General features: G+C 36.9%; 1 protein-coding gene, 1 long non-coding RNA gene and 2 pseudogenes across 2 annotated transcripts; 1 reads left to right on the top strand and 3 right to left on the bottom strand.

Moving 5' to 3' along the window:
* Positions 1 to 10,302: 10,302 nt before the first annotated feature.
* On the bottom strand, positions 10,303 to 14,788 carry LOC140181240 (uncharacterized). Its single transcript, XM_072224766.1, has 6 exons — positions 14,411 to 14,788; positions 13,954 to 14,275; positions 12,899 to 13,842; positions 12,682 to 12,744; positions 12,439 to 12,592; positions 10,303 to 11,243 (listed from the first exon to the last, which is right to left on the bottom strand). Exons 1-6 carry the CDS (start codon positions 14,786 to 14,788, stop codon positions 10,303 to 10,305), a joined length of 2,802 nt encoding a protein of 933 aa, XP_072080867.1.
* A 19,168-nt stretch (positions 14,789 to 33,956) lies between these two features.
* On the top strand, positions 33,957 to 36,320 carry LOC112769243 (heparanase-like protein 3; annotated as a pseudogene).
* A 49-nt stretch (positions 36,321 to 36,369) lies between these two features.
* LOC140173026 (uncharacterized) lies at positions 36,370 to 41,753 on the bottom strand. The gene is made up of 2 exons (XR_011875939.1): positions 41,613 to 41,753; positions 36,370 to 36,614 (listed from the first exon to the last, which is right to left on the bottom strand). It is a non-coding gene; the product is annotated as an uncharacterized lncRNA (long non-coding RNA).
* On the bottom strand, positions 37,546 to 41,740 carry LOC112769242 (arogenate dehydrogenase 1, chloroplastic-like; annotated as a pseudogene).
* Positions 41,754 to 72,089: the final 30,336 nt, after the last annotated feature.

The raw sequence follows: 72,089 nt of genomic DNA, 5'->3' as shown, positions 1-72,089 counted from the left end.
ATTCTTATTAATTTCCAACATATATTCTTGTTAAGTCTCGACAAAGTTTTTAGATATTTTATAAGTACGAGACGTTAAACTGATTTTTGAAATTGAGCTAGATTTATTTAATTTTAATTTCAACATAATATCAAATTTTATTTAATTGATTGTTGTTAGACTATCCATTTATAAATATCTACGTTCATAATTCTCTAAATAGTTTATAAATATAAGATAATTCTTATCTCTTAAATTAATTTTTAAAATTGAGTTAAACCTTTTTAATCTAAATTCTAATAATTTTTTACAAGATAAATATAATTAAAATGATCTCTTATTATATACATGTGTTAAATATAGTTAGAGAAGTATTATTAAAATATTTTGATAAAAATCACTATATGATTATTGGATGAGGGTAAATGAACTTAATTATCATGATGATGGTGTATATATATTCAACATACTGCATCGTTCTTCTTTCACAAAATTAAAGTACTTGATGTTTTTAGACTAAAATTAAAAAATTTAAACATTTTTTTTTAAAATCGTTCAGTATAAGTTGACGGAGGCCACTCAGATAAACACGCTTAAAACGTCTTTTTTTAAAGATGTTTTCATATTGTGTTTTAATTGGTTTCTGTATAATTTATTCGGTGTTCCTCATCACATATTATTAAATTCCTCAAAAGATTTTCTTTCCAAAAACACTAAAAAATATTTAATTTGGACTAAAACAAAAAAAAGTAATAGATTAACTATTAGATTTTTTTAAAAGATTATTTACATAAAAAATATATCACATTCATAAAAATATATATATATATATATAAAACAAGCTCAAGCGTTTAAAAAATTTTATAAATAAAAAAAATAATTAATTTATATTCGTACAATATATAAAATAATTACTATATTATTATTATATTATAGATTAAGATTCACTAATTTAATTTTTTTTATTTTTAATATAAGTATTAGAAATAAATAAAATTTTTATAATTAAATGTAGTGTAACAAAATATATATAATATTAATTAGTTCTTAAAAATTTTAAAAAAATAGTTTCTCATTTTAGTAAAATAACTATTTATTAAAGTAGACAAATTAATTATTTTTTTCTCATATACGGTTTTTTTAAGACATAAAAGCAATTAATTAGGACATTGGTTAAGATAATTAAAGTCACTATTTCATTAAATTTTTAATTTAAAGAAAAATTCTAGTTAATTTTGGTATAGAAATTTCGAATTTAAAAATATTGATAAAAATTATGTTGAATTTTGATTTATTTGATTTTCATTTAAATTAATCACTACATAAGTTAAAGTTCTGTTTTAAAGTTATATTCGAGCTTTAATCTGATTTTTAAAGTTTCAATTTACTTAGTTTGATTTTTTAACTTAGGTATCTGTGACTCATATTAGGGTTTTAAGTGTTTAGTTGAAAATAAAAAATAAGGTAAAAAAATTTCAATTGTCACATCAAATAGTCGCTAGAATGTATAATGTAGCAGTCGTTAGTCCATTTCAGCATGTCGTTAACGATTTTGTAAGACAGTGACAAAAATAAGATTAGGAACCAATGTGAGTCATAACTATTAAGTTGGGAGACATAATTGTTAGAACTGATTAGGAACCAATTGGGAGACATAATTTGTTATTGCTTGATTAGGAACCAATTGTGAGTCATAACTATTAAATTGAGTAAATCGAAATTTTTGAAATTAGATTGAAATATAATTGTTAGAACTGAACCAGTGATCGAACCGATCAAGCTACTGGTTTACTGGTTTATTGGTTCAACTGATAAATCACTGGTTGAACCGATAAAACTGATCTCACGTAAATATAAAATATAAAATAGTTAAAAACTTAAAATTAAAATTTGAAATGCATATCTTCACTAACATTTTATGAAGAATCAAGTCTCAACTTCTAAAAATAACTAATATAAAAAAAACCATAAAATTTTAATACTACAATAGTATCTTATTTTGACACAATAAAAAAATAATTAATTCACAAAGCCTATCATCTAACTATAATATCAGTAGATTTTAACACTAACATCAAAACAAATAACCTTAATCACAATACTAGCAATAAAATAGATCAAGTAAATTAATAAATTTTTAGTGAAATTTATATTTATATTAATAATGGTATATAATTAAAATATAATTAATTTTAAAAATAGAAAAAACAAAAATTAAATTAAATTAGATATTTATTTATACTATATAATTAGTATTTGTCAAATATAGCACTTAGAAGTGCAATGGCTAAGTGGCAAGTAGAGGTTATTTTTGCTCTAAGGTTCTTGGTTCGAGACCTTGTGGAGACATTTTAAAATTTTTTTCAAGCAGACCAGTTTGCACCGGTTCTTACCGGTTCACACCGATTTTATTCCTTAAACGGTCCAAAGAGTAAACCGAACTGGACTATAATCCAGTTCTAGTCCAGTTCACTAGTTTTTTGGTCGAACCAACCGATCCAGTTCGATTTTTACAACTATGGATATAATAATGGTAATTAAGTTGACCATTCAGTTGTTTTAATGGTAATTAAAATCTAATAATAATTTATAATAAAAGAAACATTCTTTTGCAACAATGAACCTATAGTAATAGTTAGGGGTGTTCATAGATTAGATCATATCCATATAAATCCACAGTATTTATCCGTATCTGATCTGTAATTTGAGAATGTGATCTGATCTGTAAGATGATCGAATTGGATCGAATCGGATCCACACTCTAATCAGATAGAAGTAAATATGTTTAAAAAAGTAAACAAAAAAAATTATTGACTTTTTTTTATAAAAATAAAATTTTTTTATATTTTTTATTTTATGGATATATTTGATATCTGATCCAAACATAAAAAGTGCGAATATCGAATTTGATCTAATGAGTTTAGTGCGGATTGGATCGAAATTTCAGCCATATCCCATCTGTAAACACCCCTAGCAATAATAACTAAAAAATTATAATGATTATATTTTTAACTAAGAGGAAGTGCAAAAAAAAAGTACTAAATACAAGAACATTTAATCAAATATTAAAAAATTTTACTTTAAAACATACCGTTGGACTTTTTTTGCTCATAATAATAATAATAATAATAATAATAATAATAATAATAATAATAATAATAATAATAATAATAATAATAATAATATGATAATTGCTTTGTATATCACACAAATATAAACGTTTTTTTTTTCTATGATCTTAAGAAAGGTTTTCTAAGTCTCTAACTTTGTTGTCGATTTTTGTAGTGTTAGCTCTCATATTATCAATTTGATTCATATATAATTCGGATGATAAATTATTTGGTGACGTGCTTTCTTTTTTACTGTGATATACTTGTTTTATTATTATTATTATTATTATTATTATTATTATTATTATTATTATTATTATTATTATTATTATTATTATTATTATTATTATTATTATTATTATTATTATTATTATTATGTACATTAAAAAATAACAGGCCAAATTATTGCCATAACATAATAGAAGTATGGAAGTTTATCATTCTTCTCTAATGGAGGAAACAAAATTCTTTTCAATAATTTATTTAACGTTTAGTAGAATAAAAATAAATTTTATTAGAATAAATTTTAGTATGAGTTTAATATTTTTATTCATCATAAAATATTTATAGAATTACTCGTAGATAAATTTTGGAAAAAAGAAAAAAAACCATGAATTTTAATTTTATTTTTAAATAAACTTTATTTTTAATTTTAAAATAAATTTTATTTTTATTTTTTAATAATATTAATTTTTTACCGTATATAATTATTCAATTATTTTTTAATCATATATAAATAAATTACTCTTAATAAGACTTTTTTGTGTTATTCAATTATCTTTTTTTAAAAAATAATTAATTATTAAAATAATTAAATTTTTCACAACAAAAATAATAAAAATTATGAATGAAAAAAATTAACCATCCTGATACTTTTTTGTATTTTTATTCATATTTTAATTATAAACATAAATATAATTTAATTATATTATTTATGAAATGTGACTATAGATGTAGATAAAATTTAGTTATATTACTTATATATAGTTTTATTGTATTGTATTACTTATAAAGTTAGATTATAATTATGACAATAGAATTGTTCTTGTATTTTTATATGTGTGACTAATTGGTGGTGTTAAAACATTACTCTTAATTATAAATAAGGTTTATAATTTAAAAAATCAAAGACTCAATTAAAAAGATACGAAAAAAATGATGTTAAAATATTCTAACTCTTTAAAATAAAAATATTCGAAATTTAATTAAAAATTATTTAAAATTTAAACTCAATAAAAATTTATATTCAATGTATTTTGTATTAAATATATTTAATAACCTATTATATCATATTATATCATATTGGTTGAAATTAGTTTTTATAATGTTAATTTTTTAATAACACTTTATTAGAAAAAACCATCTTTTTAGAATTTTTTAAAAACTAATTAATATTATATATATTTTATTACAATATATCTTGTTATAAAAAAATTATTTATTTTTAATGCTTATATTAAAAATAAAAACAAAATTTAAATTAGTAAATTTTAATCTATAATATAATAATAATATAGTAATTATTTTATATATTATACGAATAAAAATTAATTATTTTTTTATTTATAAATTTTTTTAAGAGCTTATATATATATATATATATATATATATATATATATTGATGAATGTGATATATTTTTTTATGTAAATAATCTTTTAAAAAAAATATAATAGTTAATTTATTATCTTTTTTGTTTTAGTCCAAATTAAATATTTTTTATTGTTTTTGGAAAGAAAATCTTTTGAGGAATTTAATAATATGTGATGAGGAACACCGAATAAATTATACCAAAACCAATTAAAACACAACATAAAGACATCTTTAAAAAAAGACGTTTTAGGCTTGTTTATTTGAGTGGCCTCCTAAATTGACCCATCAAAGGAAACTAAACAGTGATACACCCAACAACATATAATCAATCTGTTTCGAAGTTGCCATCAAGTATCAACTAGAGACTATTAATTAGGACACCAACTTTACAAAAATAAAGACTTGATTAAAATCATCAAGTATCAAGTATCAACTTCATTGTGATGTGTGTATTTCGGCGTATAGATAAGTGAATATAAAGCTGCGATGTTCAGACACGAAAAAGCAAGGGAATAAAATGACGTCTTAACCCAATTTAAGATTCTCAAATTTTCTTATTACCTACCAAACAAATCATATATAGAAGTGAAATCATTTGGGAGCCAAACAAATAGATGATAAGCTAAGTGAAACCACATGCTTGAAACTTGTCACCTACTACTACTTTTTCCTCCTTAAAGATTCATATTATTCTTCGATCCATAACACTAGAAAGATAAAAAAAAAAAAAAAAAAAGGGTTAAATACAATTTTAGTTTTTAAATATAAATCAAAATTTTTTTTGTCTTATTTTTTTCTTATATAAAATCATCTCTAATGTTTGACTTGATTTTAAAATCGTTTTTACTTTAAAGACCAAAATCATATGAAAGTGACAGCAAAATTAGAAACAGAAGTGAATGGTGGACAGTTTTTTTTTTTTTTCTTCTCTTTTTGTAGGAACATAAACATTTTTTTCTCTTATTTTTTTTGTTTTATAATTTTTTTTGTTATGAAAAATTTAGTCTAAAATTTTAATATTTAAATAAAAAGAATAATTTTAAAATTTAATTTTAAAGCTTAAGAATAATTTTGTATGCAAATTAAAAAAGGTTAGGAACAAAACAATTTTTTGCCCTATACTTTAAAGATTAAAATTGTATTTAATTTTAAAAAAATAATTTAAATTTATTTTATTTAACATTTATTAATTATAACAATAATTAAAATAGTATAAGTTTTAGCTGTTTTTAATTTTTTTTTTGTTACCAAATATTTTCGTATTAATCCTTCAAATATACACCTTAATTATAATATTTATCATCTTTTTGAATATATAAAATTTTCAATTTGAGCTGTCCACTTTCGTTGAACCCAGAGGAATATCCTTTCGATGTTCTGAAGGCTGTATATTCTGATTAGTAGTCTTTAATTACCCTTAAGGAGCCACCAAAGGCCATTTCAAACTGCTTCATCTTAAACCCAATTTGTGGGACGATTTTATTAGAAAAATATTGTGCTACTTGCAGAAACTGTTAAAATTAAATTATACTTGTGCAAGTGGCTCCTTTTTTTAATAACCAATAATTGGTACCTTTTTAAATTTGTTTAGTCATCTCAAAATCAAATTTACAGTTAAATGTACGTACAGTATAATTCTCTGCATAAAAATATGTAATAAAATTATTCCTATAACGCAAAATTGTCCATTTTTTAAGTTTTATTGTAATCTCTTATTTCTGTGTTTTATTTTCTTTTTAAACGCTTAGCAAATATTGCTATAAGTATTTGCACGTAAAGTTCAATATTAAGATGATGTGATAAGGTAGTGATTAAGTCAACTCTTATATATATATGTCGTTAATGCTTTGGCTATGCTTTTGAAGTATATATACTTATCATTATAATGCGAGGGAGAGGCACTGATCAACACTCACCCTAAGGAAAAAAAATGACGCGGCGAACATGAATGTGACGATGGATGGAATCTTTCAGTGAAGTGTATATATGGCATCATCATTTTTGTCACTAAAGTTTATCTAACTAACTTTAATTAATATGATAAGATACATCTTAAGCCAACGGACAACGGTAAACAAACTTTAGTGCATTATGCTAAGATAAAACAAATCGTGTAAATTAAATTAAATCATTATTGATCATATATATGCGTTTGGATGAAACAGGATATCATTTACTATTCTTCTTATGTCGGATCTGACTTGAAGAAGTAATAAGCTAAGAATAAGGCTTTCAACACTTTGTTCAAAAAAAAAAAAAAAAAAAGCTAACTAACACGTAAGACCGAGTGGTTCTCCACATGTAATAATACAATTCCGGCACTATGTTTATTGAAAAACACTAAAGTGCTTATCTACAACCAGAGTGAACTACTAATTTTGTTCTCCAATTATTAGAACGTTTATAAGAATTAATGTTAAATATTTTTTTCTTTTTAATATTTTGTATCAAAATTGATCTTGCCTGGGAAATAGATCGACTTCAATTCTTCGGGATCGACCGAGCTATGGGCTGCAAGGTGGAGCGTCCGTCTCTTAAAATCCGAGCTTTTTGTGTTTGTTGTTTGTGTGAGAGCACGAGCAATACAAAGAGGGGGGAGGGGGGGGGGGGAAATGCACCTGCAAAGGCACTCCAATGCTTAAGTCAGTATAGTGTCAAGTTCAGAAATGTTCTTCAAAAAGATATTTTACCTTTCTTTTATAGATATTTCTTCGTCCGTTACATTCTGGGTGATAAATTGTCGGTTTCGTAACCGATTTTATCATACCGTTTGAGACGTCGGTTATGATAAGAGTATTGATGTCACCGAGTTATAGCTCATAAGAACCGAGCAATAACAGAAAATGACGAGTTATGGTGACTGTTAGTAACGGTTATGAGGCCGAGTTATAGCTCGTATTAATGGTGACCATATCACAGCCCCCAAGCTTAGCCTGAGGAAAGTTTTTTAATGAAGCAGGTTGAGCTTTTGTGATGAGTTATAACTCGGTAAAGTGGATTACTGAGTGAGCCCCCAGTTCAACGTACTTCATTAAATTAACTTTGTATTTGTGCCACGTGGGAAATCATGCCCGTTTTTTATTGAGGAGAGAGAATTAGTGGAAGCTTCATTAATATTTTGATGGTTTCCAATGCTCCTTTCGCCGTTTGATGTGACTAAGGCAAGGGTGATATTTGGAACGTTTTTGTTTGTGATTAATTATTTCTACTGATTGGAATTTGGGCGTTTTGATTTTCTGCTTCTGTGTAAAGAATGAGTAAGAGAGGTATGGTTATGTCTGTGTTCTTGTGATTTCTTTCTTCCCTCGTCTCTTTGCATTTCTTGGTTGCATGCTTGTTTACTGTTTCTGATGGGGTTTGAGAAGGAGAAGAAAGTTAAGATAGATTGGTCTTATGACTGGGTTGGGGATGATGTGAGGTCTTGGGTGTCGTTGTTCTGTGATAAAGCTGCTGTTAAGGAGGTGGATGTGAGTAAGGTAGTGAGGCAGAATTCTGGAGTTGGGGTTGAGTTACTGCCATGTAGTGTTAATGATAGGGTTTATCACCGGGGTAGAGGCTTTGAGTTTTTCTATATGCACAGCTGCGTTCTTGAAGAGTTGAGAGTTAGGTTACCTTTTACTGATTTCGAATGTCAGGTCTTGAGACAGTTAAACTGTGCTCCGTCGCAGCTTCATCCAAATGGGTGGGCGTTCCTTCGTTCTTTTGAAATTTTAATGGAATTTCTGGAGGAGGTGCCGTTTGTTGACCTGTTCTTTTCGTTATTTCAAGCCAAAGGGGTGTGGAAAGGTGGTTGGATAAATTTCAATAGCACCCCTGGTTTTGGCATTTTCAGATTGTACAAATCTTCTTTCAAAGATTTTAAAGAGATGTATTTAAAGGTTAGGGGCCTGGAAAAATATTTTCCTTTTTTTGTAGATGAGAATCTGGCTGAGAAGTTCCCATTGTATTGGTGTTTGGAACCTCAAAATATACTCGGACCTGAAGTTATCTCTCCGAGAAATGTTTGTTTGATTGAGTTTTTTTATTGAAAATATTGGTCGGGGAGACCTGATTTCAATGTATGAGCTTTTGAAGTGGGAGGAGGATAAAGATGCTATGGTAGCCTATTTGGGTGAGTTATAGGGTTGTTTCTAAGGTGCTTATTTCTTTTCGTCATATTTCTGATGTTTTTTTGTTTTTTGCAGGTGGTAAATACCCTGGTGTTTCAGCCGCGTCTCTGAGGACACGTTTCAAAAATAAGAATCTGGAGAAGGAGGTATCGTCTTCTAATGCTGAGAAAATTGCTGGGTCTGGCGAAGTTACTCAGCCTCGTCAAGGTCGGAGGAAGGTGATTGCGAAAAAGAGAAGGAAGTCCGACCTTGTTGAGTTGTCCGATGATTCTGATGAAAAGGAGTTAGGGGTTCCTCTGGAGGAGATACAAGCTTTTATGGGTAATCAAAAAAGGCTTCATGAAATTTCTGAACAAAGTGAGGCATTTTCGGTGTGGGGAAAGGAGTATCCCTATATGGCTGTGGTGGACGAGTATTGTCAATCGTCGGCTAATGTTTCTCTTGCAAAGGAGGTTGGAGACATGGCTATTGGGCAGTATATGCAGGTAATTAGTGACTGTGTTTGCTTTATATTTGTTTTTTCTTTGGGAGTCTTATGAACTTTGTTTTATTGCTTTCTCTAGGTTGTCGGCCTGCGCCTTGCAAGTCTTGGGCGTAGCCAAGAGTTGAAGTATAAGAGAGTTGCTACAGAAAAAGGAGAGGTTTCTGTTTTGAAGGAAGAGTTGGTTAAGAGTAAAAGTGCTGCTGCTGAGCTTCAGGCACGTTTGACTGAGACCGAGAAGTTATTGAAGAAGACTAAAGAAAGTTATGCTAAGGATGTGGAGGATTTGAAGAAAAAGGAAAGTGACTTGGCGAGTATACAATCTCGTCTAATTGAGGTGACTGCTCAATTAAAGGAGTTGGAGAAGAAAAAGGTTGATGAAATTCTGGATTCTTTTGTTGAGGGGTTTGAAAGGGCTTTGTTACAGGCCAAGTTTTTGGCGCCAGAGGCTGATCTGTCTGGGATGGACCCTGGGAAAGTCGTTCATGATGGCAAGATGGTCGAAGATGATGGTGACGTTGAAGATCAAGCTGATAATGTGTAGTTTTTTATGTTGTTAGTTATTTTGTTTTATTCTGTAATGGATAGTTGTTTGAACTTTTGGTGTTTGTTCTTTGGATTATGGATTTGAATCTTTTTGAATGGTAGTGTTTTCCGTTAAGGAAAAAGCTGTTTGTTGATTAATAGGAAATGATCATGATGATTTTTCATTTCGGTTTGAGAAAACTGCCGAGTAGTGGCAGGTTGCGAATTTGGACGATTATTGTCATTTGCCGAGCTATATTGATAATTTGTAGTTATGAAAGAGATAGATCACATGATTGAATAAAATGAGGTAATATTGATGATAAATTTGTATTTATTTTGAATACAAATTTGCAGGTAGGCTAGCCTCGTTAAAACCTCTCCAAGCAAAACCATTTGGGACAAAAACTTGGTAGTAGGAAAAAGAGTACTAGCCTGTCCCTGACTTTCAACTATAGAACTTCTTTAGGGAGGATACATTCCAAGTATTGGGTAGTAGTTTACCATCTATTGATTCGAGTATGTATGCTCCATTGCCGAGTACTTCTGATATTCGGTATGGGCCGTCCCAGTTTGCTGCGAGCTTTTCATGTGAGGTGGTTTCTGAGCAGTTTCTGTTTTACGAAGTACTAAGTCTCCTTGCATGAAGGATCTGCTTTTGACCGCTTTGTTGTATTGGCGAGCTATTGCTTGTTGTGCTGCTCGTTGCCTTAATGTTGCGATGTCTCTGACTTCTTCGATGGTATCGAGTTCGGCTCTCCGAGCTTCTTCCTGATTGCCGAGCTGTGTTCTGAATGAGCTTTGGGAGATTTCCAGTGGTATCATAGCCTCGGAGCCATATACAAGTCTGAACGGTGTTTCCTTTGTTGACGTTTGTGGGGTGGTGTTATATCTCCAAAGGACTTCAGGTATAAGCTCGGCCCAGAGCCCTTTGGCATCATCTAGCTTCTTTTTAAGTGCGTGTAGGATGACCTTATTTGCGGCCTCAGCTAGTCCATTTGTTTGAGGATGTTCAACGGAAGCGAAATGCTGCTTTATTTTGAGGTTCTGGCCCGGTGCCGTAGGGAACGGACCGAGTATATCTAAACCCCACTGGTTAAATGGCCAGTTGATGTCTGAATGATGTAATTGCTCTGCGGGTATGTGTATCAGTGGTGCGTGTCTTTGGCAGTTGTTGCATGACCGGATTTTTTGTTGGCTGTCGTGCTTCAAAGTAGGCCAAAAAAATCCAGCTCGAAGGACCTTTGATGCTAAGCTCCGAGCACTTGTGTGTGTGCCACAGATTCCTTCATGTGCCTCAGCTAACACTATCTCAGCTTCCGAGTTGTTAAGGCATTTGAGTAGAGGCCGAGTATAACCTCGTCGATACAGTGTTCCATTGAATATTGTGAAGGAAGATGCTTGCCGTCGAAACTTTTTATTGTTCTCGACCCCTTCTGGTATAGCACCTGTTTGTAGATAGTGTATAAAGTCGTCTCTCTAGTCTTTTACCTGTGTAACACTTAACACATTTGTCAGAGTAACAGTTGGTGATGTTATGGTGAACTGTTGCAGTGTAGATAACTTGGACTGTGTACTGCCGAGTTTAGATAAGATATCTGCCCTTTGATTTTGTTCTCGAGGTATATGTTCTATTTCAAATTTGGCAAATTTTGTTGATAATTTTTTTTTACTAATAGCAGGTATTTAGAGAGTAGAGGATCTTTTACCTGAAAAATGTTGTTTACCTGCTGTACCACTAACAAAGAATCACAATATACCTTGATCGCCGAGATTTAGAGATCTAAACAAAGTCGGAGTCCAGCGATCAGTGCTTCATATTCGGATTGGTTGTTGCTGGCTTTGAAAGCTAAGTGTATTGAATGTTCCAATATGAATCCGTCCTCGGCCTCCAGACGGATTCCTGCTCCACAGCCCCCATTATTTGAAGAGCCGTCTACATATAAAGTCCATTGTTTTGTATGATCTTCCTCTGATGGTATTGTGAGTTCGGCGATGAAATCTGCCAGGAATTGGGACTTGATCGGTCCTCTGGATTGGTATCTGATATCAAACTCAGATAATTCGACTGCCCATTTTATAAGTCTTCCTGCAATTTCTGGTTTGTGTAACACTTGTCTTAGTGGGTGATCGGTTCTGACGTGTATAACGTGGCTCTGGAAGTAAGGTCGGAGACGGCGGGCCGAAAATATAAGTGCTAGCGCGAGCTTCTCTATCCTTGGATAATTGAGCTCGACGTGCTGGAGGGTTTTACTGACGAAATATATCGAATGTTGGACTTTGTTTCTTTCTGTAACGAGGGCCGAACTTGTCGCCCAATCAGTAACTGATAGATATAGAAATAAATCTTCCCCTTGTAGGGGCTTTTGCAAAATCGGTGGTTGTGAGAGAGTTATTTTTAATTTTGAAAAGGCTTTCTCACAATCGTCGTTCCACTCAAATATGTTTTTCTTTTTAATTGTTTGGAAAAAGGAATAGAAATTGATGCTAGGCAAGGAACAAATCTGGAAAGCGCGGCAAGTCGTTCTGTGAGGCGCTGAACTTCTTTGACTGTTTTAGGGCTGGCCATGTCCAGCACTGCTCGGCATTTGTCTGGATTTGCCTCTATTCCCCTGCATGTTAGTAAAAACCCTAAGAATTTACCCCCTTGAACGGCGAATGCACATTTCTCGGGGTTTAGGCGCATGTTGTACTGGCGAATCTGACCGAAGATTTCTGTAAGGTCGCTGATGTGACTATGTCCGATTTGTGTTTTGGCGACCATATCATCGACGTAGACTTCGATATTTCTGCCGATCTGTTTTTCGAACACTTTATCCATAAGGCGTTGGTAAGTTGCACATGCGTTCTTTAATCCAAATGGCATAACTTTATAACAATAGTTACCGAAATCAGTGATAAAAGTCGTTTTATTTTGATTGGAGGGGTGCATGAGTATTTGATTATACCCTGAATACGCATCCATAAAACTTAAAGTAGCATAACCTGAGGCGTTATCTACTAAAGAGTCTATGGATGGTAGAGGGTAAGAATCCTTTGGGCATGCTTTGTTTAGATCAGTGAAGTCGACGCACATGCGCCATTTACCGTTTTGTTTTCTTACCATTACCACATTGGCTAACCAGGTAGTGAATCTGATTTCTTTGATAAATTCTGCGTTGATGAGCTTTTGGGTTTCTTCTAATGAAGCTTTCTTTTTCTCCTCTCCGAGTTTTCTTTTCTTCTGCTGTACTGGTCGTACCGCCGGGTTTATTGCTAGTTTATGACTGATAATTTGGGGGTCGATGCCGGGCATGTCTGAAGGTGTCCATGCAAAAAGGTCGGCTTGTTCTTGCAGGAAGGTCGTTATGGCCTGTAACTCAAATTTGCTGATTGACGTACCTACGTAAGTAAATTTGTTAGGATCATTATTAAAATAAACTTTTTGTAGGTCGTCGGAAGGTTTTGGTCGTTCGAGAAAATCAGCTCTTGGGTCAAGGTCGGCTAGTGAGTGGCCGCTTTGTTTGAGGTCGACATTGTTGACTTGTTTAGTTGAGCGGTTTTGGAATTTCATGCTGATGTTGTAACATTGGCGGGCCTCTTTATGATCTCCGTGGATTGTTACTACCTGGTCGTCCTGCAATGGAAACTTAACACAGAGATGAACTGTAGAAACAATGGTGCCGAACTTGTTCAAGAAAGGTCGGCCAAGAATTAGGTTATATGGACTGAAACAATCAACCACTAAATATTGAATATCATAAGTTTTTGAAAGAGGATGCTCACCCAGTGTGGTTTGTAACCACACTGATCCGAGTATTGGAACTCGTTCTCCGGAAAATCCGACCAAGTCTCCTCCTGTGGATTGTAGCATGTTGTTGCTAAGCTTCATTTTTTGAAATGTGGAGTAGAATAGAACATCGGCACTGCTTCCGGGATCCAAGAGTACTTTTTTTACTAGCAGATCCCCTAGCTGAAGGGTGACTACCACAGGGTCGTCCAAATTTTGTATGCTGGAGTTGAAGTCGGCGTGTGTGAAAGTGACTTCTGGTTGTTGATTGGTGATTGCTGCATCATGCTATGGTCCGTTTACCGAACATATTTCTCGGAACGACCTTTTCCTTGCTGAATTCGAATATCCTCCACTAGCATATCCTCCTGAAATACAATTGATTATACCTCGTGGTTTTTCATATTGGCTTGAAGATGCCTTTTCTTTTCCTCGGTTTTGTTCAGGGATGTCGATTGTTGCGGAACTAGATCCGCGATTTTGTATGTGTCCCCCAATGTATTTGTCGAGGTGTCCTTGTCTTGCCAGCCGCTCTAAAAGGTCTTTGGCGACCACACAGTCATCAGTATTGTGACCGTGCTTCTGGTGGAAGGCGCAGTATTTCGACTTGTCAACGTTCTTTGTATCTTGGTAGGTACCAGCTTTTCTTGGTGGCTTGATCAGTTTTGAATTCAAGATTTCTTTGATTATGTCTTCTCTCTTAGTGTTAAACTGCGTATAAGAATCAAATCGAGGTGTTAGTTTAAAACTCTTCTTATTGGTTGAGCTCTTATCGTCTTCTCGGAAATGTGACTTGTCAGACTTCCGAGCTTCTCTGAGCTATTCGATATCAATCTGTCCCTTTGCCTTCTCGCGAAATTCTGCTAGAGTCTTCGGCTTGGCTACTGCGATTGTCTCCTGGAATTTTCCGGGTCGAAGGCCGCTTTTAATTGCGTGTAGATGGACCTCGGGGTGGAGGTCTGGTATACTGATTGCGACCTTGGTGAAGCGGGTCATGTAGTCCTTTAAGCTTTCGTTCGGTCCTTGCTTGACAGTATTCAAGTAATCGGAATCGTGCAAGTATATTGCAGATCCGGCGAAATGCTCTTCAAATAACTTCTCCAACTGCTGAAACCGTGGAATGGAACCTGCAGGCAAAGCACACAACCAATCAAGTGCAGGGCCGTCTAAATAATTTGGAAAACAATGACATAAAACTGTATCTGATGCACCGTTGACGATCATTATTGATCAGAATTTCTTTAGAAACTTCCTCGGGTCTCCGAGTCCGTCATAAGGCGTGAGGGTCAGCGGTAGAGTGAACCTCTTCGGCAGTTCGAAGTTCATAACTTCTTCTGTGAAGGGACCTACAAGGTCATCAGCCTCTTCTTTTTCATCTTCGGGTTGTTGCTCTTCGCCTCGAGCAGTCTTCGAGACATGAGAGAGTTGGGACTGATGTTCCTCGTTTTCTACCTGCTGGCGATGAGCATCATTGTGCTCAATCCGAGCATGATTTAGTTCAGCGATTTGGGCGGCCATTATTTGGTTCTCGTCGGCCATTCATTGATTGGCTTGCTGTAGCTCAGCTACCATTCGCATGAGTTCGGACAGTGAAGGAGGCAGCACGTCAGCCATGAATGCAGATAGAGGTGATGGGACCAAAAGAAAAAATATGACCTTCTCGGCCCCACGGTGGGCGCCAGTTGATCTTGCCTGGGAAATAGATCAGCTTCAATTCCTCGGAATCGACCGAGCTATGGGCTGCAAGGTGGAGCGTCCGTCTCTTAAAATCCGAGCTTCTTGTGTTTGTTGTTTGTGTGAGAGCACGAGCAATACAAAGAGGGGGGGGGAATGCACCTACAAAGGCACTCCAATGCTTAAGTCAGTATAGTGTCAAGTTCAGAAATGTTCTTCAAAAAGATACTTTACCTTTCTTTTATAGATATTTCTTCGTCCGTTACATTCTGGGTGATAAATTGTCGGTTTCCTAATTGATGTCACTGAGTTATAGCTCATAAGAACCGAGCAATAACGGAAAATGACGAGTTATGGTGACTGCCAGTAATAGTTATGAGGTCGAGTTATAGCTCGTATTAATGGTGACCATATCACAAGCCATTTACATATATTAGATAATTAGACAAAATTTTGCTTAAATAGCCCAACATGATGTCGGCTCTACTAAGCTTCCAACATGACTTTCCCATAGTGCACCACGAAGCTACATTCTAGCCGAGTAGGACACAAGGATTACCTTCAATTTCACGCAAACGGGTAACACGATTGCATGCCCATGCTTGAGCTCTATCAGCTGCGGTCCACAATAGATCAATCTCACTGAATCATGACCCTTAACATTGTTTAAATTAAATCTACATGGTCTGGACAATTGGAACAAAAAATTTCTAACTTCGTACAATGGTATACATGAACATCTTCCTATAATTTGATGCCTGCGGGCGGCTAGTGGCTATAATATAGCTCAGGAATTATGCAATGATAACTCCAAATAACCATCCACAGAAACGAAGAAATAATTATATGCAATGTATGGACCAGCTTCATGGGCTTGGCCGCTTGGGCACATAATAACAACAAAATGCAACTCTAATAATTTTTTTGCTTGTTTTTCAAAAATGCATTGCTTCTACTTCATAGGGGTAGCCACTAAGGAATTAACAGAATATATACTTCATGGGAGTACGCACCAATTAACAGAGCCATGCCATGTGAAATGTTTTCTTTTTTATTATTATTGTTAATTTCTACATCGAAAATATTATTAGTAATGAATTTTTTCTACTATAAAAAAACATTCTTTCTCCAAAAAAACATCCGAATTTTAAATCCCAAAATACATTTTATATATATTAATCTCAACTATATATATTTTTTATAATTGAGATTAATAACTAAAATTAATAAAATGCAATCATTCCTAAAATACTTGAAAGTTGAAACACTTTTTATGTTCCATACATTCTACTGTTTTAATATCTATTAGAGTATAATTAGGATCAATTGGATTAATATTGAAAAGCAGGAGTATTACCAAAAAGAAAGAAAAAATTCCTAATAAGAGACGCAATATCAGATAGAGAGACAGAAGACGAGTTGAGAGGAGCAGAGGTGACAAATTCAGTAGTAATAGCAACAACAGAAGCAGAAACATTCTTGAAAAAGTTGGGATGAAAATGATGCTGGAGGTGATCAGGACGTGGTGGGCGAGTATGACAGGTAGTAATCAAATGTCCCGAGAGCTTGCAATAATGGCAGAACAGTTGTGGACAATTGTAGCTAATGTGACCTTTCTGTTGGCATTTGAGACATTCAACAGAAGGATAGTCAGAGAATATATGCCCAGAACGGTTACAGTTTCGACAGAATTTATTCGTTTCTGTTTGTGGCAGTAAAAATATCTTATTCTTCCACAATAGTAGATACAAAGATCAAAGAGATGAGAGAAAAACTGCAAATTCGGGGTCAAAAACGACAAAATGGATGGCAGAATCGGAAAGATCTCACCAAAAAATCTTAGAGAGGGTCACACGATCTGCCACGTCAGCACCACGTCAGATGCCACGCCAGCGCCACGTCAACAGGGGTAGGTCACGTGGCAACGCCTGATAGGAGAAGGAGGACGCGTCAGTGATAAACCTCATTTTTAGGGTTTATCTTGTGCTTAATTTAGTGAATTTTATCTATTATTCTCACACTTATTCATAGAAAATTGCATGTTTTACATTTTCCTTCCTAATTTTGGGCTATGATTGAAAACATGCTTCTTTGGCCTTAAATTTGCTAATTTTAATTCTCTTTTATTACCATTCGATGTCGTGATATGTTTGCTGAGTATTTTCAGAGTTTACAGGGTAGGAATAACTAAGAGGATGGAAAAGAAGCATGCAAAAGTGGAAGGAACACAAGAAAGTGGAGTTTTGAGAAGTTGACAGCGACGCTTACGCGTGGGTGAAGCATACAAGCGACGCATATGCGTGGATGACGCATAAGCATGGATGACGCGTATGCGTGACCAGGATTTTGTGCAAGCGACGCATACGCGTTGGCGACGCGTACGCATGACAGAGCGTCACGTGCTACACTTAACAGAACTCGCTGGGGGCAATTTCAGGGCTGTTTTTGGCCCAGTTCCAAGCCCGAAAACACAGATTAGAGGCTGCAAAGTGGGGAAAATCAATCATTCATTCACTTCTCATTATTCACATTAGTTAGGTTTTAGATGTAGTTTTCTAGAGACAGACGTTCTCTCCTCTCTCTAGGTTTTAGGGTTTTTAGTCTTGTTCCTTCTCAGTTACAGATTTTTACCTTACTTTAATTTAGTTTCCTTCTACTTTTATTCGTTCTAGCACTTTAGTTATTTATTTTCCTTGTTGATTTCTTTATTTTCCCAATTTAGTTTGTGAACTCTTCATGTTAGATTCAATTTTCTTTTTAATGCAATTTGTGTTTCATGGTTCTTATTATTCAATTGCTTTGTTATTGTTATTTCTTTGCTTTGGTTAGTCTTAGATTTTACATTCTCTTATTACTTTTCTATGCTTTTATTTTGTACCTTCCAAGTGTATGATGAAATGCTTGGGTGAATTTTAATTTAGATTTTTATGTTCTTAACTTGGATTGATCAATTAGAGACTCTTGAGTTATCAAAACTCTTTTGTTGATTAGTGATTGAAAATTGCTAGTTGGCTTAGGCTTCACTAAATCTAGTCTTTGATTAGAACTTGTGAACTTAAGATGATTTCGCTCACTTGACTTTTCTTCATTGTTAGAGGTTAACTAAGTGAAAGCAAAAGGCAATTACCATTACAATTGACAATGATAATAAGGATGGGAATTCTAATTCTCTTTCTTTGCTAAGAGCTTACTTAATTATTAGTTTATTTTCTCGTTATTTAAATTTCTTGTCTCCTATTTCAAAACCCCAAAAAGAAGAACATCATAACTAATAATAAATACACTTCCATGCGATTCATTGAGAGACGACCCGAGGTTTGAATACTTCAGTTTACTTTTATTGGGTTTGTATTTGTGACAAACAAATTAAATTTGATTTGAGGATTCATTGTTGGTTTAGAACTATACTTGCAACGCGATTATTTTTGTGAAATTCTTTACCGACAATTTCCTCGCATCAATTTTTGGCGCCGTTGCCGGGGAATCGCAAATGTGTGCCTTATTATTGGTTATTGTGAATATTGTGAATATGCTTACCTTTTTGTTTCTTTGTTAGTTGTTTCTAGTTTTAGGAGTTTATTTTTATTATTTCTTATTAGTTTTGTTTTTTTTTCTCTCGTTACTATGAATTCTCACCCCTTTGGCTATGAGTTTGGTTACAATTATGTTGTAGGGAATGGAAGCTACAATGAGAACATGCATCAAGGATAGGACAATCAAAGATGGGAGGAGCCACAAGGATTTGATCAACCATCTTGGCAACAACCTCCTCCAATATACTACGAGCAAGAGCCATTCCATGATGCATACGAAGACAATGGTTATGGTGGACCTCTTTGTGACAATCAACAACCACCATCATACACCTATGAATCCTCCTCTTCAACATAGTTTTAAATCACCATATTCACAAGTCCCGTACTACCAAACCCCTCCCTATGATCCTAACCCATATCCACCATACCAACCACCTTATGAGCCGTATGAACCATACATAGAGCCTCCCCAATTCTAACACAATTACTCCCAAGAACTACCACCTTCATATACACCATGTCCATATGCATCAATCCAAGAGCAATATGATCCTAATTATGTTAGCCAAGCGGAACAAGAGCCACGGGATCATTTTAAGGAAGCAATAGATCGACTTCAAGCAACCATCCATCAAATGGAGCGAGAGAAAAGCCGAAAAGCACACGAAGCTCTCATGGCTAACATTGCCAAAACGGATGAATGTGTTGTGCAACAAGTGGAAAAGATGGAGAGTGTTGAACCGCCATATCCTTATCATGATGAACCACTCTCTTATCATGAACCTTTTCTCCCAACTGATGAACCCTCATATCCACTCCAATATCCAATGGATGACACTCTTGGTGTTCTTCTTCAAGAGCAAAGAGAGATGCAAAGGACGACACTAGATTTCATAGCTACCTTGACCGAGATAGTAGGTAATCTAGCTTCACTGCGCCTCAACACTCAAAGTACCCGCATGGCCGCATGTGGAGAATCTAATAAGGAGCATAGCATGAAGGAGAAGTTAGAAACTCCAGTGAAAAATGAGGAATGTGACTTTGTATTGGAACAATTGGAGGAAGCCGTAATAGTTGAAGAGGAAGAAGTAGTTGAAAACTTAGAAGATGCTGAACCTCCATGGGAATCTAGAGTTGTAGAGTATTCCTCCAAGAAGCTTGAATTTGATGTTGAGGAGGCTAGTGCACAACCTCTAAGGCATATTTGCTATGAAGAATTAGACGGAATAGATCAAGAAGCAAGTTCTCTTTGTGATGATGATCATGAATCAAGCCCTCCTAGCAATGAATTTACATCCACAAGTGAAATCCTTGAGTTAGAAGAGTCTTTTCCCGATGAAATTGAAAGCAACATTGAGGTAGATCTCTCTCAAGCTCATAGTTATGATTTGAGTGATGGAGAAGAGTTGGATGAATCCGGTGAGTTAAAGCTTGAAAGTGAAGAATCTTTTCAAAAGGTGGAAGTCCTTCAAAAAGGGTGGATGGGAGTTGAATATGCTTTGTCAAGATCGTTGGAGACTTCTCTACCTCGGTTGCCATCTACTCCTTTATTTGAGTGGGTAAAACTTATCTCTATTAGCTTTATTGTCCCACTTGAGTATGGTATGCTTGAAACGGATGGCCAACTTAGGAGGCTTTGTGGAATGAAGCGTAAGAGAAAGATGTTTAGTGGTTGGAGTTGCAAATCAATACTCATCAAGGTTGAGATTTCAAGAGCTAGATGCAAGGGTAGGACTAGTGATCAATTGGTTAGAGCTAAGAGAAGAGTTTGGTACCTCATTGAGAATTCGGATTGCTTGCCACCCGGTTGGAACAATGATGATCAACTTAAAGATGGGTGTAAAAACAAAATTTGGGATCCCGGCATACAAGATGATCAACTTTGGGAGTTCAAAGCTTATGAAGAACTCTATCAAGGCTTGGTGAATTCACTTGGAAATGTTGGAGCTAATTGGAAGTCCAAGCATTGGTGGAAGTTTCAAGATGAGTTCAAGCACAAGCCACCATGACAAGGAGCTCACCAAATGTCCAACTTAAGGATTTTAACTAAAAGTGCTAGGTGGGAGACACCCCACCATGGTAAATTCTTCCTTTTTTTTCTCTTTTATTTATATTGGTAATAAGTTGAATTTTCAATTTTAGTTGGGTTTATTTTATTTAAGTTGTGGTTTTACTTATTTAATGAAGTCTGGCATTACTTTGGTAGCTTGTTAGTTTATTTAAAAAAAGGGGGGGAGGGGGGACTGTCACGCGTACGGGTGACCAACGCGTACGCGTCAACGCCCATTCTCCAATTATGCTAAATTCGTGCTGGGACAGAGCGTCACGTGCTGCACTTAACAGAACTCGCTAGGGGCGATTTCTGGGCTGTTTTTGGCCCAGTTCCAAGCCCGAAAACACAGATTAGAGGCTGCAGAGTGGGGGAATCAATCATTCATTCACTTCTCATTATTCACATTAGTTAGGTTTTAGATGTAGTTTTCTAGAGAGAGAGGTTCTCTCCTCTCTCTAGGTTTTAAGGTTTTTAGTCTTGTTCCTTCCAAGTTTCAGATTTCTACCTTACTTTAATTTAGGTTCCTTCTACTTTTATTTGTTCTAGCACTTTAGTTATTTATTTCCCTTGTTGATTTCTTTATTTTCCCAATTTAGTTTATGAAATCTTCATGTTAGATTCAATTTTCTTTTTAATGCAATTTGTGTTTCATGGTTCTTATTATTCAATTGCTTTGTTATTGTTATTTCTTTGCTTTGGTTAGTCTTAGATTTTACATTCTCTTATTACTTTTCTATGCTTTTATTTTGTACCTTCCAAGTGTTTGATGAAATACTTGGGTGGATTTTAATTTAGATTTTTATGTTCTTAACTTGGATTGATCAATTAGAGACTCTTGAGTTATCAAAACTCTTTTGTTGATTGGTGATTGAAAATTGCTAGTTGGCTTAGGCTTCACTAAATCTAGTCTTTGATTAGAACTTGGGAACTTAAGTTGATTTCGCTCACTTGACTTTTCTTCATTGTTAGAGGTTAACTAAGTGAAAGCAAAAGGCAATTACCATTACAATTAACAATGATAATGAGGATAGGAATTATAATTCTCTTTCTTTGCTAAGAGCTTACTTAATTATTAGTTTATTTTCTCGTTATTTAAATTTCTTGTCTCCTATTTCAAAACCCCAAAAAGAAGAACATCATAACCAATAATAAATACACTTCCATGCGATTTCTTGAGAGATGACCCGAGATTTGAATACTTCAGTTTACTTTTATTGGGTTTGTATTTGTGACAAACAAATTAAATTTGATTTGAGGATTCATTGTTGGTTTAGAACTATACTTGCAACGCGATTATTTTTGTGAAATTCTTTACCGACAATTTCCTTGCATCAATTTTTGGCACCATTGCCGGGGAATCGCAAATGTGTGCCTTATTATTGGTTATTGTGAATATTGTGAATATGTTTGCCTTTTTGTTTCTTTGTTAGTTGTTTCTAGTTTTAGGAGTTTATTTTTATTATTTCTTATTAGTTTTTGTTTTTTTTTCTCTCGTTACTATGAATTCTCACCCCTTTGGCTAAGAGTTTGGTTACAATTATGTTGTAGGGAATGAAAGCTACAATGAGAATATGCATCAAGGATGGGACAATTAAAGATGGGAGGAGCCACAAGAATTTGATCAACCATCTTGGCAACAACATCCTCCAATGTACTACGAGCAAGAGCCATTCCATGATGCATACGAAGACAATGGTTATGGTGGACCTCTTTGTGACAATCAACAACCACCATCATACACCTATGAACCCTCTCTTCAACATAGTTTTGAATCACCATACTCACAAGTCCCGTACCACCAAACACCTCCCTCTGATCCTAACCCATATCCACCATACCAACCACCTTATGAGCCGTATGAACCATACATAGAGCCTCCCCAATTCTAACATAATTACTCCCAAGAACTACCACCTCCATATACACCATGTCCATATCCATCAATCCAAGAGCAATATGATCCTAATTATGTTAGCCAAGCGGAACAAGAGCCACGGGATCATTTTAAGGAAGCAATAGATCGACTTCAAGCAACCATCCATCAAATGGAGCGAGAGAAAAGCTGAAAAGCACACGAAGCTCTCATGGCTAACATTGCCAAAATGGATGAATGTGTTGTGCAACAAATGGAAAAGATGGAGAGTGTTGAACCGCCATATCCTTATCATGATGAACCATTCTCTTATCATGAACCTTTCCTCCCAACCGATGAACCTTCATATCCACTCCAATCTCCAATGGATGATACTCTTGATTTTCTTCTTCAAGAGCAAAGAGAGATGCAAAGGACGACACTAGAGTTCATAGCTACCTTGACCGAGGTAGTAGGTAATCTAGCTTCACTGCGCCTCAACACTCAAAGTACCCGCATGGCCGCATGTGGAGAATCTAATAAAGAGCGTAGCATGAAGGAGAAGTTAGAAACTCCGGTGAAAAATGAGGAATGTGACTTTGTATTGGAACAATTGGAGGAAGCCGTAATAGTTGAAGAGGAGGAAGTAGTTGAAGACTTAGGAGATGCTGAACCTCCATGGAAATCTAGAGTTGTAGAGTATTCCTCCAAGAAGCTTGAATTTGATGTTGAAGAGGCTAGTGCACAACCTCCAAGGCATATTCCCTATGAAGAATTAGACGGAATAGATCAAGAAGCAAGTTCTCTTTGTGATGATGATCATGAATCAAGCCCTCCTAGCAATGAATTTGCATCCACAAGTGAAATCCTTGAGTTAGAAGAGCCTTTTCCCGATGAAACTGAAAGCAACATTGAGGTAGATCTCTCTCAACCTCATAGTTATGATTTGAGTGACGGAGAAGAGTTGAATGAATCCGGTGAGGAAAAGCTTGAAAGTGAATAATCTTTTCAAAAGGTAGAAGTCCTTCGAAAAGGGTGGACGGGAGTTGAATATGCTTTGTCAAGATCGTTGGAGACTTCTCTACCTCGGTTGCCATCTACTCCTTTATTTGAGTGGGTAAAACTTATCTCTATTAGCTTTATTATTCCACTTGAGTATGGTATGCTTGAAACGGATGGCCAACTTAGGAGGTTTTGTGGAATGAAGCGTAAGAGAAAGATGTTTAGTGTTTGGAGTTGCAAATCAATACTCATCAAGGTTGAGATTTCAAGAGCTAGATGCAAGGGTGGGACTAGTGATCAATTGGTTAGAGCTAAGAGAAGAGTTTGGTACCTCATTGAGAATTCGGATTGCTTGCCACCCGGTTGGAACAATGATGATCAACTTAAAGATGGGTGTAGAAAATAAAATTTGGGATCCCAGCATACAAGATGATCAACTTTGGGAGCTCAAAGCTTGTGAAGAACTCCATCAAGACTTGGTGAATTCACTTGGAAATGTTGGACCTAATTGGAAGTCCAAGCATTGGTGGAAGTTTCAAGATAAGTTCAAGCACAAGCCACCATGACAAGGAGCTCACCAAATGTCCAACTTAAGGACTTTAACTAAAAGTGCTAGGTGGGAGACACCCCACCATGGTAAATTCTTCCTTTTTTCTATTTTATTTATATTGGTAATAAGTTGAATTTTCAATTTTAGTTGGGTTTATTTGATTTAAGTTGTGGTTTTACTTATTTAATGAAGTCTGGCATTACTTTGGTAGCTTGTTAGTTTATTTAAAAAAAAGGAGGGGTGGGCTGTCACGCGTACGGGTGACCAACGCGTACGCATCAATGCCCATTCTCCAATTATGCTAAATTCGTACTGGGACAGAGCGTCACGTGCTGCACTTAAGAACTCGCTGGGGGCGATTTCTGAACTATTTTTGGCCCAGTTCCAAGCCCGAAAACACAGATTAGAGGCTGCAAAGTGGGGGAATCAATCATTCATTCACTTCTCATTATTCACATTAGTTAGGTTTTAGATGTAGTTTTCTAGAGAGAGAGAGGTTTTCTCCTCTCTTTAGGTTTTAGGGTTTTTAGTCTTGTTCCTTCCAAGTTTCAGATTTCTACCTTACTTTAATTTAGGTTCCTTATACTTTTATTTGTTCTAGCACTTTAGTTATTTATTTCCCTTGTTGATTTCTTTATTTTCTCAATTTAGTTTATGAAATCTTCACATTAGATTCAATTTTCTTTTTAATGCAATTTGTGTTTCATGGTTCTTATTATTCAATTGCTTTGTTATTGTTATTTCTTTGCTTTGGTTAGTCTTAGATTTTACATTCTCTTATTATTTTTGTATGCTTTTATTTTGTACCTTTCAAGTGTTTGATGAAATGCTTGGGTGGATTTTAATTTAGACTTTTATATTCTTAACTTGGATTGATCAATTAGAGACTCTTGAGTTATCAAAACTCTTTTGTTGATTGGTGATTGAAAATTGCTAGTTGGCTTAGACTTCACTAAATCTAGTTTTTTATTAGAACTTGTGAACTTAAGTTAATTTCGCTCACTTGACTTTTCTTCATTGTTAGAGGCTAACTAAATGAAAGAAAAAGGCAATTACCATTACAATTGACAATGATAATGAGGATATGAATTCTAATTCTCTTTCTTTGCTAAGAGCTTACTTAATTATTAGTTTATTTTCTCGTTATTTAAATTTCTTGTCTCCTATTTCAAAACTCCAAAAAGAAGAACATCATAACCAATAATAAATATACTTCTATCGATTCCTTGAGAGACGACCCGAGGTTTGAATACTTCGGTTTACTTTTATTGGGTTTGTATTTGTGATAAATAAATTAAATTTGATTTGAGGATTCATTGTTGGTTTAGAACAATACTTGCAACGCGATTATTTTTGTGAAATTCTTTATCGACAATTTCCTCGCATCAATCAGCGCTGACGCGGAAAGGGAGGTGGCACGAGGGTCAGAGAGGCAGGCCCGATCGGGTTCTACGCAGGATGAAGCGGGTCTGCGTGCTTTGATGGCTTCGACACGTGGCACGCTAAGTGCCGTTGATCCTGGGGGCGTTTAGAGAGAGGAGAACCTGAAGCGGACACCGATCTTCAGGTAGTACGTGAGGGTGCGTTTCGCGGCGGCTGGCGACGAGTCTGGAGGCGTTGGAATCATGACAACGAGAGGAGCACACTGGTGGCGGCGGTGACGAACCAAAACTTCGAGAAAATATCAAAAAACGAGGGCAAAAAATACTGCTAGAAGAGAAAAACAAAGGGGCTATGAACGAATATTCATGGAAAAAAAACCTATGTTTTTAATACCATGTTAGAAACAAGAGAGCAATCTGAAGAATGTATTATTCAGGTTGTTGAGAATGATACAATATAGAAAGGTATTTATAAGTGCTAAGAGAATCGAAATAATAAAAACGTAATATCCTATAATAAATATTTAGATATGCTAAATAATGTTAATTGATCTAATTGATCCTAATTATACCCTAATAATATCCATCAATTTTATCTATAGTTATAAATATAAATACAACTTTGTTTTTTCTCCAATTGTATTCATATATATTGATATTATTAATGTGTTTTTGTATATGAATAACTATAGTTGATAATATTTATCTAACTAATTACAATTTTTTTTAAAGAAAAGTTTATTCTTGCAATCAGAAGTTACACTACAAAAAAAAATCATAAATTATTACTTTTAACTTACTAATACAAACAATTAATTAATTTATACAAGTAATTTTAAGTAAATATAAATTTTTCAAATAACTTAATAAAAATAAATTTAAGGGTGAAGTATATTTTTTGTCCCTAAAGTTTGGCAAAAGATTCAAAAATACGCCTAAGTTTTATTTTGTTTCAATTTTGTCCTAGAAGTTTTCAATTTGCATCAAATATAATCTCGACGGCTAAATTTTCAAAAAATTTAAGACTAATCTAACAATAATGCATGAAAATTATGCTTGATTTGCTTGTGTTGAGGGTTGTTCTTATGAAATTGTTGTTGAATTGGTCTTAATTTTTTTGAAAAATTAGCCGTTAGGGATATATTTGATACAAATCGAAAACTTTTGGAACAAAATTGAAACAAAATAAAACTTACGGATATTTTTAAAACTTTTGTCAAACTTTAAAAACAAAAAGTATACTTTACCATAAATTTAATATTAATTTTTTAAGTTTTTTTATTAAATAATTTTTTATATATATAAAATTTATTTTAATTTTACATGGATCTAAATCTAGTTGCATATAATTTCATATCTTTTGTCGCCTAAATTTTTTTACTATATACCCGAAAGAAGTCCAAATTATTAAAGACTAAAATTTTTTACTATATTTTCTGAAATTGACATTTTCTTTGAATTTATTCTGACTTAACAGGCCATTTATATTAACCAAGTGAGGTACTGTTAAGATTGATGTTTATTTTTCACTAATAATCGAATTTTTTTCGTCGCTTTCTTTTTTAAAATGTTAAATTTTAAAATTATAATACTTCAATTTTGGTTTGTAAATTACATATTATGGCATAAATATTATAATGATGATATTAAAGAAGTTTTTAGTGTAAAATTGTGAGAAATGTATTAACATACTTAAAAAAATTTTAACCGGTTGCGTGACATCCTTGAGTTTCCTTCTCATTGTTTCCACCCAATAAAGGCGTTCTTGTATTTCCACCATATGAATAATTTATAGTATATCTTAGTGGCTATATTGAACGGAACAACAAAGTTTCGCTTCCCTACAGAAAATACTAGAACCGCTTCCTATTTTATAATATAGTGAATTCACCATGTGAATTGTTGATCTATCCTATAATAATTAACAATTAAGTATCACTGTAAATAAGCAATGCAAAATCCGGATACCTATCGTTAACTAAGCTGAAATATCAATTTAATATTAAGTAGTACATTGTTTATTTTACTTTATCATTGGGAAATAATTTCCCTTGCTGGTTAGGTGAAATTCGATTAAACAAAATTCTTATAGATCATATAATTCTTTGTCGAGAAAAAAATGAATTAATAATTTTTTTGTTGTAAAATAAATAAGGAAGAAGTAATAAAATAAAAGTATAAATAGAAAATACTATTATTAGTATTTACCAATACTATTATACTACTATAAAGATAATATATTAATATTATATTAATAGTATATGAAGAAAGAAAATAAAGAAATGCTTTATATAAGAAAGAGAGAGAGAGGAAGTATTTGCTTTTTATTGCTAAGTGTATATTTCTTTTACCTCGTTCATGCTTTTATAGGCAAACAAATACAACTTTTCACACTTCATTAATTGAGTTTTGTCATGAGAACTTGCTCCTTTCAGTATAGAAAAACTAAGCCGCCCATAAATGAGCATTCATCCTTATCTATCCTTGTTGTAACACTCCCCCTTGGATGCTCATTTAGGGATATGCCTCATTAAAACCTTACTAAAGAAAAATCCAGTGGGAAAAAAAATTTAGTGAAGGAAAAAGAGTACAATATCCTTTGTGACGGGGACTGCCTCGTTAAAAACCTTGTCAAGAAAAACCCAATGGGAAAAAAAATTTGACCAAGGAAAAAAGAGTACAGTCTCCCCCTCTTGTCGACATCATTTAATGTCTCGAAATCGGCGCATCCCAATCTCATGTACCAATCTTTCAAATGAGGATTTTGGGAGTGACTTTGTAAATAAATCTGCCAGATTGTCACTTGAGCGGATCTGTTGGACATCAATTGTCCCTTGATTTTGAAGATCATAAGTAAAGAAGAATTTGGAAGAAATATGCTTTGTTCTATCACCTTTGATGTATCCGCCTTTAAGTTGAGCAATGCATGCTGTATTATCTTCAAACAGGACAGTTGGAGCTATCTTATGATCAATCAGTCCACATGATGACAGAATATATTGTATCAAACTCCAGAGCCAAAAACACTTGCGACTTGCGTCATGAATCGCTAGTATTTCGGCATGATTAGAGGATGTTGCAGCAATCGTCTGTTTCGTGGACCTCCATGATATAGCTATTCCACCATATGTAAACAGGTATACTGTTTGAGATCTCCCTTTATGTGGATCAGATAAGTAGCCAGCATCTGCATAGCCAACTAGTTATGACTTGGATCCATAGGAATAATCAACCGTTCCATGAAGATATCGAAAGATTTGCTTGATTCCGCTCCAATGTCTTCTGGTTGGAGAGGAACTATACCTTGTTAGTAAGTTCACAGCAAATGATATATCGGGTCGTGTATTATTAGCAAGATACATTAGCGCTCCAATGGCACTAAGATATGGTACTTATGGACCAAAGATATCTTTATTTTCTTCTTTAGGACGGAATTGATCCTTTTTCACATTCAAAGATCTTACGATCATTGGGGTACTCAAGGGATGTGACTTATCCATATAAAATCTCTTCAAGATCTTTTCTGTGTATGTTGTTTGATGAATAAAGATCCCATTTTTTATATGCTCGATCTGCAGGCCGAGACAAAATTTAGTCCTTCCAAGATCTTTCATCTCAAACTCTTCTTTTAGAGTTTTTATAATTGTTGGAATCTCTTCAGGAGTCCCAATGATATTTAAATCATCAACGTACACAGCAATTATAATGAATCCAGATGCAGATTTCTTTATGAAAACACATGGACAGATATCATCATTCTTGAATCCATTTTTGGCCAGATACTCAGTAAGACGATTATACCACATTCGTCCAGATTGTTTCAGACCATATAAAGATCTTTGCAATTTGACTGAGTATAACCCTTGCGAATATTCATTGGATGGTTTGGATATCTTTAGTCCTTCGGGGACTTTCATATAGATATCCCGATCTAACGAGCCGTATAAGTAGGCTGTTACCACATCCATTAAATGTATATGCAGTTTATGATATGCAGATAAACTGACCAAATAACGTAATGTTATCGCATCCACTACTGGGGAATACATTTCTTCATAATCTATACCGGGTCTTGGTGAAAAACCTTGTGCCACAAGTCGGGCTTTATAGCGCACAACTTCATTTTTCTCATTTCGTTTTCTCACAAATACCCACCTATATCCAACAGGTTTTACATCTTCTGGTATACGGACTACAGGTTCAAAGACTTCACGTTTTGCAAGTGAGTCTAACTTAGCCTTCATGGCTTCTTTCCATTTTGGCCAATCATTCCTTTGTCGATATTTTTCAACTGATCTTGGCTCAAGATCCTTACTTTCATGCATGATCTTTAATGCCACATTATATGCAAATATTTCATTGACAATTGTCTTATTTCGGTCCCATTTCTCTCCTATAAAGACATAATTTATCGAGATCTCGTCATTTTCACAATTTTCAGGTGCCTGAACGTCTTCTGGCGTTAAAACTATATCAGAATTTTGGACAACTGTAGGTGTCTCTATTATGTCTTTTTCAACAGGAATATTATTTACCTCTTTTCTCTTTCGAAGATTTTTGTCTTTGGAACCGACAGGCCTGCCACGCTTCTGGCGTGTATTTGCTTCGATGGCAATTTGTCCAACTGGGACATCAATTCAAATTAGGGCATTTTCTGCTGGTATATACGACTTGGTTATCCTCTTTGTATCAGAAAATGCATCAGGCAATTTATTTGCTATTCTTTGCAAATGTAGAATCTTTTAAACTTCTAGTTCACATTGCCCTGATCGAGGATCTAAATGCATCAACGATGATGCATTCCAATTAAGTTCCTTTTCAGGAAGCTTATTCTCTCCCCCCTAATGTTGGAAATTTTGATTCATCAAAATGACAATCCGCAAACCGGGCTTTAAATACATCTCCCGTTTGTATCTCAAGATACCTCACTATAGAAGGAGAATCATATTCAACATATATCCCCAATTTTTTTTGGGGTCCCATTTTGGTGCGATTAGGTGGTGCAATGAGAACATATATTGCACACCCGAATATTCTTAAATGGGAAACATTTGGCTATTGGCCAAATGCTAATTGCATAGGAGAGAACTTATGGTAACTCGTTAGCCTCAAACGAATAAGTGCTGCGGCATGTAAAATAGCATGCCCCCAAACCGAGGTTGGGAGATATTTTCTCATAAGTAAGGGTCTAGCAATTAATTGGAGGCGCTTAATAAGTGATTCTGCTAACCCATTTTGTGTGTGAACATAAGCTACTGGATGTTCAACACTTATTCCATTAGCCATACAATATGCATCAAAAGCTTGGGAAGTAAATTCACCAGCATTATCAAGACGAATTACTTTGATTGGATTTTCTGGAAATTGTGCTTTTAATCGAATAATTTGAGTCAGTAATCTCGCAAACGCCAGATTGCAAGAAGATAATAAGCACACATGTGACCATCTCGAAGATGCGTCTATTAGGACCATAAAATATCTAAAAGATCCACATGGTGGATGAATAGGTCCACATATATCACCTTGAATCCTTTCTAGGAATTCAGGGGACTCAAATCCAACCATTACTAGTGATGGTCTTAAAATTAACTTTCCCTGAAAACATGCAGCACAACAAAATTCACTAGTTTTAAGAATCTTCTGGTTCTTTAGTGAATGTCCATGAGAGTTTTCAATAATTCTCCTCATCATGGTTGTTCCCGGATGACCCAATCGGTCGTGCCAAGTTATGAATTCATTTGGGCTAGTAAACTTCTGGTTTACAGTGGCATGTGATTCAATTACACTAATCTTGGTATAATATAACCCAGATGAAAGTAAGGGTAATTTTTCTAATATAACTTTCTTATTTGAATCATGAGTTGTGATACATAAATACTCATGATTTCCCTTATTCATAGTCTCAATATGATATCCATTTCAGCGAATATCTTTAAAACTCAATAAGTTTTTTCGAGACTTGGTAGACAACAGTGCATTATTTATTATGAATTTTGTTCCTCCAAGAAACAAAATTATAGCTCTTCCGGAGCCTTCAATCACATTGCCTGAGCCAATAATAGTATTAACACGTTCTTTTTTTGGCACCAGATGGGTAAAATATATATCACTTTTGAGAATAGTGTGCGAACTTGCACTATCCGCAAGGCATACATCTTCATTATATATCCTTGTCATTTTCTTCAAAGACAAATAATAATAAAATGAGCAGTATGCACAGTTAAATTGAATACTTGATCAGAATTATTTCTCTAAGAAATACTGCACATAAAAATAATGTCATATACTAAAATTTTATTTTAAAACATGACATATTTAATGATTTCAAAATTCATAAATATTAATATTTTATTATTTATATACATCATAGAAAATAAAACTTAATAATAAGTTCTTTACATTATTTATTTACATGGATACTTAACAATCTCACATATTAAACTATTCCATCATTGATCAAATGACCAATATTCCCTTCAGGACCTTCAAAGAAATCAGATACATCATAATGAGTGGTGGAATTTTCAGCATCATTTGAAACGAAATTCGACTCTTTTCCCTTGTCGTCATTTTTCAAAGATGCCTGGTAAAGATCGACTAGGTACCTTGGGGTACGGCAGGTACGTGACCAATGGCCCTTTCCACCACAACGGAAACACTTATCCTCTATTGATTTATTCTGCCCGATATTTCTTTTTTATCCCACTTCTGGTGAGATCCTCTCTTTTGAATATAATTCCTTTTCCTTCCATAATTTTTCTTGTTGTTAAAAGCTTGCCATTTACCTCTTCTGGAGTAATGATTTGTTGCATTTACTTCAGAAAATGGGGCGGCGCCAGCAGGGCGCACTTCATGATTCTTTAAAAGCAACTCATTGTTGCATTCAGCAACAAGAAGGTAAGAAATTAACTTAGAATATTTTTTAAACCATTTTTCTCGATACTGCTGCTGTAGGAGCACATTCGAGGCATGGAAGGTTGAGAAAGTTTTCTCCAACATATCATGATCAGTTATCTTTTTCTCACATAATTTCATTCGTGAGGTGATTCGAAACATTGCAGAATTATATTCATTTATAGATTTAAAATCCTGTAGACGCAAGTGCGTCCATTCATATCGGACTTGAGGAAGTATTACCGTTTTTTTATGATTATACCTTTCTTCAAGGTCTTTCCAAAGATCTGCAGGATCTTTTAATGTGAGATATTCATTTTTCAATCCTTCGTCAAGATGACGACGAAGAAAAATCATGGCTTTGGCTTTATCCTTCTGAGAAGCATTATTTTCAGCCTTAATGGTATCTCCAAGATCCATTGAATCAAGATGAATTTCAGCATCTAGTATCCATGATAAATAATTGTTTTCAGATATATCAAGAGCATTGAATTCAAGATGAGAGAGTTTCGACATAATAAAAATTTGTTACCTAAGTCTTCCTAAAAATTTGATCAGAGCCTCGTGCTGATAACGTGTTGTAAAATAAATAAGGAAGAAGTAATAAAATAAAGTATAAATAGAAAACACTATTATTAGTATTTACCAATACTATTATACTACTATAAAGATAATATATTAATATTATATTAGTAGTATATGAAGAAAGAAAATAAAAAAATGCTTTATATAAGAAAGAGAGAGAGAGAGGAAGTATTTGCTTTTTATTGCTAAGTGTATATTTTTTTTGCCTCGTTCATGCTTTTATAGGCAAACAAATACAATTTTCCACACTTCATTAATTGAGCTTTGTCATGAGAACTTTCTCCTTTCAGTATAGAAAAACTAAGCCGCCCATAAATAAGCATCCATCCTTATCTATCCTTGTTGTAACATTTCTTTTCTTTTTTGTTAATTGTTCATTTGTGGTCAATGTAAGTCCCAAGTGGTACACCTAGTTGGTTTTTTTTTTTTTTTTTCCGATAGATTGAAAAACCCCCAATTTTAGGTTATACACTCACACACATGATATCCCCCTTTTTTTTTGTCAAGTTTGCACTAGACGAGACTTGAACTTGAGATCTCTTAGTAAAAAAGGAGAACATATGCTACTTGAGTTAAAGCTGATTGTACAACTAGTTGGTTTAAGTTTTGGTGCCTGCAGAAGGTTTTAAATATTTGATAGTGATTCAGAAAGATGCATAAGACCCACAACATTCGTTTTTGGTCAAGAAGACCCACAATTTTAATGTTTAGTCCCATTTAAATTTGGGCCTGTATTCGTTCTCCCAAGTCCCTAACATTATACATGCTGAAATGGTTCCAACTTAAGTGCACACTGTTAGCCAAAAAAGAAAAAAAAGTGCGGGTTCTTTGATGATAAGGCTTGTGGGTCTGTTCTACTTGGTGGTGAGTTTGTTGAGCTTCACTGGAGTGAATGCTATGCATGGAAGGGAAAGTAGTGGACATGAAGCAGTGAAAGGAATAATGATACATGGGAAATCTCACATTGGAAAGACTGATGATGATTTTGTCTGTGCAACTCTTGATTGGTGGCGTCCTCAGAAATGTGACTATGGAACATGCAGCTGGGGTCATGCTTTTCTTCTCAACCTGGTATTCTTTCTTTCTTTCTTTGTACTGTGCTATTTGAATCTATCTAATTATTATTCTTTTTTCCGCTTAAATTTTTCACTGCTGCAAATTATTGCAACATAATGATAACTAAAGATTGTTTCTGCTGCTGTGTTATACTTTTTTTTTTCTTGAGTTCTAAATAGTAAATATCATTCTGTGATGATATTCTTTTTTCCCATTTATGCAATGATGCTGTAGTGACTTCTCAGACTAACATTCATACATTTAGAATCTGTATGTAGCATAAAAGTGAGAGAGAGGAATTTACACCTTTTAATTTTCATTTCTTGGAGGACCTCAACAACAAAATATTGTTAAATGCAGTAAAGGGTAAGAAAGAATAGACATCTCTATAATATTCACAAGAAGTTACCTCTTCTTTCTTTTATTCTTTTGGGGACCACCTTTTTCCTGGGAGCTTATTAAGGATCATTAATTCTGAATATTCTGCAGCATTTTCACCATTGAAGATTAGGTTAGGTAGCACCTTGCAAGATAAGGTCATATATGGGAGTGAAGAAAGTCCAAAACCATGTACTCCTTTTGTTAACAGCTCCTCTGAGATATTTGGATCCACTGAAGGATGCTTACCAATGCATAGATGGGATGAGCTAAACAGCTTTTTCCAAAAAGCAGGGTAAAAATCAGTTCTCCCTTTTAAGTTGTTTCCTTCCCTCTGTCTATCTTTTTAGCACTAAACAAGAATCATCTTGTTATTAACAAGTTTAACATTAATGATAGGTATATTTCAGGGCTAAGGTTATCTTTGAATTGAATGCTTTTGCTGGAAGAACCATACAATCTGGTTCTGCAGTTGGACCATGGAACTTCTCCAATGCCAAATCTTTTATCCGTTACACTGAGAAAGAATTACAGCATTGCTGGTTGGGAATTTGGTAAGTGTATGCTCCCTCATTACATATATGCCAAAGTAGCAAGCATCAGTGTAATTGATTCAATAAGACAAATTATAAATGGTGATTTTAAGACTCATTATCTTTGTCACGTAGCAGGATTTCACATTGAGTTTCTAACACAAACATGGCAAGTCTTTCAAGTACTTTTTGCAAAACAAAAATAGCATGTCTCCCTCGATAGAATTAATTGTATAAATGAATTCCTTCTTGCTTGTGCAGGCAATGAATTGTGCGGGAGTGGAGTTGGAACAAGTGTTTCTGCAGAACAATATGCTTCTGATATTGCTGCTTTAAGAAACATAATTCATGATGTATATAGAGGGATTAGGCATAAGCCACTGGTCATTGCTCCAGGTGGCTTCTATGATGCAAATTGGTTCCAGGAATTTGTAAACAAATCTGGTAAATCTGTTGATGTGGTATCTCATCACACATATATAACCTCGGACCAGGTATCATCCACCAAATAGGAATTCTAATGTTATAATATTTGACCAATGTTTATGAATTTTGGTTATAACAAAAGCTACTACTTTATCTTACATTCAGGAGTTGATGAGCACCTAATTGAAAAAATTCTTGATCCATCATATCTTGATGAGTGGCTAGCACATTCAGTGGCCTCAAAAACATACTTCAAAAATCAGCAACCAAAGCAAAAGTATGGGTTGGTGAGGCAGGAGGGGCTTACAACAGTGGGCACCATCTTGTGTCTGATGCATTTGTCTATAGCTTCTGGTTAGTTTAACTAACTCACCTTTATTTTTTTTCATTTTTATTTTTATTTTTATTTTTATTTTGTCATTGGAGATTCTACAAGCATTTGCTCTAATGATAATACATCATAACACAGATATTTGGATCGGCTTGGAATGTCGGCTGTTTATGACACCAGAACATACTGCAGACAGTTTGGTTGGAGGAAACTATAGTTTACTAAACACTACTACTTTTGTGTCAAATCCAAATTATTATAGATACCAAATATTAAATTTCATAGTTGAAGGAGGACCAACATATTACTGTGGACTATTTAATTTTAGCTTTCAAGTGTCATTCTCTTCAGAAAAATATTGTGTACTCATTATACAAACTCGCACATACCTTTCTACCATTGGTTGAGGGTGTAGACTTATCATATGCAGATCACATTCTATCCAATGCTGAAAAGATGCTATGTTTAGCTATATAAAATAAAAATGAGTACAAAGATTTGCAATGTTTGTGTTAGAAACTCAATGTGAAATCCTACTATGTGACAAAAATAATGAGTCTTAAAATCACCATTTTTAATTTTACTCTTATTGAATCAATTACACTGATGCTTGCTACTTTGGCATATATGTAATGAGGGGCCACATTCCCAACCAGCAATGCTGTAATTCTTTCTTACAGTGTAACGGATAAAAGATTCGGCATTGAAGAAGTTCCATGGTCCAACTGCAGAACCAGATTGTATGGTTCTTCCAACAAGAGCATTCAATCCAAAGATAACCTTAGCCCTGAAATATACCTATCATTAATGTTAAACTTGTTACTAACGAGATGATTCAAAATCTATGAATAATTGGATATTATTAAGTTTTAAATTTTTTTAAAAGATAATTAACACAACTATAATAAAATCTTATATAATTCAACCAAATATATCAAATCACACATAATTCAAACACAAATTTAACATAATAACATACATATAAAATTTCCAACATATAAATTAAAATAAAATGAATTAGAATTATTTACAAAACTTATATACATAAGGACATTTAAGTAAATTAATTTTTTGTGGAGATTTCACATGTTCCCGTGGGGCGGGTACCGGTACCTCAATCCCCTCCCCCGTCTCCATTTATTCGTGGGGGTGGGTCTCCGTCCCTGAAGAAATTTTGCATGTCCCTATTAACCTCCTCGTCGTAGGTAATCCCAGCGGGTATCCATGGGCGTGGATTTTTTTTCCATCCCTTAGCATTGTCCATGATCACACTTCACAGCAATTTTCATGATCATTTCCTGCTTTCACGTTATACCAAGTGAATATTTGCATTTTAAGTCACTTAATTCCTACAGATATCCAACTTTTATCTAAAGTATCTATATTTTTCATTTCAATGAATATCTCACTTCAGATTCAGAAGGAGAGCTTTAGAACAAGGATTGAGTTGTCTCCGTGGGTTAAAGCTGTGAAAACAGCCACTGATTAAATTATTAGGTTAGGCTGCGTATATCATATCCTTTGGGTGCGACTCTTTCCCGAACTCTGCGCTAACACGGGATGCTTATCCACTGGACTGCACTTTATCTCACTTAAGATTCAGAACACTTAAATCTACATTTAACGCCAATAACTGCATTGGCACCTACATGATCATCCAGCTCCACTATTATTGATGCAGCAAGCTAGACATGGAATGAAAACTAAGAAATATAGGGGAGTTAAAATATATTGAGAATTACAACATTTTTCTTTTATTTTCAATGGGACAGAACAGCCAAACTCTTAAGAATTATTGAATGTGAAATTTTAGAATTAACAAATTTATTTGAACCTACTCTTAGAATAATTGGGGCCTGAAATGCTTACAAATGAGATGGAAATCTTTGGCATAAATTCATTTGGTGTCTACAGCTTTTGAAAGAGGTGATGATGCATCACTGTCTTCAGATTTCTGTAGCAGCATAGACCTCTCTGGCAAAGCAAGGATCTGTTCTTCATTTTCAAATAGATGCTTTCGGTAGATACTATGCAATCGTCCGAAAAGTTGCTTCTTCAATGATTCAAAAGCCAAATCGAATCTTTCTAGTTGCTCCATGGCATTTAAATTATACAAGAATAAACCATAGTACAGATCAAAACTATCCTCCACCGTATTTTCCACCAAACTCAACAAAGTTTCATAATCCTTTGTGTTTATTGGTGTTGTCTCTAACCCCAGTTTTTCTAAAAATCTTCCTGTTGTGTGTGTAATAAACTGGGATCCAGCTGCATACCAATCATGTTCAGCACAAGACATTTCAACCATCCGGCATCCTTCACTAGCAAAAATGTCAAGAAACTGACAACATCGCAATATTCTTGATTCTTCGTTCCCAATTCTAACTTTGTCATAAACAAGAGGAAGGTTTTTCCAGCCATTCTTTCCACTCTCCGGCCCAAACATGGGATGTGTGCAGAGAACATCAAAATCAGGAGGCAAGTGTTGAAGGAAGAGGTTTCTAGGGAACTCTTTGACGGATAGTACATCAACAAACAATGTACTTCTCTTCAACCTTTGGAAAGGTAATGATTTAAGAACTTTAACCGTCGAAAGAATGAAAGTGCAGAGTAAGATCACTTCTGGATGCTGCTCACAAAGATCATCTGCATCGCTGAAATATGAAACCCCCAACTCCCGAGCCACATCAGAATAGTCTGTTCTAGAATACGCCAAAACCTCATGACCTTGACTAACTATAGTTTTTGCAAGAAACTGACCAAAGTTTCCAAAACCAACGATTGCAATCTTGAGCTTTGTGTTCTCATCAGACGGGCTAGAATTGTTTGAAACGGAACTACTTAGCAGAGCAACATCATTGGATCTGCATTATTAGCATCATTACTCATCAATCATTATTATGTATTAACCATTTTCCCATAACAAGAACATCTTCCGAATTCAAAATGATTATGTTGCTTGCTCTCAATCTCAACAAACACGAACACTCTAAAACATCAATCACAAATATTCACACAATGTAGCAAAAATTCCTGAGATTTTTCAAGTTCCAAATATCAAATACCTGGAATGCAGCAATGCAGATCCATTACGAGCTCGCCGGAGCAGTGCATGGCTGTTACTTCCATCCAGCTGCTACAACCTTTCACCGTCCTCCATCAACTGATTCCTGACCACGTGATGCAACCGCGCAATGAGCTGCTTCCTGAGATCCTCAAACGCCAAATCAAGCTTCTCCAGCATCTCCAAAGAATTCTTATTAAACATGAACAAACCATAATACAAATCAAAGCTATCCCCAGCAGTGTTCTCCACCAACCCCAACAAACTCTCGTACCCTTTCGTATTAATCGGCGTCGACTCCAACATCAACCCTTCAAGAATCCTTCCAACGGTATGAGTAATGAACTGCGAACCGGCAGCGTAACGGTCATGATCCTTGCAACTCATCTCCACCATCCTGCAACCTTCTCTGGCAAACACATTGAGGAACTTCTCACAGCGAGAAACACGGTGCTCCTCGTCGAGGATACGAACCTTCTCGAAGACGATGGGAGGCCGGTCCATCCGTTAGGTGTGGACTCAGGTCCGAACATCGGGTGAGTGCAGAGGACGTCGAAATCGGAGGGGAGGAGCTCAAGGAGGAGCTTCTTGGGGAATTCTTTGACGGAGAGGACATCAACGAAGAGAGTGTTGCACTTGAGGCGCTGGAGAGGGAGCGTGAGGAGCACGCGCTCCGTTGAGATTATGGAGGATCACTTCGGGATGCTCCTCGCATAAGTCGTCGGGGTTTTGGAAGAACGATACGCCAAGCTTTCTGGCTGCGGCAGAGTGGTCGGAGCGGGAGTGGACAAGGACGATGTGGCCCTGGCGGACTAATGTGGCGGCAAGGAACTGGCCGAAGTTGCCGAAGCCGACAATTGCGATCTTGAAGCGCTGGGAGATAGTGAACTCCTTGGCGAGCTTTGACTCGTAGTCGAAGAGCTGAACGGCATCAATAGCACGCACACGGAGGGGTCTGTTGGTGGAGGAAGAACAATAGGGATTCGATTTGGATGGTAGTGAGAATGTGGATGGAAGAAGAGAGTGACGGTTGAGGATACGGCAATTGAATGGGGTTGGAAGGTTGAGGGTTGCAATGGAGAGCATGATTGTTTCAGGGGCGGTTTTGAGTGGTTAGCAGTGGCCTCAGAGAAACAGTGAAGAGGACTCCGAAACCGTGGCAGTCACAACTCACAAGTACAATCAAGGTTCTGAAAACCGAACCGATCATCAAACCGCTCGAGCTACTGGTTCATCGGTTTAGAAGTTCAACTGGTTCAACCGTTGTTCAACTGAATTAACCGAATTATAATAAAATAACATCAAATTATAAATAAATATACAAAAATATAAATATATTCTGATATAAATCTTATATATATACAAATTAAAAGTATAATTCCAATTAAAATCTCATAATCACATTTAAATACAACACGAGTCAAATATAAAAAACCAAATATTAAAGGTCAAAACTTATATAAGTATAAAATTTATATTATATGAAATTTAAGATAGTCACAAGAAACAAAAAAAAATTCATTGAATTAACCAAACCAATAATAAATATTTGATCATCTACTTATCTGGTTAATTGAGTTTATTCAGTTAATTCAATTCATCTATTTCTTCATTAAAAACAAAGATGACAAATTTATTTCTTCTCTAACAAAAGATTGATCATAATGAACAAATAGAAACTCCGAAAAAAAACAAAATTTTCAACATAATTTTCAGCTGATCACAATTTTAGCAAAATTTCAGCACAATTTTAACAAAGATTAACAATCTTTTTCCAAAAATTAACTAAAAAAAACCAGCAGTTAACTAATCATTCAATGATTCAATCAACACCAAAAATACAGAATATAGAGTACAGAATATAGAGTACAGAACAGCACTGGAGCATAGCTAATCATTCAATGATTCAAGTTAAGGAAGGAAAAGCTCTAAGATGGTTCAATCATCGCTAACAACCAGATAAGCTTTCAATCTTGCCAGAATCAAGCAATAATTCAGCAATCATCAACCACAATTTCAGATCTAAAACCAGTAACAGCAGAAATTATTGAAATGCACCATTCAATGCAACAAAAACCTATGCAGGATGCACTGTACAACAAAAGTATAGTTCAGGAGTTGTATATGGGAAAATAAGATAGTAAATCAAAAATAAAATTTTTTCACCATATCACCATATTTAAAAACTCATATATCCACCTTAAACTAAGACAAATAAATTAATCTCAGAATTAAGCCAGTCATAATGCAGCATAATTTGTGAAACTTAATGACACACAAAAGTCGGTCTTAAGACCCAAATAAAAGGGTGCTTATAGAACGTAATTCATATTTCCTAGCACTAGTATAACCTGATTCCTAATAATTCAAAGGCTAGATTTATTAATGCTATTGTGCTAGAATACAAGCTCTAATTTCCGCAACCCAGGTAGAAGCAGTCTATTTCCAGCATTCAAGGAAAGCAAGGTTGGGAATGTTTTGAACAAAATATTGGAATTCAATTAATTATTAAGATAGTCACAATTTATACCAAAAAAAATCACAAAACAGTAAAACACAAACCAGTACATCATCAGCTCATCACTACCCAAAAAGATCACAAAACACAACAATAACAGCAGAACAGAGCAGCCAAAGCTAATCAATAATCATTAATCAAATAATCATTCAATAATCATTCAATGATTTCTGAAAAGAGCATAAAAAAGAAACAAGAACAAGTAAGCACTGACTGCCGCGGATGAAGCTCAGAGAGACAAGCCCTGACTGCAGCAGACGGTGGCCCATGGCTGCTCCCTACGGCAGTGGTGGAGGCTAGGGTTTTTCTCTTGGTTGAGCTTCTGATCTCTGAACTCGAAGGAAAGAGATTGGAGTGGAGAAGGGTTTTCTTCAATAAAATCACAAAACATTCAATAATCAATTAATCATCATGTGATTTGATTTCTAAACAGAGCATTAAAAAAATTTAAAAAAAAAAACGAAGAACAAGTGAGCAGTGAGCACTGACCTTCGGTCTGAGACGGCGAGAAAATTAGTAATTATAATGAAGCAGCAACACAAATTCGCCAACAACAGAACCAACCGCAACAACTAGAAAACTTCATGCCAACAATAACTTCAGAATCACAACAACAATAACTTCAGAATCCAATTTCAGAACACAAACTCAGCTCAGAATCTTAAAAATTAACTAAAAAATAAAGATGAAACTGAAGAAATGGCCTACTGGTGAGACGCCGAGGTAGGAACGGCGGTGACAGAGTGAGCTCGGAGAGAGTGTGAGCTCGGAGTAACACGGCGCTGACAATGACCTCGTAGAGATAGAGAGAGAGATCTTGAAGAGAGAGACGCCGAGAACAGAGCTCGTTACGACGAGGAGACGACAGCCGAGCAGGAGCAGTTCGCGACGGCAACGTTAAGAGCTCCGAGCATAGATTCCACCGCGAAGAGAAGAGGGTGAGTGGCAGAAACGTTCAGCGACGGCACTCTATCAGTCACAAATCCAGTGGCGACGGCGAGCTCTGGCCCAGGAGAGGAGTTCGGCGATGGTAGGAGCTGCTGCCTGCTGCAGCTAGTGGTGGCTGGCTGATGAGTGTTGATGATGAGTTGATGATGAGCGGGACTGGGGAGGCCTTTAGGGTTAACTGGTTAAGAGAAGGTGAGTGAGTGAGTGGAGGCTAGGGTCGCCGTTTGAGGTTGCTTTCTGAATCAGGAAGGGGCCGGAAGGAGGAGTGAGTGAGTGAGGCCGCGAGGGTGCTGCAGTTTGGTTAGGGTTTCTTTGAAGTTTGAAACAAAACGTCGCCGTTTGGGGAAATTTTTAATCGGTGGATTTCGGTTCAGTTCGACCGTCGACGGTTCAACAACAGTTTTCAATTTAGGTGGTTATAGCTTCTAACCGAATCACAAATTTTGTCGGTTCGTAGTTCGAACTTATTTTCAGAACCTTGAGTAGAGGGGCTATTTGTAAGAATATTTTAAGGTAAAAATTCAGGTACAATCAATTTCACCAAAAATTGATAGTTGAAAATCGTTAGATAAAAATTTAATCAAATTAGTGAAATCATCTAACGACTCTTAGTTGAAATAGACTATACCTGAGTTTTCACCATATTTTAAATATTTTATTTACCAATATATGTAATTTGGATGTAATTTACGTTTTTGCATCTTATTACTTATCTCGTTTACCGTGTAAACGAATTAATTATATATCGTTTATACTGTAAACGAGATAAGACACATAATATGTGAGAATTGACGTACTCCACATATCGTTTACAGTGTAAATGAGATATACTCATAATTAATTTGTTTACACTATAATTCTATAAACCAAACATGTGTTTGTAAGTATAAAAATATAATTTTTAAAATAATAAAAATATTAATAATTTAATTTAGAGTAATACCCCAAATAAATCCCCAAAGAATTCACGTTTAGACATATTTGTCCCCAATAAAATTTAACTAAAATTTTGTCCTTGACTTTTTTAGCTATACACCAGATACGTCTCCACACCAGGTTGATTCGGTCAGGTCTAAGGTTGACGTCCTAAAAAACGACGTCGTTCTCCTGTGCTCCAATACGACGACGTTTTGTCCAACAAGCACAGGGACCAAACTGTCCTAGAAGTGACACGTCGATCTTAACCGGACACGTCAACCAGGTTACCTTCACGTAAGATGTCAACCTTAGACCTAACTAGGTCAACCTGGTGTGGGGACGTATCTGGTGTATAGCTAAAAAAATCAGGGACAAAATTTTAGTTAAATTTTGTTGGGGACAAATCTGTCTAAACGTGAATTTCTTAGGGATCTATTTGGGGTATTACTCTTTAATTTAGATCGAATGGAATATTAACAAATGTTGTAGTTGCATCATTAATTTGAAAAAAAATTCAAATATAGGAGCATTTTGTATGGGTGTTCATGGGTCGAGTGAAATCGGGTTTGATGTGACCCAAACTCGACCCGCAATATATATAACGGACCTAATTGTTAGACTCGAATCCGGCTCTAAACCCAATGAAACCTACATACTTTCGGGCCACGATTATACCGCGTAAAAATCGAATGAAAATCAGGCCGTTAACATTATTTTCTTGTAAGCTAGCACGTTGAAATATCCAAATTTTCAACACTCCAACTATTATTTGACATGGTAAAATTCACTTAGAAAAATATAACAAGAACCAACCATTTTCTAAAATTAAAGTATAACCACAATCAATATTAATATTGTCTAATAGCACTAAATATTTAAATCAATACAAATAACACAATATTATGCATCTAAAATCTTATAATGACTAATAACACAAAATATTAAAATTTATAATACTTAAATTCCACATAAGAATAACTATCATCCATCACTAATAAAACAAAATATGTTGTGTATGATAATCGGACCATTAGATTGAGTTTGGGTGATCCGAACTATGACCCGTCCCGAAATAACAACCTAATCTATTTTTGAGATCCTTATCCAACCTTAAATTCGATAAAATCACACTAAATTAATCTCCTAAAATATTTAGGACCGAATCGAATCTTCAGATCGAGCCAAATCATGCAGACCCCTAACAGTTTGTTTGTTTGTTTTGTTGGCGTCAAAATCCTCTCCCACTGCTGAATATTTTCTAATTTTTCATGTTTTACGTTCTCACTTTTCTATTATATTATTTAAGCAGTCAATCTTCCTTCCATATAATTGATTCAAATTTTTAAACTCGCGATTCTTTTTCTTTTTAAATTTATTTTTATTATTTAGTTAAATTTAAAACTATCCACTATTTTTTAAAGAGATTTTGAAATAACACATTCCCATATTCATTTGAAACATTACGCTATTTCTCTAGAAAAATGAAGCGGGATTCTCTACATTAATCCAATATTTTAATTTTTCTTTATCATATAGTTACTTTAAACAAAATAATGGACGATTTCAAATCTAATTTATAGGAATTCAAACAAAAAAACAATAAACGAGAAATTTAAATAAGTGATGGAAGAAAATATCAAATTAAAAAATTGGAAATTGAATAAATTTAAATAAAATTTTTATGTATTCTTCTAAATATTAAAAATTTAAATATATGTATTTTTAATATCTATTAATGTAAAAATAAATTTAAAAAAATTTATGTATTCTTTTAAGTATTAAAATTTGGATTATTGTAATCATTTTTTTATAATTATATATATATCGTTTACACTGAAAACGAAATATGTGTATTTTTTCAAACTTTAAAGATTTAATTTGCAAACGAGATGCGTACAAAGTAAAATTTGACTTATCTTGTTTACCGTGTAAATGAAATACATTTATAATTATCTCGTACACCGTAAACGAGATAAGCCAAATGATATAAATTAGTAAATACGCTACAAATTACATATTTCTATAAATAAAATAATTAAATTATTTATTTTAAAAAATTTCTAATTTGAATGTAAGACATTTTACATAATAGTTTACAAATATATTTAAGTTTTTAGATGATTATATATCTTAAATTTTAAATTTTAAATTATTTATGTATTAATATAAAAAATAATTATTTTCTTATTTTATTATTAAATTAAATATATATAATTATTTTATATTAATAATGTCTAAAAATCAGTTTTTTAAAATATTAGGTAAATTAATTTTTTTTATAATTACTTTACAATATAATAAATGATAGAATAATATTAATTAATCTCAATTTCTGTTTTACCTTTGTTCACCTAATTTACAATTATTATATATTTGAATGTATTTAACTAATTTATATCTTAAGTATACATGTTAAAATTGTAAATTAAAATTTTTTTTATTAAAAATATAAAAATTTAAAATTTTCAATGTATTCTTTTGTATTCATTAAAAAAATTATTTAAAACTTTTTATAATAATCTTATCATATACTTTTAATGCACATATCAGCTAAACTTATTTTTAATTTTTCCATGTTCGTTATCTTTAAATTTAATGACATTATAAATCAAACACCAATCTTTTTTTTTTAAATGTGCAATAATTGTTTTCTTAATAAATTTATCTTATTAATTGTTTATGGGTTTAGTTAACATGACATACCATAAAATTATCAATTAAAAAGGTCTTCATAAAAATAGATGTACAAAATTTAAATTTTTTAATGCATTTATTATATATTTGTTAAAGTAAAATATTTAAAAAAAGTTATTACAAGTAATTTTAACTTATTTCCAAATACGTGTTAATTAAATCCTTTGTTTATTACCAAAAAGGTGTTATGCTGCCATTAATTTTAATCTATCTTTTTTTTACATTAAAAATCATATATAGCAATTTAATATACGTTTAATGTTTTTATTATTGATTCCTTATTAAACATTCTTTATGTATAATCCTTATTAATTGAATAAATTTTAATTATACATATTTTAATGTTTTATTATTTTTTATTTTTACCAAATTAATGTCCAGAAAATGCTATACTTCCTTTGCATTGTGTAACATTTCATTACCTACTTTTGCGTATAAAAGTGTATTTAATTTAAAATTAATTTATTTATAATAACTGATATAAAAATTTACTAATGAAACTTTACATGAAATTCGTTACGATGTATGTAAATGAAACCTTTTATTCACGGGAGACACTCAGATAAAGACGTTTAAAACGTCCTTTTTTTAAAGATATTTTTTAATAATTAAAATTTAACACATATAATCGATTAAATCGTGTTATTTTTGTCAAAATTAGGCTAGACAAATTGATTTGAGCAAAAAAATGGTAAATAAAATCTTGAACTGATCTAAATTAATATTATTTTTTTATAAAAAATGACTACAGTACCCTTATTATAGAAAATGACTAAAATACTTATATATATATATATATATATATATATTTTGAAAATTCTAAATCCTAATCTATGACAACAGAAAAATAAAGGACTAGAATTTAAGATTCTCAATATATATATATATATATATATATATATATATATATATATATATATATATATATATATATATATAGAATAGGAGTATTTTAGTTATTTTCTTTAATAAGGATATTATAATCATTTTTTATAAAAAATAATATTAAGTTAGATCAGTTCAGGATTTGATTCATCTTTTTTCGCTTAAATCAATTTGTCTAGCTTAATTTTGACAAAAATAACACGATTTAATCGATTATATGTATTAAATTTTAATTATTAAAAAACATCTTAAAAAAAAAAACGTTTTAGGCGTCTTTATTTAAGTGGCTCCCTTTATTCACGGTCAAGCATTTTGTAGAATTCATAATATATGGAAAATTTACCTGAGTATTTAGAATGAAAATGTTACTTATCTATTGACCCTCAATGTAAATAGTAGAAGCAGGTCTTTCTTGCCTTCACTCAAACTATCGTTGAGTGTCATGACAAAATAGATTTTTTTATCACAAACATCCAAACATTATATTTTTCTTGAAACCATGATTAAAGTATTTTGAAAATGCTTAATTTTGTAGTAGCATTAGCATGTAAAGCTTTAAATCCTGTGAATCAGTCAATAATGGAACAAGTGTGTAAATAATGCATATGCACGTCACTAGTTATCAATCCTAGTTAAGTATATAGAAGTAGATATTCGTGAATCCAAATAAGAAATAGCAAATAAGAATCTGACACGAAAACCAAGTGGGAAAACTGAGATTGAAAGCATGAGATGTGGAAAAACAAAAAAAGGAACAGATGTCTTGCCCGGACTGCCCTAATGATTTGCAGAACGATATGCATTATTGTGGTGGGGTCTTTGTTTGTCGTCCCAACAGAAACTTAACTTCATCTCTACTATTCATAACACAAAAGGTAGTAATATTAACATTTAAAAGATAAATAAAAATTCGGTGTTTATATTTATGAATTAGGAAGTCTCTACACGTGAAAGCTCAAGGCTCAGCCCAAGCATATACTAAAGTGGATTCCGGAAGTGAATTTCTGCACTTAAACTTATTTCTGTAAACCCTAATAACTAATTTAGTATAAATAGAAATTTTTACTATTGTATTTTTATCTTCTGGATCGTCTTTGATCCTGGGATCAAGTCTTTGGATTGATCTTTGATCAGTTATATGCGATCTTAGACTTTCATGGGGGCTGGCCATTCGGCCATGCCTGGACCATTATCACTTATGTATTTTCAACGGTGGAGTTTCTACACACCATAGATTAAGGTGTGGAGCTCTGCTGTACCTCGAGAATTAATGCAAAGTACTACTGTTTTTCTATTCAATTCACGCTTATTCTTATTCTAAGATATCTATTCGCACCCAAGAACCTGATGAATGTGATGATTATGTGACACTCATCACCATTCTCACTTATGAACGCGTGCTTGACAACCACTTCCGTTCTACATGAAAACAAGCTTGAATGAGTATCTCTTGGATTCCTGGTCCATGTGTATGGTTGCCTCTCCTGACAACAGAGCCTTCCATTCCGTGAGATCAGAGTCTTCGTGGTATAAGCTAGAATTAATAGGCAGCATTCTTGAGATCCGGAAAGTCTAAATCTTGTCTGTGGTATTCCAAGTAGGATCTGGGATGGGATGACTGTGTCGAGCTTCAAACTCCTGAAGGTTGGGCGTAGTGACAGACGCAAAAGGATCAATGGATCCTATTCCAACACGATTGAGAACCGACAGATGATCAGCCATGTGGTGACAGCGCACAAGTACCATTTTCACTGAGAGGACGGACGGTAGCCATTGACAACGGTGATCCCCCAACATACAGCTTGCCATGGAAAGGAGTATGAATGATTGGATGAAGACATTAGGAAAGCAGAGATTCAGAAGGAACACAGCATCTTCATACGCTTATCTGAAATTCCCATCAATGAATTACATAAATATCTCTATCTTTATTTTATGTTTTATTTATCTTTATATATTCGAAAACTCTATAATCATTTGAATCCGCCTGACTGAGATTTACAAGATGACCATAGCTTGCTTCAAGCCAACAATCTCCGTGAGATCGACCCTTACTCACGTAAGGTATTACTTGGACGACCCAGTGCACTTGCTGGTCAGTTACATGGAGTTGTGACAAAGTGAGAATCATAATGTGAGCACCAAGTTTTTGGAGCCATTGCAAGAGGATCACAATTCTGTGTACCACAACCCAATTTTATTTATCTATGTTAGTTTATTTTTTTTCTTTAGGAAGATGATCATGTGAAGTCACAAAAACAACTGCAAAAATTAAAGCAAAATAAAAAATAGCATAAAAAACAGCACATCCTAGAGGACGAGCTTACTGGCATTTAAACGCCAATAAGGATAGCCAAATGGGCATTTAACGCCCAGCCTGACACCATTCTGGGCGTTAAACGCCAGAACTGGTAGGCAAACTGGCGTTTAACACCAGAAAAGGGTGTCTGGAGTTTGGCTGGTGTTAAACGCCAGTAAGGACAGCAGAATGGGCGTTTAACGCCCAGTCTGGCACCATTCTGGGCGTTAAACGCCAGAACTGGCAGGCAGACTGGTGTTTAACGCTGGAAATGGGCAGCAGCCTGGTGTTTAACGCCAGGAATGGCACATAGAGGGCGTTTAAACGCCAGGGAGGTGCAGGGATGAGAAGTCCTTGACACCTTAGGATCTGTGGACCCCACAGGATCCCCACTACCCCTACCTCACTCTCTCTCCTCTTCACACCTTTCTATAATACTCTTCCCCAAACACCATTCACCTATCAAATCCTACCCTCTTCCCCATATTCTCTTCACCACTCACATCCATCCACTAATTCCCAAAAACCCATCATAAAACTCCACCTACCTCACCATTCAAATTCAAATCATTTCCCCCCCAAACCCACCCAATCCCACATGGACCCCCTCTCTCCCTTACCCTATAAATACCACTCCTTACTCCTTCCATTTCACACATCTCAAACACTCTTCACCCCCTTGGCCGAACCCTTCACACGCCCTAATCTCGTCATTTTCTTCTTCTTCTACTCCCTTCTTTCTTCTTTTGCTCGAGGACGAGCAAACCTTTTAAGTTTAGTGTGGGAAAAAACTCTGCTTTTTAATTTTTCATAACCATTAATGGCACCTAAGACCGGAGAAACCTCTAGAAAGAGGAAAGGGAAGGCAAGTGCTTCCACTTCCGAGTCATGGGAGATGGAGAGATTCATCTCAAAGGTCCATCAAGACCACTTCTATAAAGTTGTGGCCAAGAAAAAGGTGATCCTCGAGGTCCCCTTCATGCTCAAAAAGAGTGAATATCCGGAGATCCGACATGAGATTTAGAGAAGAGGATGGGAAGCTCTCACCAATCCCATTCAACAAGTCGGAATCTTAATGGTCCAAGAGTTCTATGCTAATGCATGGATTACTAGGAACCATGATCAAAGTATGAACCCGGACCCAAAGAATTGGCTCACAATGGTTCGGGGGAAATACTTAGATTTTAGTCCGAAAAATGTGAGGTTGGCGTTCAACTTGCCAATAATGAGAGGAGACTCTCATCCTTTCACTAGAAGAGTCAACTTTGATCAAAGGTTGGACCAAGTCCTCAAGGACATCTGTGTGGAAGGAGCCCAATGAAAGAGAGACTCTAAAGGCAAGCCGGTTCAACTAAGGAGGCCTGACCTTAAACCCGTGGCTAGAGGATGGTTAGAGGTCATCCAACGCTCTGTCATTCCTACTAGCAACCGGTTCGAAGTAACTGTGGATTGGGCTATCATGATCCATAGTATCATGATTGGAGAGAAAGTGGAAGTTCATGAGATCATACCTCTAGAACTATACAAGGTGGCTGACAAGCCCTCCACTTTGGCAAGGTTAGCCTTTCCTCATCTCATTTATCACCTATGCAATTCGGCCGGAATTGTCATAGAGGAAGACATCCTCATTGAAGAGGACAAGCCCATCACCAAAAAGAGGATGGAGCAAACAAGAGAGCCCACTCATGGACCTCAACAAGAGCATGAGGAAGTCCCTCATCAAGAGATCCCTTAGATACCTCAAGGGATGTAATTCCCTCCACACAACTATTGGGAGCAACTCAACACTTCTTTAGGAGATTTGAGTTTCAACATGGAGCAACTAAGAATGGAGCACCAAGAGCACTCCATCATTCTCCATGAGATTAGAGAAGATCAAATAGCCATGAGGGAGGAGTAACAAAGGCAAGGAAGAGACATAGAGGAGCTCAAGAATGCCATTGGTTCTTCAAGAGGAAGAAGACGCCACCATCACTAAGGTGGATTCGTTTCTTAATCTCCTTGTCTATTTGCTTTTCTGTTTTTCGATTTTTATGCTTTATATTTGACTGTGTTTTTGTCTTTATTACATGATCATTAGTGTGTAGTGCTATGTCTTAAAGCTATGAATAATTCCATGAATTCTTCATCTTTCTTAAATGAAAAATGTTTCTATTGCAAAAGAACAAGAAGTACATGAGTTTCAAATTTTATCTTGAAGATAGTTCAATTATTTTGATGTGGTGACAATACTTTTTGTTTTCTGAATGAATGCTTGAACAGTGCATATTTTTTATAGTGAATTTTATGAATGTTAAAATTGTTGGCTCTTGAAAGAATGATGAAAAAGAGAAATGTTATTGATAATCTGAAAAATCATAAAATTGATTCTTGAAGCAAGAAAAAGTAGTGAAAAACACAAAGCTTGCGAAAAAAAAATGGCGAAAAAAATGAAGAAAAAGCAAGCAGAAAAAGCCAATAGCTCTTTAAACCAAAAGGCAAGAGCAAAAAGCCAATAACCCTTTAAACTAAAAGGCAAGGGTAAAAAGGATCCAAGACTTTGAGCATTAATTGATAGGAGGGTCCAAAGGAATAAAATCTTAGCCTAAGCGGCTAAATCAAACTGTCCCTAACCATGTGCTTGTGGCATGCAGGTCCAAGTGAAAAGCTTGAGACTGAGTGGTTAAAGTCGTGATCCAAAGAAAAAAGAGTGTGCTTAAGAACTCTAGGCACCTCTAACTGGAGACTCTAGCAAAGCTGAGTCACAATCTGAAAAGGTTCACCCAGTTATGTGTCTGTGGCATTTATGTATCCGGTGGTAATACTGGAAAACAAAATGATGAGGGTCACGGCCAAGACACATAAAGTAGCTGTGTTCAAGAATCAACATACTAAAATAGGAGAATCAATAACACTATCCAAATTCTGAGTTCCTATGGATGCCAATCATTCTGAACTTCAAAGGATAAAGTGAGATGCCAAAACTGTTCAGAAGCAAAAAGCTACTAGTCCCGCTCATCTAATTGGGACTAAGTTTCACTGATATTTTGGAATTTATTGTATATTCTCTTCTTTTTATCTCATTCTGTTTTCAGTTGCTTGGGGATAAGCAACAATTTAAGTTTGGTGTTGTGATGAGCGGATAATATATACGCTTTTTGGCATTATTTTTAGGTAGTTTTTAGTATGTTCTAGTCACTTTTTAGTATATTTTTATTAGTTTTTATGCAAAAATTCACCTTTCTGGACTTTAATATGAGTTTGTGTATTTTTCTGTGATTTCAGATATTTTCTGGCTGAAATTGAGAGACCTGAGCAAAAATCTGATTCAGAGGCTGAGAAAGGACTGCAGATGCTGTTGGATTCTGACCTCCCTGCACTCGAAGTGGATTTTCTAGAGCTACAGAAGCCCAATTGGCGCTCTCTCAATTGCGTTGGAAAGTAGACATCCTGGGCATTTCAAAAATATATAATAGTTCATACTTTGTCTGAGATTTGATGGCCCAAACTGGCATCCAAACGCCAGCCAAAGACCCTTTTCTGGTGTAAAACGCCAGAACTGGCACCAAAGCTGGAGTTAAATGCCCAAACTGGCATCCAAGCTGACGTTTAACTCCAAGAAGGGTTTATGCACATGAAAGCTTCAAGGCTCAGCCCAAACACTCACCAAGTGGGCCCCGGAAGTAGATTTTTGCACTTAGACTTATTCTCTGTAAACCTATGTTACTAGTTTAGTATAAATAGAACTTTTTACTATTATAAAAAGACCTTTTTGGCTTTTCTTCAACATTTAGAAATCATATTAGGCCATTTGGGAGGCTGTCCATTTGGCCATGCCTAGACTTCTCTCTTATGTATTTTCCAATAGTGGAGTTTCTACATCTCACAGATTAAGGTGAGGAGCTCTGCTGTTCCTCATGAATTAATGCAATTACTACTGTTTCTCTTTCAATTCACGCCTACTTCTTCTCCAAGATATACTCTTGTACTTAATTCAGTTAATTCTGAATGAAGGGGTTACCCGTGACAATCACCCAATCTTCGTTACTCGCTTAGCCAATATCCGCGTGCCTGACAACCACAAAGCGGTCTACATGATGTTCAACATAGTCATTGGACGACAGCCGGAGTATATTCTCTTGGGTCTCTGATCCACGGATTTGCATCGCCTCTCCTGACAACAGAGCATCCGAATCCGTGATTAGGATCTTCGTGGTATAGGCTAGAACCAATAGACAGCATTCTTGAGATCTGGAAAGTCTAAACCTTGTCTGTGATATTCCGAGTAGGATCTGGAAAGGGATGACTGTGAAGAAGCTTCAAACTCGCGAATGTTGGGCACAGTGACAGTGTGCAAAAGGATAAATATATCCTATTCCGACACAAGTGAGAACCGACAGATGATTAGCCCTGCGGTAGCTGTGCCTGGTATTTTTCATCCGAGACGAGAAATTCGACAGTTGACTAGTCGTACAGAAATCGTAGCCGGACCATTTTCACTGAGAGGATCCTACAGCTTGCCATGGAAGGGAGTACGCATGATTGGATGAAGACAATAGGAAAGCAGAGGTTCAGAGGCAACAAAGCATCTCCAAACGCTTATCTAAAATTCCCACCAAGGAATTATATAAGTATCTTTATCCTATTTTATGTTTTATTTATCTTTTAATTATCAAAACCTTATAACCATTTGAATCCGCCTGACTGAGATTTACAAGATGACCATAGCTTGCTACAAGCCGACAATCTCCGTGGGATCGACCCTTACTCACGTAAGGTATTACTTGGACGACCTAGTGCACTTGCTGGTTAGTTGTATCGGAGTTGTAAAAAGTGTGAATCACAATTCCGTACACCAGCACGCACACGTTAGGAAGCATGTTCTGTTGAGGGCATTCACACGCCTTGTGCGAGCGAACATAATTGCAAAGATTTTACTCCTGTGTGTACGCACACATCTTGAAATTCTTCTAGGCGTGCGCACGCACTCCTCTGTGCGTACGCACACTGCCATGTTTTCTTATATAAACCTTGTTTTTAAATTTTTCACCTTCCCAGCAAGCTTGTAATCTTCCGTGACCCTGTTTTCAGCAAATATGACTTTTGTGTTTTTAAAACTAAATTTCAAACTTCTAAGCCTCCATTTTCATCCGTTTAGTCCTAGATCTGTATAGTATGCCTAGTAATGAGAGGAAGCTAGGAAAGGTGGTAGCTTGAGAGTGAAGTAAGGGGAGGGTTAATGATGAATTATGATTAATGATGATTGTATGAGTTGCTGAGGGTGATGATGGAAGTGCAGTGTATGTCGTGAGCCGAAGGGCAGTATTTAATAATGATTATTGGCTGGTTATGGATTATGTTATGAGCCGGATGGCTATGATAAATTGTGATTTATGGCTGGAAATAAAAATGTGAATGTGAATGATTGTTTTATCTTGAGCTCTCTTTCTCGAAAGTGCAACCCCAGAGAGATGGTGGAAGGTGAGGATCCCCTTCTTTATTCCTCCTGGTATTGTAAAATCGCCCCCAGCGAGATGGTAGGAGGTTAGGATCCCCTCCTTGGTTCCTCCTGGGTATTGAGAACATACCTCCTGGGTAGATGCAAGGATTGTAGTTTCGCCCCACTTGCTTGAGGTTAGTTAGTATAGAGGCTCCCCGGGTGAACGCAAGGGTTGTGGTTTCTCCCCACTTGCCCCGGGTTATGATGAGTGATGATACGGTTGTAATGAATAATTATGGGATGTTATGAGTGGATGTGAAATAATTATCTGAGATACTAGTTTTCCTGGATGAAAGCAGTGACTAGCCACCACGTGCTCCAAGTTGAGACTCGATACTCTGCTGACCCTATGTTGCAAGGGTGGCCGGACACTGTGAAAGTTTCGGATGAGCTCGCCCCCGTGGATAAACACCAATGTGGGTGTTGTATGATTATGATTATGATTATGTTTATGATTGAGAATTACTCGAGTTGGGGATGTGCGATAGAAGGACAGTCCAATGGTTAGCTTCCAGGACTTGTCGGGTTGGCTTTATAACTAACAGATGAGACTCATCAGCCACTAGGACAGGCATGCGTCATATGCATCTATATGTCTTGTTTGGATTGCCTAAGTGATTGCATAACTAAATGCTACTTGATTATCTACTATATTTGAATTCTATTTGTGATTTCTCTGTTTGTAATAATTGTGGTTGTTGCATTTGGTTCCGTTGGTGGTTGGGAGGTTTGGAGGAGTCGGAAAGGGGAGTTTTAGATAGCTCTGACGACCCTTAGCTAGTTGCCTATTTTAATTTCATGGTTTAATTATGTTTTAAGCTTTAATTATCTGTTGGAAGTTCTAGGATTGCCTTCGGCTTTCCCTAGACATTATATGTTAGATATGTGGGCACTGTTACCATGCTGAGAACCTCCGGTTCTCACCCATGCGGGTTTTGTGGTTTTCAGATGCAGGGTAGGTGGCACCTTGCTGAGGCATGCTGGAAGCTTCTGATGTTGCAAAGATCTTTATCTTTCGGGTTTATTTTGGTTATTTGTATTTGTTTAAATACTTATTATCTCCATCTATTATATATATATGCTGTATTAATTCCTCTTAGAGGTGATTTTGGAGACTCAGGATTTTGTAACTCTGCATTTTGGGTTTTCTTTTGGGTTTTTCCTATATATCTATATATGTATAACTATGTGCTCGGACCGGTTTATCTTCGCGAGCCGAGTCTTGAGTTTTGTTACATGTGTTTTGGAACTCTTAGTATATAATTTCGTTAGCTTGCTCTATCATGCTTACGTTACCGTACACGGAGTTTTGTGCTTTTTAATTTAACGATTTTGCGTTATTCCTTTCTTCAAAGACTCCTAGTTATAAACCTTTTACACTATATTATATATTAAATTTTTACTTTTAGAGGTCGTAGCGCCTCGCCACCTCTGTTTTACATCCTAGGTGTAAAGCTCTGTGTGGTAGGGTGAACAATGAACTTGTTGAAAAATGAATGCATTCTCTCGCTCCTTTGTGTGCTTCTCATCTCGGCCCAGAAGTGGTGATCCAAGTAAACTAGAATCCATATATGCCGATCCTTGTACAGCTCTATAAAACAAACCGAACCCATAAGGTGTGGTGAACCGAAAACAGTGCATGCTTTGGGAAAAAAAGATTTGTGCATGAAAATAATTCGAATTGAAACCTCAATTACTTGAAAGCCACTTCTTGCCTCCGAGGCCATACTTTGTGAGGAAATCGTTCTAGTTTTTGTCAAATATGTCTTTTGTGTACGAGTTCCAAAGAACATGGCTCATCTCTTGTTCAATATCAATGTGTCCCTTGTGGCTATTTAGTTTGCTTGGGATCTTCTTCATGATGTGCCAGATACACCAGTGGTGAATTGTTGTTGGCATGCATAGCTCAATTGCCCTTTGAATCGATGTGCATTGATCGGTAAGAATGTCTTTTGGTGCCTTCCCTCCCATGCAACATAGCCAACACTCAAATTGCCATTTGAATGATTGAATGTCCTCATTATTCATCAGCGCACATCCAAGAAGTGTCGACTGGTCGTGGTGATTCACGCCAACAAAAGAACCTAAAACTAGGGCTGGCAATGGGTAGGGTAGGGTAGGTTTGGACTCTACCCTAACCCTACCCGCAGGTTGAAAACTTTCTTAAAACTCTACCCTACCCTACCCGTGGGTTGAGAATCTCTCAACCCTAACCCTACCCGCACCCTAAAGTTCTAAACCCTACCTTACCTGCAGAAAAATAAAAAATTTTCAAGCAAATATAAAATTCAACCATTCCAAATTTTATACATATTAATAACATAGAAAACAAAAAACTAAGTTCAAATTAAAATTAAAAACAATAAAATCTTAAAGAAATCTAACATAAAATTACAAATAATATGATCATCAACTAACTTAGTGGTTATTTCAATTTTTTATAAGAGGAAGATTGTGAGTTCAACACTCACTTTTTCACTACATACATAACTTATATATATATATATATATATATATATATATATATATATATATATATATATATATATTACGGGTGCGGGTAGGGTAGGTGTTCATGCATCGGTTCGAGCTATAAAGGACTGGGTTGACCGACCTCTCGGAAGGTTGGCCCATGACCGACCTCTTAAAGTTGCCCCATTACCAACCTCTTCTCAAAAGAGGTCGGCCAAATCTCCAGAGGAGCCCAAAGTAGGCCCAAACGAAGGGACACAACCCAAATCTAAAGGCAGCCCAAGATTAGAAAGATAAAGGTGGTTTTCCTTAAAGATAAGATGACTTCACTCAAAGATAACTATCTTATCTCAAGAGAAGATCACTCCACACCATTATAAATATACTGGAGCACCTAGGTATAACTCATACTCTGATTCTACTAAAAACCTGCCTAAAGCACGTGCTAACTTAAGCATCGGAGTCTCTTGCAGGTACCACCACCCTCCGGTGACGAAGGATCAGCAGCACCGCCAAGTCCAACAAGTCGGACGCAACAGCTCCGGCCACCAGAACCAACAAGTCGGACACGACAGCTCCGGCCACCAGATCCAACAAGTCGGACAGGACAGCTCCGACCAGTACAGCAGATCTCGTTCGAGATCGACCTACAGTTTCAGGTAACCCTTGGAACATTGGCGCCGTTGCCAGGGAACCTGGAAGTCATCCCATCACCATGGCGGACGACCATGACAACGACCATAACTTTGGTTTGGTGGACAGAATGCCAAACAAAAACACGGACGCCACCTCCAAAGACACACCTCAAAACAGGGGAGATAAGCAACCGCCAAACACAGAAATTTTGGAAGCTATCTGTAAGCAACAGAATCGCCTTAAACAGCTGGAACAAGAAACTGAACATCAACGGGAAGCCAAAAGAGACCTTCGGAGAGAAACAAGACGACATCGAAAGCTAGAGGACAAACTCTTAAAAGCTCGAAGCCGATCTCAAAACCAAGACCACTCGATCCAGTCGTAAAGATAGCCCCCACAAAGATCAAGACCCATTCACCAAAGAGATCATGAAAGCTAAAATCCCAAAGGACTTCAAAGCTCCCGACATGACCCCATACAACGGCACATCGGATCCAAGCCATCACCTCAACAATTTTAGAAGCAGAATGTATCTCACTGACGCCTCGGACGCCATTCGATGCAAAGCCTTCCTGACTACCCAAACGAAGATAGCAATAAAGTGGTTCGACAGTTTACCTCCAAGATCCATCACAAGTTTTGACGACCTTGCTAAAAAGTTCTTCGCCAGGTTCTCCATCCAGAAGGATAAAGCCAAACACGCTCCAAGCTTGCTGGGAATTAAACAAGGAGATCGGGAAAGCCTTCGCAGCTACATGGAAAAGCATGCCTTGACATACAAAGTCTTCCAACAAGAAGCGGCCATCATGGGACTCATCAATGGCCTAAGAGAAGGACCTTTCAGCCACTCAATATCCAAGAAGTACCCAACATCTCTAAACGAGGTTCAAGAAAGGGCGGAAAAATATATCAATCTGGAAGAGAACTCTCGATTGGGAGACAGCTCAAAAACCAGATTCTCCTAACCCGCCACAGGATAAGGATAAAGAATCCAGGAAGAAAGAAGACCAACTTATCTCATATTATACCTCGCAGTGGGAAGTCGGGAAATAGCCTCCGCACTAGTCAGAGAAGACGAAGGTGGGCAACAACCCGTCTACTTCATCATCAAGGCTCTACAAGAGGCCGAACTAAAAAATCAAAAGATAGAAAAGTTCGCCTATGCCCTCATACTCACTTCTCGATGACTCCGCCCATACTTTCAAGCTCACACTATCAGAGTTCGTAACAACTAGCCCATAAAAGGCATCCTACAGAAAATAGACTTAGCTGGAAGAATCCTACAATGGGCAGTCGATTTATCTGAATTCGATCTTCGATATAAAGTTCAGACAGCCATCAAATCACAGTATATGGCCGACTTCATTGCAGAGTACACTGACACCCCAGGAACTCCCACAAAATGGAATCTCTATGTGGACGACTCTTCAAACAAAACCGGGAATGGCACAGGTGTAATTATAGAAAGCGATCAGGGAACCCAAATCGAGCTAAATAACCAAGCTGAATACGAGGCACTACTGGCTGGTTTAAGGCTGGCTAAGGAGGTAGGAGTTCAAAAGCTTACCGTGTTTAGTAATTCACAAGTAGTCACCTCATAAATAGAAAGTAGCTACCAAGCTAAGGATCTGTTCCGAGGGTTACCTGAAACTGTAGGTCGATCTCAGACGAGATCTTCTGTGTTGGTTGGTGCTGATGTGTCTGACTTGTGGATGGTGGCCAGAGCTATTGCGTCCGACTTGTTGGACTGGGGGTGCTGCTGATCCTTCGTCACTGGAGGGTGGTGGTTCCTGCAAGGGACTCCGATGCTTAAGTTAGCAAGGGTATTAAGCAGGTCTTTAGTAGAATCAGAGTATGAGTTATACCTGGGTACTCCAGTGTATTTATAATGGTGTGAATTGATCTTCTCTTTAGGATAAGATAGTTATCTTATCTTATCTTTTGAGTGAAGTCATCTTATCTTTAAGGGAACCGCCCTTATCTTTCTAGGCTTGGGCTGCCTTTAGATTTGGGTCGCGTTCCTCTGTTTGGGCCTTCTTGGGCCTCTATAGCGTTTTGGACGACCTCTTTTATAAAGAGGTCGGGTAATCCTGGTCTGGACAGGTCAGTCGACTTATCTTCAGTTAGCCCGGGTCGTATAGCTCCGACCCAGGGTATGAACAATGCCCCTGCTTGAGTTCAATCTTTCCTTTGAGGTCGTGTGTTTTTTAGACCTTTGACCCCTTTTTGGTGAAGTCGAGCTCGAGCATTGTCGATTCCGTTTTGTAGAGCTTCTTGAATGCGGAGCATTTTTTCTCACTCCTTTTAATCAGAACGCGCGTTTTGCGTTTTTCCTTGGGAACGTGCGAAGTTTAAATGCTCCATTAACTTTTTGCCGTTTCCTTTTTACTTCCCTCTTGGTATCTTCATTTTGAAATTTTCAAAGCTTTCGTCTCAATTTTACTCTCTTTCTCTTCTTTGACTATTACTGCTTCGTTTCTTTTGTTTGAAAGGTGATTTGTCTGGTGCAGCTTCGTCGTTGCTTCAATCTCTCAGCTTTTATCGTCTCCTCCTTGCTATAGGTGGGTCTTCTTCCTTTTGTATGACCTTTTGTTGTTTGACGCATTTAGGGCTTTGAGTGTTGTTACTGTTTCTGATTGTATCTTCTGATTGAAGCTTTTGGAATAGTGAACTACTTGTTTTGAAAAAAAAGGTTGCATCTTTGCTGATTTTCCCTTTAGCATGTTTGATGTCAATAGTTTTCCTTGTTGATAATTTGGAAAAGATGGTAACTTTTGATTCCTTTTGTGATTTTATCCTTCGGAGTGTTGCTGTTTGAGGGAGGTCATTTTTTGCCAGAGTAGGATTTGATCTTCTTTATGTTTTTTTGTGGAATGGTGTTAGGGTTTTGGGTTTTGTCGATTTTGGTCCTGTACTGCTTCCAAAGGATTCCCTTGGACCTTTGGTGTGAGTCCTGGGGTTTCCTTTCACTGCTATATCTGTTTTCTTAACATTTGCATGCCTTAGTCCGAGTTGTATTCATTTTTGTCCGAGTTGCTCTCTTTAACTTGCTCGAGCTGTTTGATTAGTAACTCATTTTCCTTTTTCTTACTGTAGGACTAGTTGACCCATGTTTTCTCGAAAAAATATTGTCGAGACGTCCTCCAAAGTCCCTGAGGGCATGTCAGACTGGCTGGACTCCCTCATTTTGATGTGTGTTTCTGTGGTTAATGCTGAGTACTGTGTGGAGCTTAGGAAACATCACAGGATTTGTAGTAATCGGGAGCAAGAGAAGGATTATGAGTTAGTAGCGCCTGATCCTGACGAGAGGGTTTGTTTTCCTTCTTTGGTCCAGGGGGAACGTCCCTTCTTTTATGCTTATGACTATTTTTTCAGCCAAATGAACATTACCTTTCCCTTTACTTCTTTTGAGAACAACTTGTTATGGTCATGCAATGTATCTCGATCCCAACTTCACCCGAATTCGTGGGGCTTCATTAAAATCTTTCAATTACTGTGTCAGGAGTTGGATGTCCGACCTTCTCAAACTCTCTTTCTTTTTCTTTTTATCTTGACAAAACTTGGGGTGGCTAAGAAGAAGGCTTCCTGGATTTCTTTCCGAGCTACCGAGGGGAAGAAAGTTTTTGCCATGTATGATGAATCTTTTAGAGATTTTAAGAACTATTTCTTCAATGTCCGAGCTGTTGAAGGAGCTCGACCCTTCTTTTTGGATGAAAATGACGAGCCCGCCTTCTCCTTAGATTGGCAAAAGAATGTAGTTGTGTCTAGATATGCTTGGGAGATGTTGGTTGAGGTTGAGCAGGCTCTAGTACATGTGTTGGAGGAAAACTGGGGGGAGCCTCTCCATCTTGACACTAAGAGGTTTTTAGGGGATCCCTCCCTTTTGCGGGCCAAATTAGGTAGTGGTCGATTTGCTGTGTTTGCTTTACCTTGTAGATATATTCCTTTCTTTCCAATTGGGACTTAACTTTGCTGGTTTTCTTTTTCCAGAGATGGCGAAGACCTCGGATGCTATGAAGGCTTTTAAAAAAGCCCAGAAAGCTACAGCTGCAAAAAACATCTCAGCCAGAGCTGCTGGGGAGGGATCTTCTCAGGTTCCTCCTAAGAAACTGACCTCCAGTGATTCTGGGCCGAGGAGAGTGATCCCTACTCCTCAAGTCCGTCTGGCTCCTTTTGATCCCCCTATGTCGACCTCTGGTGCTACCTCTTCTCCATCTGTTGGTCCTCCACCCAAGAAGCAAAAGACTGTTGAGCCCTTTGACCTTGATGCCCCTGTCTTCGATGCCATGGGGTTTGTTGACAACCAAATATCCCCTTATGGCCGACTTCCAATGAATGACGTGTCCATTCTTTACCACCTGGATTTCATCACCCGGAGTAGTGTTAAGATGGCACACATTGGTGCAGCCCTCTTTCGAACTGCTCAGGATATCCCGGTTCATGCAACAAAGGCTTTTTTGGAGGAGGCCAAGTCTGAGTTTGACAGGATTAAAGGTTTGAAGGATGAGTTGGATGCCAAAGTGGCCAAATTAGAGATTGATTTGGAGAATGAGAGGGCTCAGGCTACTGCAGCTGTGGCTTCTACAAATCTGACTGAGGAAATGGCACAGAAGCAGAAGCATAAGGAGAGCTACGTCCGGGTTTATAGTGAGCTGCTGGAGGCCAGGGAGAGTTTGGATTCTGTCCAAGGTGATTATACTGAGCTCTAAGGCTATCTCGTGGGCAGTGTGACTGATGCCTACGAAACCTTGAAGGCTCAGGTCTGAGTTCTAGCTCCCCGATCTCGACCTAAGTCTTTTTAGTTTGGATAATATCGTGGAGAATGGTAAGATCGTCCCTGCCCCGGGTGAAGATGATGATGAAGATCCTCCTCCCCAGCCGCTAGTTAAAGGCTCTGCTTCTCCAACTTCCTCAACTCCTGCTGCCAAGGTTAGCCAGCCCGAGTCCGACCCAGATGTGCAGATTTTAAGCCGTCCAGATGGGACTGTGGATGCTGTCCCTATCTCAACCCGTCCTCCTACTCCGCCCCAAGACGTTGCTACCGGGGAAACTGTGAACTCTTCATGATTGGTTATAACTTTTTCGGCCTGGTTTGTGGGCTTTTAACTTCTGATTTTTGTAACTGGTGGTTTGTTTGACTTTGGATACTTTAGTTGCTTTTCTTTAGCAACTCTTATTTAGAAAAACAAATGGTCTCTTAAGCTCTTGAGGTCGACTTTCGAGTGGCCTCTTGAGTCTTTTATTATGGTAGCTTTGCTTCTTCTTGATATGCTTGTTTGCAGCTTTTGTTGGCATTTCCAGGAATCTTTAGAGTGTTGGGGTCTTGCTGTCTGACCTCTTTTGATGGCCTTTGTGCTTATTTATTTCCTACTTGGTCGAAATGGCCTTTGAGGCTTATTTTGTTCGACTTATTCTTTGTAGTATTCTCATAGAACACTTGTAGGTTGATTTTGGTGAGGTCATGGCCTTTTGAGTCGAACTGTGTCCCTTCTAGCGTACGTCTTCTGTTAGTTAATTTTTCTCGACGAACCTTGAGTTATTTTTAGTAATCCCCCTTTTTTTTAATTGGACCTCACCGGGTCTCTTTTTATGGGTTTACTTTTTATAACTCTGTTGCTTTAATCAGCTTGGGCCGACTTCTTCACGTCGGTCCCCTGTAAGTTATTTCTAGTAATCCATTTTTAGTTGGACCTTACTAGGTCTCTTTTTATGAATTACTTTTTATAACTTTGTAGCTTGAATCGGCTTGGGCCGACTTCTTCATGTCGGTCCCTTCTAAGTTATTTCTAGTAATCCATTTTTAGTTGGACCTTGCCAAGTCTCTTTTAATGGATTACTTTTTATAACTTTTGTAGCTTTGAATAGTTTGGGCTGACTTTTTCCTGTCGGTCTCTTCTAAGTTATTTCTAGTAATCCATTTTTAGTGGGACCTCGTCAGGTCTCTTCCTATGGATTACTTTTTTATAACTTCTTGCATTATTCTATTTTTATCGCTTTTTCATCTTTCCAATTTTGTAGAAATTGGGTAGTAGGTTTGATCCTCGCTTGGCCGACCTTTGATGAATTTGGTTTTCATCTTTGTCGACCTTATCGTGATCGGATAGTGAATTTGGTTTTTCACTTTTGCCGATCTGTAGCTTTATAATCGGGCGATGAATTTTTGTGTTTCAGATTAATACGTCTTGATAAAGAGACTTTGTAGAAGATCTGAAAAACTTTATTCAAAATAGAAAATAGGCAAATATACATGTGTGAGTGCTTACCCTTCTTAAGTCAGGTAACTTTGCAGATCTTGGCTTGGTGCCTCGTTAAAAAACCTTTTTTAGGAAAAAGAGTGCACCTTCTGACCTAAGATCTTTTTATTACCTCCTAAATATAATACCTTTTTAGGTTGCAGGCGTGCCATGACCTTGGTAGCTCTCGCCCCTCGAGTTTGGACACTTTGTAGTAGCCTTTTCCCAGTACCTCTGTGATCCGGTAGGGTCCTTTCCAGTTAGCCGCTAGCTTCCCCTCTCCAGGTCGACTTGTTCCAATATCATTTCGGATTAGGATGAGGTCATTGTTAGTGAAGCTTCGCTGTACTACCTTTCGATTATATCTTGAGGTCATTCGACGCTTTAATGCCTCTTCTATGATCCGAGCTCTTTCTCGGACTTCTGGAAGTAGGTCAAGCTATTGCTTTTGAAGTTGAGGGTTGGCCTTTTCATTGTAGATGATCGTTTTGAGTGACCCTTCTTCAATTTCTACCGGAATCATTGCCTCCATTCCATAAGCCAATTCGAAAGGCGATTCCTTTGTGGTGGAATATGGAGTTGTTCGATATGCCCATAGGACTTGTGGGAGTTCCTCCGCCCAGGCTCCGTTTGCGTCCTGTAGTCTCTGTTTTAACCCAGCTAGTATGACTTTATTGGCAGCTTCTGCTTGTCCATTAGCCTGAGGGTGTTTTACGAATGTGAATTGGTGTTTTATTTTCAAGTCGGCTACCAACTTTCTAAAGCCTGCATATGTGAATTGAGTGCCATTGTCTGTGGTAATGGAGTGAGGAACCCCAAACCTTGTGACAATGTTCCTGTATAGAAACTTCTGACTTCTTTGAGCAGTGGCATTAGCTAGGGGTTCTGCCTCAATCCACTTTGTGAAATAATCAACCCCTACAATGAGGAATTTGACCTATCCCGACCCTTGGGGGAAGGGCCCGAGGAGGTCGAGTCCCTATTTTGCAAATGGCCAAGGTGATGTTACACTGATGAGTTCCTCTGGTGGGGCGATGTGGAAGTTAGCGTGTTTTTGACATGGTGGGCATGTCTTGATGAAATCGGTAGCTTCTTTTTGTAAGGTCGGCCAATAGAATCCAACTCGGAGTACCTTTTTGGCGAGAGCTCGTGCTCCGAGATGGTTGCCACATGTTCCACTGTGTATTTCTTCTAAAACCTCTTCCGTGTTAGAGGTCGGCACACATTTCAGTAGATGTGTTGAAAGTTCTCTCTTGTATAGGATGTTGTTTATGATAGTGTAGTGATGTGCCTCCCGCTTTAACCTCTTTGCCTCCTTCTTGTCTGTAGGGAGTATTTCCGACTTAAGGTAGTTGATTATGGGGGTCATCCAATCTTGGTCCTCGCCTGATATTGCTAGGACCTCTTCTTCCTCTGAAACTGATGGGCTCTATAGTATTTCTTGGATGAGACTTTTATTATTGCCCCCTGGTTTGGTGCTGGCTAGTTTTGAGAGTGCGTCAGCTCGAGCATTCTGTTCTCGAGGTATGTAGCGGACCTCATATTCCCCGAATTGTCTGAGCTATTTTCTGGTTTTGTCCAGGTACTTTTTCATGATAGGATCCTTGGCTTGGTAGGTCCCTTCTATTTGTGAAGTAACTACTTGTGAGTCGCTGAAGATGATAAGCTTTTGAGCTCCAACCTCCCCAGCCAGCTTCAAACCAGCCAATAGTGCCTCATACTCAGCCTGGTTATTGGAAGTAGGGAACTCAAACTTCAAGGAAAGTTCGATTTGGGTTCCCTAATCGCTTTCTATTATCACACCCACTCCACTCCCGGTTTTGTTTGAAGAGCTGTCTACATAGAGATTCCATTTTGTAGGATTTTCCGGGGTGTCAGTATATTCTGCAATGAAGTCGGCCAGATACTGTGATTTGATGGCTATCCGAGCTTCATATTGAAGGTCGAATTCAGACAACTCGATTGCCCACTATAGTATTCTTCCTGCGACATCTATTTTCTGCAAAATGCCTTTTATGGGCTGATTGGTCTGAACCTTGATGGTGTGAGCTTGAAAGTATGGGCGAAGTTGTCGAGAAGTTAATATGAGAGTGTAGGCGAACTTTTTTATCTTTTGATAGTTTAGCTCGGACCCTTGTAGCGCTTTACTGATGAAGTATATGGGTTGTTGTCCACTTTCGTCTTCTCTGACCAGTGCTGAAGCTACTGCCCGACTTTCCACAGCAAGGTATAATATGAGTGCTTCTCCTTCTCGTGGTTAGGTGAGAATAGGTGGTTGTCCCAGGAATCTTTTGAAATCCAGGAAAGCTTGCTCGCACTTTGGCGTCCATTCGAACCTTTTCCCTTCCTTAGCATGGCGTAGAAGGGGAGAGATCTTATGGCTGATCCGACTAAAAACCTAGACAAGGCTTCCAGTCTCCCGTTAAGTTGTTGCAGCTCTTTGACACAGGTCGGGCTTTTCATGTCGAGTATAGCCCAGCACTTGTTCGGGTTTACTTCGATTCCTCTTTGTGTGAGTATGAAACCCAAGAATTTGCCAGCTTCTACTGCAAAGGTGCACTTTGCAGGGTTAAGTCGCATGTCGTGCTTTCTTATGGTATTTAACACTTGGGCAAGGTCGGATAGTAATGACTCCTCGCCTTGTGTTTTTACCAACATGTCATCCATATATACCTCCATGAGTTTCCCGATATGGTCTGTAAAGACCTTGTTCATTAATCTTTGGTAGGTGGCTCCTGCATTTTTGAGTCCGAATGGCATGACGACGTAACAGTAATTTGCTTTTGGGGTTAAGAACGAGGTTTTTTCTTGATCAGGTGGGTACATCGGGATTCGATTGTATCTTGAATAAGCATCCATAAATGAGAGGTATTTGTATCCGGAGGAAGCATCCACCAGAGCGTCGATACTTGGGAGTGGATAAGGATCTTTTGGGCAAGCTTTGTTGAGGTCGGTGTAGTCAGTGCACATCCGCCACTTTCCGTTTGATTTTTTCACTAGGACGATATTAGCTAACCATAATGGGTATTTGACCTCTCTTATAAATCCTGCTTCCAGTAGAGCTTGTACCTGTTCTTCCACGGCTTAGGATCTTTCTCGTCCGAGCTTCTTGCGCCTCTGCTGTACTGGCCGAGATCCTAGATATACTGCCAGCTTGTGGCACATTAGTTTGGGATTTATGCCCGGCATATCTGCAGCCTTCCATGCGAAGAGGTCGACATTATCCTTTAAGAACTGTATAAGGGACTCCTTTACATCTCTTTTTAGGGTTGCGCCAATATTCGTTGCTTTATTTGGGACGTCTCCGATCTGGACTTTTTCTATTTTGCCTTCAGGTTGTGGACGAAGTTCTTCCCGACCTCGAACTCTCCCGAGTTCGATGGTGTGGATTTCTTCTCCTTCGCCTCTAAGGTTCAGACTTTCGTTGTAACAGCGACGCGCTGTCCTCTGGTCTCCTTTTATCGTAGAGATCCCTTCTGTAGTTGGGAACTTCATGCATAGATGTGGAGTCGAGACAACTGCGGCTAGCTGATTTAGGGTTGTCCGACCTATTAGGGCATTGTAAGCTGAACTTACGTCGACTACAATGTAGTCTATGTTGAGTGTCCTTGACCGGGCTCCCTTTCCAAAGGTAGTGTGTAATGAGATGTATCCAAGCGGTTTGATTGGAGTGTCTCCTAGTCCAAACAAGCTGTTCGGATATGCTCTAAGCTCTTTTTCCTGTAGGCCGAGTTTATCGAAGGCGGTTTTAAACAGGATATCAGCTGAGCTTCCTTGGTCCACCAGTGTGCGGTGGAGATTAGCGTTGGCCAATATGATAGTGATGACCATGGGATCGTCATGTCCTGAGATGTTGCCTGCCGCGCCCTCTTTAGTGAAAGTAATAGTAGGGAGGTCGAGTGCTCCTTTTCCTCCCTCGACGTGATATACTTCTTTAAGGTGTCTTTTGCGAGATGATTTGGAGATTTCTCCTCCCGCAAATACTCCATGTATCACGTGGACATGTCTCTCCGGGATAAGAGGTGGTCGTTCAGTTCATCCGACTTTTTCGTCCCTTCTTCTTTTTCTGGGCTCATCTGTCCTGTTGGTTAAGTACCGATCTAGTCTCCCCTCTCTCACCAATTTTTCTATGACATTCTTCAAGTAGAAGCACTCGTTGGTGGGATGTCCATAGATTCAATGGTATTCACTATATTCTGTCTGATTTCTGCCTCCTTTTTTGCTTTTAATTAGTCGAGGTGGTAGAATCTTCTCAGTGTGGCATACTTCTCGGTAAACTTCCACAAGGGACACCCGGAGAAGGGGTGTAATTGTGGTATTTCTTAATCTTCTCTCCATGTTGATCTTCTTTTTTCTTGGACTCTTTATCCTTATTACGGGAGGAGTAGGAGAATCCTGGTTTTGAGGTCTCTCTTAGTCGAGAGTTTTCCTCCATGTTAATGTACTTCTCTACTCATTTTTGTACTTCATTCAGAGATGTGGGATATTTCTTTGATATAGAGTGACTAAAAGGTCCCTCTCATAGGCCATTAACGAGACCCATAATGGCTGCTTCTGTTAGCAGACTTTGTATGTCCAGACATGCTTTGTTGAATCTTTCCATATAGTTGCGAAGACTCTCTCGATCTCCTTGCTTGATTACTAATAGGCTTGGAGCGTGTTTGGCCTTGTCTTTCTGGATGGAAAATCTGGCAAGAAATTTCTTGGCTAAGTCGTCAAAGCTTGTGAAGGATCTAGGGGGCAGACTGTCGAACCACTTAATTGCTGTATTTGTTAAAGTAGTCGGGAAGGCTTTGCACCGAATTGCATCTGAGGCATCAGTGAGATACATCCTGCTTCTGAAGTTGCTGAGATGATGGCTTGGATCGGAGGTACCGTCGTATGGGGTCATGTCGGGAGCTTTAAAATCCCTTGGAACCTTGGCTTTCATGATTTCCTTGGTGAAGGGATCCTGATCCTTGTGGGGTGTGTCATCGGGATTGGTTTCGATAATTTTGGTTTTTAAGTCGGCTTCCAGTTTTAGGAGTTTATCCTCTAACTCTCAGCGTCGCCTAGTTTCTCTCTAGACGTTTCTTTCGTCTTCACGCTGGTGCTCGGCCTCTTTTTCGAGTTGATTGAGTCGATCTTGTTGAGCCTGTAGTGCCTCCATGATTTATGTATTTGGTGGATTCTTATCTTTGTTGGGTTGAGGTGTTTCTTTTGGTGTGGTGTTCGCATTTTTATGCGGCGTCCTATTCTCTAGATCAGAGTCGTGGTCGTCGTCAAGATTGTCCGCCATGAAGATGGGATGACTTTCAGGTTCTCCGGCAACGGCGCCAATATTCCGAGGGTTACCTGAAACTGTAGGTCAATCTCGGACAAGATCTTCTGTGTTGGTCGGTGTTGACGTGTCTGACTTGTGGATGGTGGCCGGAGCTGTTGCGTCTGACTTGTTGGACTGGAGGTGCTGCTGATCTTTCATCACCGGAGGGTGGTGGTACCTGCAAGGGACTCTGATACTTAAGTTAGCAAGGGTATTAGCAGGTTTTTAGTAGAATCAGAGTATGAATTATACCTGGGTACTCCAGTGTATTTATAATGGTGTAAAGTGATCTTCTCTTTGGGATAAGATAGTTATCTTATCTTATCTTTTGAGTAAAGTCATCTTATCTTTAAGGGAACTGGCCTTATCTTTCTAGGCTTGGGCTGCCTTTAGATTTGGGTCGCGTTCCTTTGTTTGGGCCTTCTTGGGCCTCTGTAGCGTTTTGGCCGACCTCTTTTAGAAAGAGGTTGGGTAATCCTGGTCTGGACAGGTCAGTCGACTTATCTTCAGTTAGCCCGGGTTGTACAGGTCCTACCCAGGGTATGAACAGGATCCCACCATGAAAAAGTACCTGGACAAGACCAGAGAATAACTCGAACAACTTGGGAAATATGAGGTCCACCATATACCTCGGGAACAGAATGCTCGAGCTGATGCACTTTCAAAACCAGCCAGCACCACGGAATAGCTCGGACAATTCGGGGGATATGAGGTCCGACATATACCTTGGGAACAGAATGCCCGAGCTAATGCACTTTCAAAACCATTCAGCACCAAACCAGGGGGCAATAATAGAAGCCTCATCCAGAAAACACTACAAAATCCATCAATCTCGGTGGAAGAAAAGGTCCTAAGCATATCAGGTCAGGGTCGTTCCCCCGGAGTCAAGGAAGGAAAACAAACCCTCTCCTCAGGGTCCAGCGACACCAACTCATGATTCTTCTCCTCATCCCTATCCCTATAAATTCTATGGAACCTCCTAGGTCGCACACAGTACTCAAGAACACACATTAAAACTATGAAATCCAGCCAGTCAGAAATGCCGTCCGGGATCTTAGTAGACATCTCAGCAATGTTTTTTGCAAGAAGACATAGGTCAACTATTCCTATAGTAAGAAAAAGAAAAATGGGGTTACTACCAAACAACTCGGGCAAATAAGAAAATAACTCGGACAATAACAGCAAAAAGATACAGCAATAAAAGGGAAACCCCAGGACTCACACGAAAGTCCAGGGGCACCTGTTCCGAGGGTTACCTGAAACTGTAGGTCGATCTCGGACGAGATCTTCTGTGCTGGTCGGTGCTGACGTGTCCAACTTCTGGGTGGTGGTCGGAGCTGTTGCGTCCGACTTGTTGGACTGGGAATGCTGCTGATCCTTCGTCTCCGGAGGGTGGGGGTACCTGCAAAGGACTCCAATGCTTAAATTAGCAAGGGTATTAAGCAGGTTTTTTGTAGAATCAGAGTATGAGTTATACCTGGGTGCTCCAGTGTATTTATAATGGTGTGGAGTGACCTTTTCGGATAAGATAAGTTAGTTATCTTATCTTTGAGTGAGGTCATCTTTATCTTCTGAGAAACTGCCTTTATCTTTTCTGGGCTTTAGCTGCCTTTAGATTGGGCTGTGTTCCTTCGTTTGGGCCTACTTGGGCCTCTGTGGCATTTTGTCCGAGCTCTTTGTGAAGAGGTCGGATATTTGGCCGAGCTCTTTGAGAAGAGGTCGGATAGTCTGACCTGAAGAGGTCGGTCGGCTTGTCGCCGGACAGCTTGACCCAGGGTATGAACAGTGCCCCTGCTTGAGTTCGATCTTTCCGTGAGATCGTGCTTTTCAGAGCTTTGATCTTTTTGGAAGTCGTGCTCAAGCATCTGTCTTGCTTGTTTCTTCATTGCTTTGCAATCTTTGTAGATTTTCTAGAGGTTTGGTACTTCACAGTCCAACCACTTTTGAGCGGTAGTGTGGGTTTTCTACCCTTGCCTTCTAGATCACGCCTTGCTTTAAGTTTGTGTTGACAACCCTCTGCTTTGGCGAAGTTATCCTTGCAGCTTGATATCCGGGATTTTAGTGACTTGTCCAATGACTTTTTTGTTTTCTATATATATATATAACCTTTTTTAGTCTCGGATGATGTTCGTAGCCTTGTTTGAGATTGTGCCTTCTTTGAGTGGAGTTGTATCCCTTTCAGCTAAGCACATTTGAGCTTTAAGTTGTTTCCCCACCTTTTGGCTTGTTCTTTTTTGAGATCGTTCTTGCGCCTCTTCTTAGCTGACGTCAACCTGTACGACTTTGCCCCTGCTTGAGTTTGGACCTTTCCGTGAGATCGTGCTTTTAGAGCTTCGATCTCTTTGGGAAAGTCGTGCTCAAGCATCCTGACTTTGGTCGATCTTGAGTAGTTTCTTCTTGTGCGAGTCTGGTATTGCCCTTTTTATTTTGTTGAGAGGTCTTTTCAGCCTTCTTCTGACTTGTTTGTCTTTACTGCTCGGGCTTTTTAGTCATAATCCAACAACATTTTAGGTAGTGTTCCGATGGGAAACCTTTTTATAGTCTGTTTGGATGACTTTTTAGCGCCGTTTTGATTTGTGCTTTTGCCTTTTAAGTAGTGTCTTTTTTCAAGACTTTGTACTTTTTAGCAAAGCATTTCTGGCCTTCCTCTGGCTGTTGCGAGATGTCTTTGTCCCCTTTGTGGATCTTCGTAGAGTGTCGGTACTTTGTTGTCCGACCTCTTTTGATCACTTCTGGTTTTGTCCTCTTTCTGCTTGGTCGAGGTGGTCTTTGGGGCTAACTTGTCCGACGACTTTTTAGTGTTCTTGTAGAACACCTTTTAGTCA

This window comes from Arachis hypogaea, chromosome 18 (genome assembly GCF_003086295.3).
Source record: "Arachis hypogaea cultivar Tifrunner chromosome 18, arahy.Tifrunner.gnm2.J5K5, whole genome shotgun sequence".
NCBI classification, from domain to species: domain Eukaryota; kingdom Viridiplantae; phylum Streptophyta; class Magnoliopsida; order Fabales; family Fabaceae; genus Arachis; species Arachis hypogaea.
The sequence above is the reverse complement of the archived record's forward strand: the minus strand, read 5'-3'. Positions and strand labels throughout refer to the sequence as shown.

Bases quoted from the DNA above. Each gene is read 5' to 3' on its own strand.
- LOC140181240 (XM_072224766.1), bottom strand. From the start codon at position 14,788: ATGATCGTCAACGGTGCATCAGATACAGTTTTATGTCATTGTTTTCCA. The intron at 12,745-12,898 runs GTAAGAAAACAA...ATGCGTATTCAG, and splicing joins GGTTAGCCAATGTGGTAATG to GGTATAATCAAATACTCATG. The intron at 12,593-12,681 runs GTAACTATTGTT...TTCGAAAAACAG, and splicing joins GACTTTTATCACTGATTTCG to ATCGGCAGAAATATCGAAGT.